The sequence below is a fragment of the Nycticebus coucang genome, chromosome 1 (genome assembly GCF_027406575.1).
Source record: "Nycticebus coucang isolate mNycCou1 chromosome 1, mNycCou1.pri, whole genome shotgun sequence".
Taxonomy (NCBI): domain Eukaryota; kingdom Metazoa; phylum Chordata; class Mammalia; order Primates; family Lorisidae; genus Nycticebus; species Nycticebus coucang.
In genome coordinates this window covers 134,382,528-134,454,616 of record NC_069780.1, presented here as the reverse complement: position 1 = coordinate 134,454,616, position 72,089 = coordinate 134,382,528, and the positions used below count along the sequence as shown (strand labels likewise).

The window sequence follows — 72,089 nt, the reverse complement described above, 5'->3', positions numbered from 1 at the left end:
TATAATTCCCCCAAACACCTCCAATTTAATTATTCTGGAGGAAAAAAAAAAAACAGATGTCTTTTCAGTTCTAAAATTAATGAAATTTCTTATTTGACACCAATTTAACAAGATGACCTATTGATTGACTAAATCTTTGACTTTTCAATTGAGCATTTTTGCCTTTGTGTCTGACAATAACATATGTCATTGTGCAAAATAGAAAGGCCGTCTGGCCAGAACCGCTCTGCCAGATAAGGAAGAATGCTGGTATTCTTACGGCGCTGATGCTCAATATTGAGCTATGTTGAATGCTATAAAAATGAAAGCTTCTCCAACAAAAAACGTCCTTCAGAGGCAAGCTTCGTATCTCCCTGTCACATCTGCACTTTCTCTGGGCAATGACGAGTGATTCTGACATAGCCTTCCACTGCCCTCCACGTCCCCTCAGAGCAATGTAAAGGACTTGGTAATACTCTTATGCAGAGGAAGCAATGTATAATTTCAGAAATGAATGGAAGTTCCTTTTTAAAAGGCAATGCAGTTGCCTATGAACTTTCTTTTATTATAAAATATCATCACATTATCCTGTGATTGCACATTCTCTGAGCCATCTGTTTGCCTGCTTCCCTGAGAGCCCCTCAAAGTCAGGGACTCTGTGGTCTCATCCTCACACCACCAACAGCCACCACAGAGTCAGGCACCCAGGGGCCGCTCCACAAATATGTGCCAAACTGGGGAATGAAAAATTGAATGAATGAATCTCTTCTGGACACAGTATCTTTTGGTCAAACTGGTTGTCATCAGCTATCTGCACAGCAGTGTGAGGGGCAAAAACCCACATTGCCCAATCTTAGAAATTTGCTCTGACCTGTATTCTCTGAATAGTTTGACTAAATTTATAGCCTGTTCAATATTGGAGTGATTCCAGGCTCAGTTTGTTTTTTTTTATATACTTTGATATTGAAGCTCCCTGTTTTTCAGATACTAAATATTTCTAATGAGGATGCCCATCCTTAAATTTACATTTCTCCCCTAGTTATCATCCCTGCCACTTTTCAAACACACTGATACCGCCTGTCTTTACCGTCTGATAATATTCTAACTAAATTTCTTCTTGGGGGGGGGGAGCCATCTTTTTCATTTCCTTTATTTCTTTTCTGTAATTTGCTCCCAAGGGCTCCAGTTTAAAAGCTATCCTTAACCTTTGAACTCACACCGAGTTCCCACAGCCAGTTCCTCAGCTGGCCTGCCTGGCACTATCTCTAAAACATTCCTAGAATTGCTTCATGCTGAGCCCGAAACCGGTGGGCGCACCTTAATCTCCACTTACCTTGACTTCCGGTTTCCCGTGTATGGTCCACATACCTCGCTATTGTCTGAAGGTTTACACAGGAAAGTCCTGGGTCTGTTTCACATCCAGGAGTACACACATACATCGTTTCTTTCGTTGTTCTCCTCTGGCATTTTAGGACTGCTCTGGGCCAGCTTCCCTCTTCCAATCTGATAACTGGTCTTCAAGTTATTTCATATGAGCCAGCAATCACATGTAGAAACTTGTGTTTCATTTTCTTTTGTGTTTCCGATGGCTCTGCTACCGACATGATAAAAAGCTGGAGACAAGATATTGAACTTGACTCAATAAATATAAAGCAGAGATTTAAAATACTTGGCATATGTCCCACTTTGGAGTGCAGCTGTAAGGCTGGGTCTACAAGCAAAGCAAAGAATTTATTATTGTGGCTGTCTATTAAAAGTGCTACAATTTTACTGATGATGGTAATGGAGCTCATAATAATATAAAGAAACACATTAGCAATTGTGGAAGCTAAAGAGGCTCTATTATCATGATCTTTACAAATAATCTGCCCACAGTCCTCCCTCCTTTTTCTAAACCAGACTGGATTTTTTGGCAAATATCAAACCACCCAGTGACTACCTGTTCTCTTACCATTTTTCCTGTGCATTAGGTTTGTCTCTGATGAGACCCAGGTATCCAAAAACATGTTTTATCCTGCTCCTGCGCCTCTGCAGTACCAGCTTGAGGACAGGTCACATTATAAGCTTGCAAGAACACTTTTTTTTTTTTTGAGACAGAGTCTCACTTTGTCGCTGTTAGTAGAGTGCCGTTGCATCACAGCTCACAGCAACCGCAAACTCTTGGGCATATGTAATCCTCTTGCCTCAGCCTGGGGGCAAGGCCCGAGTAGCAGGGACTACAGGTGCCTGCCACAACTCCCAGCTGTTTTTAGGGACGCGGTCTCACTGTGGCTCAGGCTAGTCTCCAACCTGTGAGCTCAGGCAATCCACCTGCCTCGGCCTCCCAGAGTGCTAAGATTACAGGCGTGAGCCGCCTTGCAAGAACACTTTTTGATTGGTGACATAATTTCATCCCAATGATTCTCTCTATCATAGGGAATGAAGACTAGTTGATGGTCTCTAATGAGATTGTAAAGTCAAAAAATCATTACGTTCAATTATGTCTCTGGGAAAGAAATTGCTCCAAGCCTTCCCAAAGCCCCAGACACAGTCCCCAGTGAGCCTGTGTACTTCCAGCACACTTCCAAGCTCGGGATCATCTCCTGCCATACAGCAGCTGGTGGTGAGCACCGTCACATCTCTTTTCTACTCATTCACCTGTCCTGGCCACATTCCAACCTCCTCACTTGTAGAGGTCAAACCCTGAAAATGCCACCTTTATCAGAGATAATCAGTTCAAGAGGCATCATAACCCCCACACCCACTCACTGCTCTACCAGCCTCCTGGGCCCAGCAACTCTCCTGTCTGCTGCCCAGAGAAAAGAAAAATTCACATTCACTGAGCAGCTGCTTCGAGCCAGGCACTTCTCTGCTGGGCTGCTTTACTGTGTGTGTGTGTGTTTCTTCGCAAATCTCTCTCTCCCTCGTTTTTTTTTTTTTTTTTCTTTACTCTTTTTATTACAGTAGAACCGCTATAAGTTTACCACCCAAGGGACTGTAACAAACTGGTCTACATACAGAAGTGATCACCATAAGGAGCTAGGCCTACTGTGCTGATATGTACATGTGGAGTGTGTCCAGTCTGAAAATCAGGTCAGCTTAAGGAAGTGGTCAATGTGGGGAGGCGGTCAACTATGAAGGTTCTACTCTATTGTTATTACTATTATGCTTTTAAAAAAATTTCAAGGATTTCAGGTATAAAAATGGAATTTCATTACATGCTTAGGTTTCATTCTGGTAAAGTCTGTGCTTTTAGTGTACCTATCACAGACTCTCTCTCCTTCTTGCCCTCTCTCCTCTTTCTCCTTCTCTCTACTAGAGGTTTGAAGCAGTGATGGGCTGGGAATGTGTAACAAGCCAGATTTGCATGATGTAATTAGTGCCACCGTGGCTGATTTCAAGTTAGAAACATGACACTACTGAATGTGGGGGTGAGTGCTCTGGTGAGCGGTGGAGAGCCTGCTCTGGGGTAGCTCTGCAACTCAAAACTCTCTCCCCCAAAGTTACTGTTAAGCCAGTTCATAAAGAGTAAGTACACGTCTGTCTTCTTTGTGGAGGAGGAACATCTTACTTTTAAATTTGACTTGGCTCCCTTATTATACATGGGGGATCAACTATTTACCTCCCACCCATCCCCACCTACTCAAGGTTCATTACAGCCCAAGGTTCATTACAGCCAATGAATAGCATTTCCTCCAGTTTCTACCACTCAAAGCATGCAGGATGGTTTTGATGAAAGGCACTGAATAAAAAATAAAGGGTATCTTAAGACCACTCATGCAGACACACAGTGACTGGAAGTGCCAACTAGCCATGAGCTAATTATCCTGTAAATTTCCTTCTCTTCCTCAGTGTGAAGGTGAGATCTAATTTGAAAGATTAAAATCTTTGCATAATTACAGTATATGGTAATTGTTAAGCTCTGTAGTTACATGCTCGATAGCTACTAAGTGCAAAGAATTAGAAGGTGATTTGTGCTTGCAGGATAAATTCCCAGAATTTTGCTTTTACAAAAGGCAAGGAAGTGGAGGTGACAGGATAACAGATGTGCTAAGTGGAGTAATTTACTGTGAACTTGAGAAAAGAGAGACTCAGGGGGTCTCAGGATTCACAGACAGGCCCAGTTATAGGATGCCTTCCTGAGCATTTTTTAGGTTGTGCTAAACTTTACTTACAAGAATGCAGCAACTAAATGGATAAAGTTATCTAAGGAGTATTTAGATTATACTTCGGGTGGAGTTCCAAATGTCTGCTATTCTCATAATAGAAGAACCCACTTAAGTATATTTCCAACAATCTCAAGCACAAAAAGCGAAGTCCAATCTTTAACTCAGTGCTAGAGAAATGATATGAGATCACAAACACACACCTGCATATATCAAGATAGACTCTCACACTATCCACAAGTTTGTACACAGAATAAAAATACCAAAAATGTTTAAAAAGAAAGAAAAATAAAGCTTTTAGTAGTTATATTTCCAAGTCCACCACTCCTTGGTTTTGTTTTTAGTAGTCCTTTATTAGCCTTAAGAGATCATACTAGAAAACTCTTGCATTGGACAAATATTTATTCAGCACCGAGTGCATACCAGGCTCCTGTTCTTGGTGCTGGAGACATGATGATAAATAAGATAGATAAGGTTTCTGCTTTCACTCTGGAGCTCAGAATCGAGCTGGAAAGAAAGGTTTAAAAATAAGTGCTATTGCCCCAGAAGTCTTCTTCATAAAATCTTTCCCCATGCTGATATCTTCAAGTGTTCATCCCAAACTTTCTTCAGGGATTTTTACTGTTTCATGCCTTAGATTTAAATCTTTTATCCATCTTGAATCAATTTTTGTAAAATTTTATGAAGACAACTTCCATGGCAATTACAATAGCAATAAAAATAAACAAATGGGACTTAATTAAATTGAAAAGCTTCTGTATAGGGGGTGGGGCCTTAGTGTGTGTCACATTTTATGGGGGCAAGACATGATTGCAAGAGGGACTTTATCTAACAATTGCAATCAGTGTAACCTGGCTTATTGTACCCTCAATGAATCCCCAACAATAAAAAAAAAAGAAAAGCTTCTGTATAGCTAAAGAGACAACAACCAAAGCAAATAGACAACCTTCGGAATGGGAAAAGATATTTACATATTATTAATCAGACAAAAGCTTGATAACTAGTATGTACAGATAACTCAAATTAATCAACAAAAAAAGACCCAACAATCCCATAAATCACTGGGTCAGAGACATGAATAGAACCTTCTCTAAAGAGGAATAGAAAGGCTAACAAACATAAGAAAAATTGCTCATCATCCCTGATCATCAGAGAAATGCAAATCAAAACCACCCTGAGACATCACCTAACCCCAGTGAGAATGGCCCACATCACAATGTCTGAAAGCTGCAGATGCTGGCATGGATGTGGAGAGAAGGGAACACTTTTACACTGCTGGTGAGACTGAAAACGAATACAACCTTTTTGAAGGAAGTATGGAGAATCCTCAAAGAACTCAAATTAGACCACCCATTTGATCCTGCAATCCCATTACTAGGCATCTACCAGAAGAAAAAAAAATCATTTTATCATAAGGACATTTGCACTAGACTGTTTATCACAACTCAATTTACAATCACCAAAATGTGGAAACGGCCTAAATGCCCACCCCAGGAATGGATTAATAAGCTGTGGTATATGTATACCATGGAATACTATTCAGCCATTAAAAAGATAGAGATTTTACATCTTTTGTATTAATGTGGATTGGGGTGGAACACATGCTGCTTAGTAAAGTATCATGAGATGGAGAAGCAAGAATCCAGTGTACTCAATTCTAATATGAAGCCAGTAGATTATCTAATGCAAGGTGGGGGGTAGGGGAATGCGGGAGAGGGAGAGTGGAGCAGGGATGAAGATGGAGGGCATGGTGTATGGCACTCCTCTTGGGAGTGGGACACAATTATAAGAGGGACTTTACCTACCAAATGCAATCAGTGTAACCTAATTCTTTGTACCCTCAATGAATCTCAAACAATAAAAATAAATTAAATAAATAAAAAGAGGTTCTGGAGCAAGATGGCAGCTGAGTAACAGCTTCTGGGCAACAGGGAGCAGTGAGATTGGGGAGAGAAGACTCCAGGCATCTCTAGCTGGTCGGATCTTCCCAGAAACTTCCCTTTGGTGACTCAAGGAGTCAGCGAGAGACTTCTGGACCCCACAAGGAGGACAAAAGCAGTGGAAAACTGGCAAATGGTATGTGCATTTGTTTGGTTGGAGGCTGCCTGCAGCTGTAACCATAGCAACAGCAAGACTGCAAGCAGGAAAAGCCTTACCTGTGGACTGCTTTTTTTTTGTTTTTTGGACTTGGGCACTCAATTGAACTGCCTTGGGAGATCTTAGGCAGCTGTGCGGCATTGTCTGGGGTCCCTGGACTGAGCTGCTGAGCCGGAAAGGAGCTAATATCATTCAGCTGTGGGCTGCCCCTGTGGGTCACAGCACAGGAATAAGCTGGGAGAACTTGGGCAAGTAATCTAGTGACTGAGCTGCCCAAAAGGCAGGAACTGGGATGCTGTGGAAGAGCGGAGATCTAAGTGTTTGGCAGATTACAGCCTTGGCCCTCAGGGGCATAGAGTGAGACTGGGTTTGGCCCTCTGGATAAGTGGGCAGCCATACCAGGAGAGATCCCAGCGATAAGTGCTTTCCTTGGAAAGCTTCTGCTTAGCCAAGGTTCATAGTTTGGAGTGTCTTTTAAGCAGGCTGAGGAGACATTTGGGCTCCCAAGCCTGCGGGTCTGAGAAATCAGCAGAGGCCCCCAGTCTCCATCTCATACAGCTGTGTCAACATCATGACTAACATCTCATACCTCAGAAGATCACCTGTTGCCCAGACAATATTCAGCAAAATATATACAGTGTTTTGGTTTTTTGGTTTTGGGGTTTTTTTCTTTCAATTTTTTTCTTAATTTCAATATTTTTCCTCTACATTTTTCTTTTTATCCTTTCTTTATTTTTTTCTCTATTTCTTCACTATTCTAGTTTAAATACAATCTTCCATTTTTGCCTTCTTTAACAATTAGAACTTCATTTTTGCTAGTGTTTCTGTCCCTAATATTTGCTTTTTTCCCCCAATTTTATCCTATAAGGGTTTTTGTTCCTTTGTTTTGCTTTGATTTATAGTATTTTTGTCTTTCCTTTCTACCTGATGGAGGTGGAATACCATGTCTGATCAGGCTGGCAAAGAGCTGCTGACCTCAAGAGAACCACCCAACCCAGCATCCCTACAGGTTGCGGGTTTTTAAGGTTGGGTCAAAGTACCCTACTATATACTAATATTACTCCTGTCTCCTTCTATCGGTGCCTCTCTTCTTTTTGTCAATATTTCCTTTTACTCACCCCCCCCTTCTTTCTCTTTTTTCTTTCTTTTTAAAATATTTTTTCCCTTCTTGTTCCTCAATATTCTCATCCTTCTGGTCCCATACCAAAAGGACTCATTACAACTTTAGGCCAGAAATTTGTTCCCAGGGCAGAGACAAGATGGCTGACTGAAGCCAGCTTTCCGCAGAGGCTCCCATCAAGAAGGAGAGTTAAAGGACAGAAATTTAGCAAGTAACCTGGTAGATTACAGCTGCACCAAGAGAGAAGTTTGAAGAACTCAACCCTGCTGAGGCGAGCTGTGACCCCAAGGATACAAACAAAGGTACAAAATCCATCATCAAGCGGATGGGAGTCCCCTCCCCCATGAGAACAGCTCAGAGTGCCCCACAAACAAATGAGCAGAGTTCAAAGGTCCTCCCACTACACTCCACGGGAGAGACCCTCTAAAAACTGGACCTACCTCCCCCACTAGGGTACAATGGCATTCTCCTGCCAGGCATAAAACTGTATAAAACTGTATATCTTCTTTACCTGCAACTCTGAGCTCCCAGCACTCCCCTCCACTCTCACTCTGAGGTCTGGAGGCCTGTCCCCCAGGAGTCCAGATTCTTGGGTGATTTCTCGAGGGTGTGGACAGGGCCTAAACTGAAGCTGGTCAGTGCTGACTCTGCACCACGGGAAGGACAAGAGGACAGTCAGCTGAGAGGGAACCACACCGGAGTGGCGGTGCCCCGAGATGCAGAGCAGCAGCCATCTTTTGGCAGCAATAGGGCTCACTCTCAGATATTCCGAAGCCACAACACCTGTCTCCCAGGGCAACCAGAGGAGGCCAGGCATCTACTCAGGTGGCAACCACCACGGAACAGATTTGGGAAGGAAACACAGGCTCCATGAGTAAGGGGTTTGCCTGAGGCAGTATGAGCCTGGTGGAGCGCGGGGACTAGAAACGCACGTGCAGAGCCGGGAAGTTCCCAGGGTGGGGCTGACCCAGAGGACCACTTTACTGAGCCTAAGACGCACCTGGCCCTCAGGGGATCATCAGCCTATAGACAAAGGAAGGCAGGAGGCTACAACTGACAGGTAACCGAATAAGAACCTGCAGGAACAAAGACAGAGCCTGAGGCTCAGGCTCTGGGAACTCAAAACGCTTCTCTTTGGCAGGGGAATTTAGCAGGGACAGAAACAAATTCCTGCAAAGTTGTTCTGTTCTGTTCTGTCAGTCAGTAACATCAATCAGGGGCAGGGCTGGAAACTGAGTGAACACCCCCCAGCGTCCATCAAGCGCCCAAGATTGTCAGGCCTCACCTCCCCCAACTAGATAGAGACAGAGCGCAGTGGCCTGGCTGAGCAAAAATAGATTTCCTTGTGATTCAGGCAGGTGCAAACCCCAGGAGTATCTGTTCACTACAAGCAACTGATAGCCCTGTGGAGCCATCAGTGACTTGGTGTGATAGAGATGCAAGGTGGGGAAGGAGGCATCAACCTTCCCAGACTGATCTATTTGCTGGGTGGGGTCCTTCTGATTCCATGGAGCACCGGAGCAAGCCATATCTGAGTAGTCACCAGACCCCTGCAATCCAGTTGCCAGAGAACTTTTAAATCTCCACCTGAGACAGGTGCTGAAGGAAGTTGCCAAATTTTTAAAACAAAACGACAATGAAGACACGAATTATCAGAACCTGTGGGATAAGGCAAAGGCTGTCCTACGAGGGAAATTTATAGCACTGCAAGCCTTCCTCAAGAGAACATAAAGAGAGGAAGTTAACAGCTTAACGGGACATCTCAAGCAACTGGAAAAGGAAGAACATTCCAACCCCCAAACCAGTAGAAAAGAAGAAATAACCAAAATTAGAGCAGAATTAAATGAGATTGAAAACAAAAGAATTACACAACAGATCAATAAATCAAAAAGTTTTTGAAAAGGTCAATAAAATAGATAAACCTTTGGCTAACCTAACCAGAAAAAAAGAGTAAAATCTGAAATCTCATCAATCAGAAACGACAAAGACAAAATAACAACAGACTTCTCAGAGATTAAAAAAAATCCTTAATGAATATTACAAGAAACTTTGTTCTCAGAAATATACAACTCTGAAGGAAGTTGACCAATACTTGGAAGCATGTCACCTTCCAAGACTTAGCCAGAATCAAGTGGAATTTTGAACAGGCCCATATCAAGTTCCAAAATAACATCAACCACACAAAATCTCCCTAAAAAGAAAAGTCCAAGACCAGATGGCTTCACGTCAGAATTCTACCAAACCTTTAAAGAGGAATTAGTACCTATATTACTCAACCTGTTCCAAAATGTAGAAAAAGAAGGAAGACTACCCAACACGTTCTATGAGTAAACATCACACTGATCCCAAAACCAGGTAAAGACCCAACAAGAAAAGAAAATTATAGATCAATATCACTAATGAATATAGATGCAAAAATATTCAACAAGAGCCTAACAAACAGAATCCAGCAACACATCAAACAAATTATACATCATGACCAAGTCGGTTTTATCCCAGGGTCTCAAGGCTGGTTCAATATATGTAAATCTATAAGTATAATTCAGCACATAAACAAATTAAAAAACAAAGACCATATGATTCTCTCAATTGATGCAGAAAAAGCTTTTGATAATATACAGCATTGCTTCATGATCAGAACACTTAAGAAAATTGGTATAGAAGGGACATTTCTTAAACTGATAGAGGCCATCTACAGCAAACCCATAACCAACATCGTATTGAATGGAGTTAAATTGAAATCATTCCCACTCAGATCAGGAACCAGACAAGGCTGCCCATTGTCTCCACTGCTCTTTAACATTGTAATGGAAGTTTTAGCCACCGCAATTAAGGAAGAAAAGGCAATCAAGAGTATCCATATAGGATCAGAAGTGATCAAACTTTCACTTTTCACTTAGAAGTGATCAAGAAATACAGCAGCGTCTCAGGTTATAAAATCAACATTCATAAATCGGTAGCCTTTATATATGCCAACAATAGTGAAGCTGAAAAAACAGTTAAGGACTCTATTGCATTCACAGTGGTGCCAAAGAAGATGAAATATTTGGGAGTTTATCTAACAAAGGACATGAAAGATCTCTATAAAGAGAACTATGAAACTCTAAGAAAAGAAATAGCTGAAAATGTTAACAAATGGAAAAACATACCATGCTCATACTACCCAAAGAAATATACAATTTTAATGCAATCCCTATTAAACCTCCACTGCCATACTTTACAGAAATCTTGAAAAATAATACTCGTTTTATATGGAATCAGAAAAAAACTCAAATAGCCAAGACATTACTCAGAAATAAAAACAAAGCAGGAGGAATCGCACTACTAGACCTCAGACTATACTATAAATTGATAGTGATCAAAACAGCATGGTACTGGCACAAAAACAGAAGTAGATGACTGGAACAAAATAGAGAACCAAGAGATGAATCCTTACCATTATCTTTGATGAGCCAATTAAAAACATTCAGTGCGGAAAAGATTCCCGATTTAACAAATGGTGCTGGGTAAACTGGCTGGAAACCTGTTGAAGACTGAACCTGGACCCACACCTTTCACCATTAACTAAGATAGACTCTCACTGGATTAAAGATTTAAACTTAAGACGTGAAACTATAAAAATACTAGAAGAGAATGCAGGGAAAACCCTTGAAGAAATCGGTCTGGGCAAGTATTTTATGAGGAGGATCCCCTGGGCAATTGAAGCAGCTTCAAAAATATACTACTGGGACCTGATCAAACTAAAAAGCTTCTGCACAGCCAAAAACACAGTAAGTAAAGCAAGCAGACAGCCCTCAGAATGGGAGAAGATATTTGCAGGTTATGTCTCCAACAAAGGTTTAATAACCAGAATCCACAGAGAACTCAAACGTATAAGCAAGAAAAGAATGAGTGATCCCATCGCAGGCTGGGCAAGGGACTTGAAGAGAAACTTCTCTGAAGAAACAGACGCACGGCCTACAGACAGATGAAAAAATGCTCATCATCTTTAATCATCAGAGAAATGCAAATCAAAACTACTTTGAGTAGGCTTTAATAACCAGAATCCACAGAGAACTCTAACATATAAGCAAGAAAAGAACACATGATACCTTCGCAGGCTGGGCAAGGGACTTGAAGAGAAGCTTCTCTGAAGAAGACAGGCGCACAGCCTACAGACATGAAAAAAATGCTATCATCTTTAATCATCAAAGAAATGCAAGTCAAAACTACTTTGAGATATCATCTAACCCAGTAAGATTAGCCCATATCACAAAATCCCAAGACCAGAGATGTTGGCATGGATGTGGAGAAAACGGAACACTTCTACACTGCTGGTGGGAATGAAAATTAGTACTTTCCTTTTGGAAAGATGTTTGGAGAACACTTAGAGATCTAAAAATAGATCTGCCATTCAATCCTATAATTCCTCTGTTAGGCATATACCCAGAAGACCAAAAATCACATCATAACAAAGATATTTGTACCAGAATGTTTATTGCAGCCCAATTCATAATTGCTAAGTCATGGCAAAAACCCAAGTGCCCATTGATCCACGAATGAATTAATAAATTGTGGTATATGTACATCATGGAATATTATGCAACCTTAAAGAAAATGGAGACTTTTGTCTCCTTCATGTTTACATGGATGGAGCTGGAACATATTCTTCTTAGTACAGTATCTCAAGAGTGGAAGAAAAAGTATCCAATGTACTCAGCCCTACTATGAAACTAATTTATGGCTTTCACTTGAAAGCTATAACCCAGTTATAACCTAAGAATAGGGGGAAGGGGAAAAGGGAGAGGAGAGAGGGGTGAGGTAGACAGAGGGAGGGTGATTGGTGGGATTACACCTGTGGTGCATCTTACAAGGGTATATTTGAAACTTAATAAATGTAGAATATAAATGTCTTAACACAATAACTAAGAAAATGCCAGAAAGGCTATGTTAACCAGTGTGATGAAAATGTGTCAAACAGTCTATAAAACCATTGTACGGTGCCCCATGATCACATTAATGTACACAGCTATGATTTAATAATAAAAATAAATAAATAAATAAATGAAACTTTAGGCCAGAGGCACAGAAATTAAAAGAGCAAGAGGAAGTGAAAGGAAAATTAGGGCAAGGAAACAGATACAAGAAAACACTCAGGAAGAAGAATCAGCAGAAAAATTCTGGTAACACGAAATACCAGTTCAGAGCAACCTCTTCAGGGGACCATGAGGTAGCTACCGCAGAGGATTTCACCTATAAAGAAATGTTAGAAACGACAGAAGGGGAATTTAAAATACAGATAATGATAACAATGAAGGAAATTGCCGAGAAATTGGAAAACAATCAAAAAATAATTAAGGAAATTGCTGAGAAAGTGGAAAATAACCAAAAAACAATGAAGGAAATTGCTGAGAAAATGGAAAATAACCAAAAGGAAATCCAAAAACAGAATTAAATAAGAGATGAATGATATGAAAAATATAGAAAGGCTATAGAAGAGTTGAAGGAACTGAAGCAGTCAATTAGGGAACTTAAAGATGCAATAGAAAATATCAACAACAGATTAGATCATGCAGAAGAAAGAATCTCAGAGGTAGAGGATAAAGCTCTTAAGATAACTTAGATAGTTAAAGAGGCAGAAAAGAAAAAAGAGAAAGCAGAACATTCACTGACAGAATTATGGGACTTTATGAACTGTTCAACCATATGAGTTATAGGTATCCCAGAAGGGGAAGAAGAATGCCCCAGAGGAATGGAAGCCACTCTAGAGAATATTATAAATGAAAATTTCCCAAATATCACCAAAGATTCTGACATATTCCTTTCAGATGGATATCAGTCCTGTGGTCACCTCAACTCAAATAGAGCTTCTCCAAGACACATTGTGATGAATCTATCTAAAGTCAAGACAAAAGAAAAGATTTTGCAAGCTGCCAGGAGTAAGTGACAACTGACCTACAGAGGCAAATCCATCAGGGTGACTGCAGACTTCTCTAATAAAACTTTCCAAGCAAGAAGAAAATGGTCATCTAACTTTAATCTACTTAAACAGAACAATTTCCAGCCCAGAATTCTGTACCCTGCTAAGCTAAGCTTCAAAATTGACGGAGAAATCAAATCATTTACGGATATACAAACATTGAGGAAATTCGCCACAACAAGACCAGCTCTACAGGAAATACTTCAACCTGTTCTGCACACTGACCACCACAACGGATCAGCAGCAAAGTAAGAACTCAGAAATTAAAGGACAGAACCTAACCTCCACACTGATGCAAAAGATAAAACTAAGCAATGGACTCTCACAAAATAAGACGAATAGAATACTACCACACTTATCAATTATCTCAATAAATGTTAATGGCTTGAATTCCCCACTGAAGAGACATAGATTGGCTGACTGGATTAAAAAACACATGCCATCCATTTGCTGTCTGCAAGAAACACACTTGGCTTCAAAAGACAAATTAAAGCTCCGAGTCAAGGGTTGGAAGACAATTTTTCAGGCAAATGGAATTCAGAAGAAAAGAGGAGCTGCAATCTTATTTTCAGATTCATGTGGATTTAAAGCAACTAAAGTCAAAAAAGACAAAGATGGTCGCTTTATATTGGTCAAGGGAAAAATACAACAAGAAGATGTTTCAATTCTAAATATTTATGCACCCAATTTCAATGCTCCCAGATTCTTGAAACAGACCTTACTCAGTCTGAGCAATATGATATCTGATAATACCATCATAACAGGGGACTTTAACACTCCTCTTACAGAGCTGGACAGATCCTCTAAACAGAAATTAAACAAAGATATAAGAGATTTAAATGAGACCCTAGAACAACTGTGCTTGATAGACGCATATAGAACACTCCATCTCAAAGATAAAGAATATACATTCTTCTCATCACACTATGGAACATTCTCCAAAATTCATCATATCCTGGGACACAAAACAAATATCAACAGAATCAAAAGAATTGAAATCTTACCTTGTATCTTCTCAGACCATAAGGCACTAAAGGTGGAACTCAACTCTAACAAAAACACTTGACCCCACACAAAGGTATGGAAATTAAACAATCTTCTGTTGAATAACAGATGGGTGCAGGAAGAAATAAAACAGGAAATCATTAACTTCCTTGAGTATAACAACAATGAAGACACAAGCTACCAGAACCTGTGGGATACTGCAAAAACAGTTTTGAGAGGAAAATTCATTGCTTTAGATGCCTACATTCTTAAAACAGAAAGAGAGCGCATCAACAATCTCACAAGCCATCTTCTGGAATTGGAAAAAGAAGAACAATCTAAGCCTAAACTCAGTAGAAGAAAAGAAATATCCAAAATCAAATCAGAGATCAATGAAATTGAAAACAAAAGAATCATTCAGAAAATTAATGAGTTGGTTTTTTGAAAAAATAAATAAAATAGATAAACCGTTGGCCAGACTAACGAGAAATAGAAAAGTAAAATCTCTAGTAACCTCAATCAGAAATGATAAAGGGGAAATAACAACTGATCCCACAGAGATACAAGAGATCATCTCTGAATACTACCAGAAACTCTATGCCCAGAAATTTGACAATGTGAAGGAAATGGATCAATATTTGGAATCACACCCTCTCCCTAGACTTACCCAGGAAGAAATAGAGCTCCTGAACAGACCAATTTCAAGCACTGAGATCAAAGAAACAATAAAAAAGCTTCCAACCAAAAAATGCCCTGGTCCAGATGGCTTCACTCCAGAATTCTATCAAAGTTTCAAGGAAGAGCTTATTCCTGTACTGCAGAAATTATTCCAAAAAATTAAGGAAGAAGGAATCCTCCCCAACACATTCTATGAAGCAAACATCACCCTGATACCAAAACCAGGAAAAGACCCAAACAAAAAGGAGAATTTCAGACCAATCTCACTCATGAATAAAGGTGGAAAAATTCTCAACAAAATCCTAGCCAATAGATTACAGCTTATCATCAAAAAAGTCATTCATCATGATCAAGTAGGCTTCATCCCAGGGATGCAAGGCTGGTTTAACATACGCAAGTCCATAAACGTTATCCACCATATTAACAGAGGCAAAAATAAAGATCACATGATCCTCTCAATAGATGCAGAAAAAGCATTTGATAAAATCCAGCATCCTTTTCTAATTAGAACACTGAAGAGTATAGGCATAGGTGGCACATTTCTAAAACTGATTGAAGCTATCTATGACAAACCCACAGTCAATATTTTATTGAATGGAGTAAAACTGAAAGCTTTTCCTCTTAGAACTGGAACCAGACAAGGTTGTCCTCTGTCACCTTTACTATTCAACGTAGTGCTGGAAGTTCTAGCCAATACAATTAGGCAAGACAAGGAAATAAAGGGAATCCAAATGGGAGCAGAGGAGGTCAAACTCTCCCTCTTTGCTGACGACATGATCTTATACTTAGAGAACCCCAAAGGCTCAACCACAAGACTCCTACAAGTCATCAAAAAATACAGTAATGTTTCAGGATATAAAATCAATGTCCACAAGTCAGTAGCCTTTGTGTACACCAATAACAGTCAAGATGAGAAGCTAATTAAAGACACAACTCCCTTCACCATAGTTTCCAAGAAAATGAAATACCTAGGAATATACCTAACGAAGGAAGTGAAGGACCTCTATAAAGAAAATTATGAAATCCTCAGAAAGGAAATAGCAGAGGATATTAGCAAATGGAAGAACATACCATGCTCATGGATGGGAAGAATCAACATTGTTAAAATGTCTATACTTCCCAAAGCAATCTACCTATTCAATGCCATTCCTATCAAAATACCAACACTGTACTTTCAAGATTTGGAGAAAATGATTCTGCGTTTTGTATGGAACCGGAAAAAACCCCGTATAGCTAAGGCAGTTCTTAGTAATAAAAATAAAGCTGGGGGCATCAGCATACCAGATTTTAGTCTGTACTACAAAGCCATAGTGCTCAAGACAGCATGGTACTGGCACAAAAACAGAGACATAGACACTTGGAATCGAATTGAAAACCAAGAAATGAAACCAACATCTTACAACCACCTAATCTTCGATAAACCAAACAAGAACATACCTTGGGCGAAAGACTCCCTATTCAATAAATGGTGTTGGGAGAACTGGATGTCTACATATAAAAGACTGAAACTGGACCCACACCTTTCCCCACTCACAAAAATTGATTCAAGATGGATAAAGGACTTAAATTTAAGGCATGAAACAATAAAAATCCTCCAAGAAAGCATAGGAAAAACACTGGAAGATATTGGCCTGGGGGAAGACTTCATGAAGAAGACTGCTATGGCAATTGCAACAACAACAAAAATAAACAAATGGGACTTCATTAAACTGAAAAGCTTCTGTACAGCTAAGGAGACAATAACCAAAGCAAAGAGACAACCTACACAATGGGAAAGGATATTTGCATATTTTCAATCAGACAAAAGCTTGATAACTAGGATCTATAGAGAACTCAAATTAATACACATGAAAAAAGCCAACAATTCCATATATCAATGGGCAAGAGATATGAACAGAACCTTCTGTAAAGATGCCATACAAATGGCTAACACACACATGAAAAAATGTTCATCATCTCTATATATTAGAGAAATGCAAATCAAAACAACCCTGAGATATCATCTAACCCCAGTGAGAATGGCCCACATCTCAAAATCTCAAAACTGCAGATGCTGGCGTGGATGTGGAGAGAAGGGAACACTTTTACACTGCTGGTGGGACTGCAAACTAGTACAACCTTTCTGGAAGGAAGTATGGAGAAACCTCAAAGCACTCAACCTAGACCTCCCATTTGATCCTGCAATCCCATTACTGGGCATCTACCCAGAAGGAAAGAAATCCTTTTATCATAAGGACACTTGTACTAGACTGTTTATTGCAGCTCAATTTACAATCGCCAAAATGTGGAAACAGCCTAAATGCCCACCAACCCAGGAATGGATTAACAAGCGGTGGTATATGTACACCATGGAATACTATTCAGCTATTAAAAAAAAATGGAGACTTCACATCCTTTGTATTAACCTGGATGGAAGTGGAAGACATTATTCTTAGTAAAGCATCACAAGAATGGAGAAGCATGAATCCTATGTACTCAATTTTGATATGAGGACAATTAAAGACAACGTTATGGGGGTGGGGAGGAAAAGCAGAAAGAGGGAAGGAGGGAGGGGGTGAGGCCTTGGTGTGTGTCACACTTTATGGGGGCAAGACATGATTGCAAGAGGGACTTTACCTAACAATCGTAATCAGTGTAACCTGGCTTATTGTACCCTCAATGAACCCCCAACAATAAAAAAAAGGCATCCAAATGGGAGCAGAGGAGGTCAAACTCTCCCTCTTTGCTGACAATATGATCTTATACTTATAGAACCCCAAAGACTCAACCACAAGACTCTTGGAAGTCATCAAAAAATACAGTAATGTGGTGGCGCCTGTGGCTCAAAGGAGTAGGGTGCTGGCCCCATATGCCTGAGGTGTCCGGTTCAAACCCAGCCCCAACCATAAACTGCAAAAAAAAAAAAAAAGAAGAAAAAATACAGTAATGTCTCAGGATATAAAATCAATGTCCACAAGTCAGTAGCCCTTATATAGACCAATAACAGCCAAGATGAGAGGCTAATTAAGGACACAACTGCCTTCACCATAGCCCCAAAGAAAATGAAATACTTAGGAATAAACCTAACAAAAGAGATGAAGGACCTCTATAAAGAAAATTATGAAACCCCAAGAAAGGAAATAGCAGAGGATGTTAACAAATGGAAGAACATACCATGCTCATGGCTGAGAAGAATCAACATTGTTAAAATGTCTATACTTTCCAGAGCAATCTACCGATTCAATGCCATCCCTATTAAAATACCAACATCCTATTTTCAAGATTAGGAAAAAATGATTCTGTGTTTTGTATGGAACCATTAAAAAACCCTGTGTAGCAAGGCAGTTCTTAGTAATAAAAATAAAGCCGGGGGCATCACCATACCAGATTTTAGGCTGTACTACAAGGCCATAGTGGTCAAGACAGCATGGTACTGGCACAAAATTAGAGACATAGACATTTGGAATCGAATAGAAAACCAGGAAATGAGTCCAACAACTTACAACCACCTAATCTTCAATAAATTAAACAAGAATGTACACTGGGGGAAAGACTCCCTATTCAATAAATGGTGCTGGGAGAACTGGATATCCACATATAAAAGACTGAAACTGGACCCACACCTTTCTCCACTCACAAAAACTGATTCAAGATGGAGAAAGGACTTAAATTTAAGGCATGAAATGATAAAAAAAATCCTCAAAGAAAGCATAGGAAAAACACTGGAAGATATTGGACTGGGGAAAGACTTTATGAAGAAGACTGCCATAGCAATTACAACAATAACAAAAAGAAACAAATGGGACTTAACTAAACTGAAAAGCTTATGTACAGCTAAGGAGACAACAACAAAAGCAAATAGACAACCTACCCAATGGGAAAGGATATTTGCATATTTTGAATCAGACAAAAGCTTAGTAACTAGGATCTATACAGAACTTCAATTAATCCACATGAAAAAAGCCAACAATCCCATACATCAATGGGGAAGAGAGATGAACAGAACCTTCGCTAAAGATGACAGACGAATGGCTAGCAAACATATGAAAAAATGCTCATCGTCCCTAATTATTAGAGAAATGCAAGTTAAAACCACCCTGAGATACCATCTAACCCCAGCGAGAATGGCACACATCATAAAAATCTCAAAACTGCAGATGCTGGCTTGGATGTGGATAGAAAGAAACTCTTTTACGCTGCTGGTGGGCCTGCAAACTAATACCACCTTTTTGAAAGGAAGTATGGAGAAACCTCAAATCACTCAACCTAGACCTCCCGTTTGATTCTGCAGTCCCATTACTGGGCATCTATCCAGAAGGAAAAAACGACTTTTATTATAAAGACACTTGTACTAGACTGTTTATCACAGCTCAATTTATAATCGCTAAAATGTGGAAACAGCCTAACTGCCCCTCAACTCAGGAATGGATTGGCAAGCTATGGTATATATATATATATATATATATATACCATAGCTTGCCAATGGTAAGCTATATATATCATGGAATACTATTCAGCCATTAAAAAGAATGGAGATTTTGCAGCATTTCTATTAACCTGGATGGAGGTGGAACACATTATTCTTAGTGAAGCATCATAGGAATGGAGAAGCATGAATCCTATGTATTCAACTTTGATATGAGGACAATTAATGACAATTAATGACACCATGGGGGAGGTGTCAGGGAAGGGAAGAGCAGAGAGAGAAGGAGGGAGGGGGTGAAGGAGAGGAAAAGAAAATAGTGACTAATTCTCACATAAATTGGATTTAAGTTTGACCAAAGTACATTATTTGAACAATAATTTTTAATTCAACTTGTTAATATGTTGTTTAGGATATTGTGTCTTCATTTATAAGTGAAATATGTTTTGTAATTTCCCTCTATAATAATATTTTTTTTTCCAATTTTAATATCAGGTATATCCAGATGAAGTAGAATGATTTTGAAGTATTTCTTCTTTTTCTATTGTCTATAAGATTTGGTATGATCTGTTGTTTGAAATTATCTTCTATTTTTATTTATAAATATTCATTGTTTATTTTTGAGACTTTGAAAAAGAAAGAAGTTAACTGATAACTCCATACTGAACTTCAGAGTCAAAGCATTCTGTGATAGACATACTTTTATCTGACAATGTGAATGTTACTTTTTTTGCATTATATTATTACCACTATTGCTCAATATTTTGTTGCAGCAATTGCCCGATTTATTTTCTGAATGTATTTATCTTCGTTCATTCTTTGTGAGGTTTTTGTTTCTAGTCCTCATCTTAAACATTGTTATTGTTATTGTTATTAAATTTTAAGCCTTTTTAATTTTGTGAAAAAGTGGAAACCAAATAAACACATGTATATGTATAGAGAAAATAAAAATAAGTGCTAATTATAAGTCCTGGGAAAGGGAAGGACAGAGTACCATGGCGAGAGTGAGCATCTATCTTACTTTGGGAGTCAGGGAAAGCATAGATGAGAAGTAATGTATAATTGTGGACCCTCACAGTGAGTAGTCACTAGCTAGGACAAGGCGGTGGGGAGAAACGGGGCAAAGCCAGGCTTTTCCCCAGTAAAACAATGTGAAAAGAATTTCCAAAACCACCATCTTTTAATGCCTTTCTCCCTCCAAACCTTGAAGATATTCAGACCAGTTGGCTAAGATTTTTCTATTTTTTCTAGCTGTCACTTCTGATGTTACTGATAGCTGTGAGCATAATTTTATAAGAACGGGAAATATCATAGTCAACAAAATTGGGTCTTTCTTGTAGGCAGGCAATAATAGGTCACTCGAAATTAATTCTCATTAATTAATTAATTAAGATCATTAATTAATGATCTTGGGTGGCTTGTACTAGAATCCAGTCTGTAGAAGTATCCAGAGTGTGGCTTCACTTACCACATGAGGTAAACTGTGGCTCACTGGTGTTCAGAAAACAGAACCATTTCAGGCAACCAGCAAGGTTATAAAAGGACACGCCTAACTAGATCATCGTCAATTTTACACCTCGTGTTTGTAGTGAGTCAGCTTAAACCATGTCAACATCTAGAATTTTTAGAAATTTCACCCATTTCTCTTAATGGTGGGATTTCTTAACTAACACCAGAATGGGAGCTACACCATTTGCTTCCCTCAACCTAAAATCATAGCAGGTTATTACAGGTGGTTTTTAAATTTATGATATTACAAGTAGGTTTTGTTTTTAAAAGAAGATTGTAAAAGTAGAAAAAAGGAAATAAACCATCATCCAAATAAAACTATAGTTTACAGCTGGGTATATTTCTCTTTTTTTCTTAAACCTCCTTTTTGGGGTTTGCTTTTTTTTTATCTTTTTAGTATAACTGAGCTGTACATACAAGTCTGAGTGTCTTTTATTTTTATTTACCATTCCATCATAAACCTTTTTCCCACATGACATAGCTTTGTAAATATTATGTTACGTGGTTGTAGTTATTTCATCAAGTGCTTATGCCTTATTTACTTTGTTAGCCTTCTTCAGTGGGACATGTAGGGCTCCTATTAGCATTCCTTTTAACTGGAAACATTTTCCATTACTGAGATTACTTTATACTCAGTACTCTCAGAAGTTGTGTAACTGAGTCAAGGGTATAAACCTTTCAAAGGTTCCTAAAACTTATAATCCAAATGTACTTTCAAATGTTGTATTGATTTATACTCTCACTGACAATGTAGGGAAGCACTAGCTCTTGTCAGCTTGGAAGCTTGCTCCTGCTCTCTCTCAATCTTTGTTAATTTCTTAGGCAAAAGAAGGAGGGAGGGGAATGTCATCTTGTCTTAATTTGCAACTTACAAGCCAACATTACCCTGACCAAAACCAAACAAGAAAACTATAGCCGATACCTTCTGATGGACAAAGATACAAAAACTCTCAACAAGTGCTAGCAAACCAATCCAACAGTACCCCTAACACATTTTCTTTTCTTTTCTTTTTTTTTTTCTGCAGTTTTGGCCGAGGCCAGGCTTGAATCTGCCACCCCCAGTATATGGGGCTGGCACCCTACTCCTTGAGCCACAGGCACTGCCCCCTAACAGATTTTCATCATGATCAAGTGGAATTCATCTCAGAGGTGCAAGGATGGTTCAACATATGCAAATTTACAAATGTTTTGGGGTTTCTTTAAGACAGCATCTCACTCTATCACATTGGGTAGAGTGCTATGGTGTCATAGCTCACAGCAACCTCAAACTCTTGGGCTCAAACCAGCCTCTTGCCTCAGCCTTTCGAGTAGCTGGGACTACAAGTGCCTGCCATGCCTGGCTATTTTTAGAAACGAGGTCTCACTCTGGCTCAGGCTGGTCTCAAACTCCTAAGCTCAGGCAATCCACCTGCCTCAGCCTCCCAGAGTGTTAGGATTATAGACACAAGCCACTTTGAAGCCTGGCTGAATAATGTGATACATTTCCCCAACAAAATGGAGGTCGAAAACCGTATGATCATCTCAATAGATACAGAAAAAGCATTCAATAAAATTCAACAACTCTTCATGATAAAAACCCTACACAGATATTTTCTACCTCAAAATAACAAAGACCAGGCTGGGAGCAATTGGCTCAGGCCTAGCACTCTGAGAAGTGGAGGCAAGAGGATCACTGGATCAGGAATTTGAGACTAGCCTGAGCAAGATCAAAACCTGTCTCCACTAAAAAGAAAAATTAGCCAGGTGTGGTGACTCCTGCCTGTAGTTCCAGCTACTTGGGAGGCTGAGACCAGAGGATTGCTTAAGCCCAGGAGTTTTGGGGGGTTTTTGTAGTTTTTGGCCAGGGCTGGATTTGAACCTGCCACCTCTGGTATATGGGCCCTGAGCCCTACTCCTTTGAGCCACAGGCGCCACCAGGAGTTTTGAGGCTGCTGTGAGCTAGGTTGAGATCGTGGCACTCTAGCTCAAGTGACAGAGCAAGACGCTGTCTCAAAAAAACCCACAAAGACCATATGTTATAAATCCACAGCTGATATTATGTTCAATAAGGAAAAGTTGAAAGCTTTTCCTTTAAGATTAAGAACAAGACAAGAATACCCACTTTCACTATTTCTTTTCAAAACAGTAATAAACATCCTAGCTGGAGCAGTTAGGCAAAGTCAACAATAAAAGGCATCCAATAAAGTATCTCAAGAACGGAAGAAAAAGTACTCAATGTACTCAGCCCTACTATGAAACTAATTTGGGGCTCTCACATTAAAGCTATAACCCAGTTACAACCTAACAATAGGGGGAAGTGGGAAAGGGAGGGGGGGGTGGTGGGTAGAGGGAGGGGGATCGGTGGGATCACACCTGTGGTGCATCTTACAGGGGTATTTGCGAAACTTGGTAAATGTAGAATGTAAATGTTTTGGCACAGTAACTGAGATAATGCCAGAAAGGCTATGTTAACCTTTTATTGTGATAAAAATGTGTCAAATGGTCTATGAAGTGAGTGTATGATGCCCATGATCATATCAATGTATACAGTTATGATTTAATAAAAAAAAAAAAAGGCATCCAAATTGCAAAAAAGGGAGCCAAATTGTCCCTGTTTGCAGGCAACATGACCTTTGATATGTAAAACCCTAAAAACTCCCTGGATTGAGGTGAAATATATTCTTCTTAGTAAAGTATGACAAGAATGGAAAAGCATACTTGCATAACATACATCCAATGTATTCAATACTACTATGAAGCCAGTTGGCCAACTAATATCAGCCCACACAAGAGAAAAACTCAATTCAATTCAAGTGGGGGAGGTAATAGGGGAGTGTAGGGTACAGGGGAGGACAGAGGAGTATTCAGTGTGCTCCTACCTAATGGGCACAATGTAAGGGTACATGGCACACCTCCTGGGTGTGGGACACAACCACAGCAGGGACTTTACCTAACAAATGCGAACATTGTAACCTAATGGTTTGTACCTTCATATTAATCTGAAATTAAAAAAAAGAAAAAGAAAACCGTAAAGGCTCCACCGAAAACTATTAGAACTAATAAAAGTTGTAGGGTAACATTCCATATACCACTTTGATGCTATTGTTTTTTATTTGACATCCCATCAACAACATTTTCCCTATTGTGACATAGATCTTACAAATGTTACATCTATGCTAAAAATCAATAGCATTTCTCCATGCCAACAGTGAACTATCTGTAAAATTAATCCAGATAGCAATCTCCTTTACAACAGTTATGATTCCTATAATACCTAGGAATAAATTTAACCAAGGAAATGAAAGATCTCTATAATGAAAACTATAAAATACTGATGAAAGAAATTAGACAACACGCGAATAAACAGGAAGATATCCTGTGTTCATGGATTGGAAGAATTAATATTATTGGGATGTCCAAACCATCCAAAGCAATCTACAGATTTAATGCAATCCCTGTCAATATATCAATGACATTTTTCACCAAAACAGAAAAAAAATCCTAAAATTCATACGGAACCACAAAACACCCCCAAATAGCAATCTCAAGCAATCTTGAGCAAAAAGAACAGAGCTGGAGGCATCACACTAACAGACTTTAACATACGCTACAAAGCAATAGTAATCAAAACAGCATGGTGCTGGCATACAACCAGACACATAGACCAATGTAACTGCATAGAAAATCTGGAAATAAATTATGTATTTTTGCAAAGACATCAAGAGCACACATTGGGGAAAGGACAGTCTGTTTGATAAATAGTGCTGGGAAAACTGGACAGTTGTGTGCAGAAGAATGAAACTAGACCCTAGTCACTTACTACTCACAAAAATCAACACAAAATGAATGAAAGACTTAAATGTACAACCCCAAATTATGGATCTTCTAGAAGAAGACAATGGGGAAATGCTTTGAGACATTGGTCTAGGCAAGAATTTTTTTTAATAAGACCTTAAAAGCACAGGCAACAGAAGCATAAATAGATACATGGAATTACATCAAACTAAAAGACCTTTGCACAGCAAAAGAATCAACAGAATAAAAACCCAACTTACAGAATGGGAGAATATATTCTCAAACTATGCATCTGACAAGGGGTTCATATCTAAAAGACATAAGGGAATCAAAACAACTCACTGGCAAAAATCACAAGTAATTTGGGGATAAAAGACATGACTACAAAAAAATGTTCAACATCACTAAGCCGGGAAATGCAGATCAAAAGCACAGTCAGATATCACCTCAGGCCAGTTAGAATGGCTATCACCAAAACCAAACAAAAAAACAACAAAAAAGGGGAGCTCGTGCACTATTGGTGGGAATGTAAATCAGTACAACTATATGGACAACAGGATAGAGTTTTCCTCAAAAAATTAAAAATAGAACTACCATATGATCCAACAATCCCACTTCTGGGTATATATCCAAACGAAAGGAAATCAGTATGTCCAGGAGGTATCTACACTCCCATGTTTATTGCAGCCCTATTCACAAAGCCAAGATGTGGAATCAACCTAAGTGTCCATTGATGGATAAATGGATTTTAAAAACCATTTTAAAAATTGGTATTGGAAGCCAAGTGTAGTGGCTCCCATCTGTAATCTGAGCACTCTGGGAAGCCAAGGCCAGTGCATCTCCTGAGCTCAGGAGTTTGAGCCTGAGCAAGAGCGAGCCCTCCTATCTACTAAAATAGAAAAACTAGCCCGGCATTGTAGTGTGCACCTATAGTTCCAGGAGGCTGAGGCAAAAGGATTGCTGGAGCCCAAGAGTTTGAGGTTGCTGTGAGCTTGGACCCACAGAGACTCTATCTAAAAAAAAAAGAAAAGAAAAAGAAAAAAAATGTGGTATACATACACTCTGGAATACTATTCAGCCACAAAAAAGAATGAAATCCTTTATTTGTGAAAATGCATGGGTACTCAGAGAACATTATCTTAAATGAAATAAGCCAGACACAGAAGGACAAATAGCACATGATTGTGGCCATATAATATAATAACAAAGTCAATCTCGTACAAGTAAGAGTAGAACAGTGGGTACCAGAGGCTGGGAAGAGTGGGGTGGGGAAGAGAGAGGGGTTGGTCAGTGAGTAAAAAACAACATTTTCCATGTTCAATTAGCCCTGTTTTATGGTTAGAAAGCTTTTTTCCCTCTTACTTTTTGCCTTAAACATTTTTAACGTACATAACTGTTTAATTTTATGTTAATTCTGACCTGTTGCCATAACATACATTAGTACAACTCTCATTTGAGATGCTATTAAACACAACTCATTTTTATTTCAAATTAACTCAAACACTCTAATACTAAATACAGTGTATCTTTTTACTAGATGTAGTAAAAAAATTTTTCTTGCTTAAGTTGTTATAGTTTTCCTCCTTACTTACATAAAAAATATATATTTTTATATACAATCATATGCCACATAATAACATTTCAGTTAACAATGGATCACATGTACAACAGTATTCCTATAAGCTTATAATACCATGTTTTTACTGTCCCTTTCCTAAGTTAGGATATGCAAATGTTTACTATTGTGTTACAATCGCCCATAGTATCAGTACAGTGACGTTCTGTATGGGTGTGTGGCCCAGGAGCCAGAGGCGTACCCTGTAGCCCAGGTATGCAGTAAGTTGTACTATCTAGATTTGTATAAGTAAGCCCTAGGATGTTTGCACAATGATGAAATCACCTAAAGATGTATTTCTGGGAATGCATCTCATTGTTAAGTGATGTGTGACTCTCTCTGTGGAAACAAGCTCTTTCTGTGCATACACACATATACAACGCGTACATCTGCACATACATGCAATTCAATGCACAGACGCGGGCAAAAAGAGAAGATAAAATTTAATGTCCTTCCTTTTGTTTTAGGCTCAATAAAGTACTTGGCTAAGTTATAGGTGTCAGCTGTACATGTAAGCGTCAAATAGTTTTGCCCATGGAAGCATAGAAAATTGAGAATTGACTGTAAAATACAAGTGTCAAGCAATGAGAACTTTTTATTTTAATTTTTGATAAAAGTAATCACGCTGTGCATTGATTCACTGAGAACATTTTATATAGACTCATCATTTGGAATTGCCTTCAGAATTAGTCTCTGAGTCGCCTTCATTTTTATCCCCAATTCTATTACTTGGGTTGATTGTGGTTTTTATTCATCTATTTTATCCAACCTGCTCCACAACGGTTCCAATGGTAGTTTCTCTCATTTCAAGGACTTGAGGATCATCACGATGTACCTGTCCATGTTAGTCCCAAGAATCTACGTGTGAACCCAAACACAGAAGTTAGGAGGACGTTTCGGAATAAGCATAAGGTGACTGAAATGATGACCTCAGAGGAGCCCAGGCTCATCTACACAGACTGGTTCTGGCCAGGCCTCCAGGAACAAGTGTACCACAAAATCTGATGGCCGGCTTCTCGAATGTGCACTGGAAAAATCCGTTTTCAGTCCTTACTCAGATTTGCTTTTATTATTCAAAAGCTGATAAAGTTGCCTAAAATCAAGATTAAACTGAAATTAGTGCAGGGAAGGGAAAGATCATCTCCACGCTCTAACTCCCTTCACCTCTAACCCCTGGTAGAGTGCCGTGGCGTCACGGCTCACAGCAACCTGGAACTCTTGGGCTCAAGGGATCCTCTTGCCTCAGTCTCCCAAGTAGCTGGGACTGCAGGTGCCCATCCCAATGGCCAGCTAGTTGTTCTATTTTTAGTAGCGACGGGGTTCTCCCTCGCTAGGATTACAGGTGCTTGCCACAACACCTGGCTATTTTTAGAGATGGAGTCTTAAACGCCTAAGCTCAAGCAATCCACCTGCCTGGGCCTCCCAGAGTGCTAGGATTGCAGGAGTGATGCCCGGCCACAGGATGCTTTTAAAAACAGCAAACAGCAATAAATTTGTGAAGAAATGACAGCACAAAGGGGAGCTAGCTAGGGATGGTAAATTCTAGGGAAGTCTAGTCTCCAGGAGATACACAGGGGAGTATAAAGCTAGTGGAAGATAAATGTTACTTTGAGACGTTTATTTATTCAGGTCCATCACAGCCCCAATTCCCAGTCTTCCAGTGAGAGGGCTATTTTTTTCACCCTGGTGCAGAGAAGGCACTCCTCCTGGAGTAATCTTTATGGCTTGCTGCAAGAAGGAAAAGACGGGTCAGATAAACCTTTCAGAAACTACAATTTCTGCAATGATTTCAGCTTGAAATAATATAACAATTCAGCATAGTTTTGAATGGCAAGTTTTTCACTCCTTCATTAGTAAAGCTGCACCATACCACATTTAACAAGGTTTTGTTCAATTGTCTGTGTGCACACAATTTTGAGCATCATTTTTTGTGATGAAATGTGGATCAGTAAAGTCTAAAAAAGTATAATGCCACCATTTAGAACAATCTCCTGCTGTGATCTTTTGAATACAAAATGGTGCTATGTCAATGTCCTTTATTTGAAAATTCCTAAGATGCTCATTTCTGAGGTGAAATCAGCAAGGTGATTGATTATTCGTTTAGAAAAGCACTCGGGCATCTCAGCAACAACAAACGAATGTCCTCAGCAGATCAATAAATTTTTACTCTAATTACAAGAAGAAACCCAGTGCATCGGAAAAGTCATGAGCAAAAACATGAAAAGATATGTGCCAGCTGTTTCTGCAGCCCTTGGAAGAGGGAACAGCACAAAATAATAAGAAATGTTTGCCACATGTTGGGAAATGAGTGGTAATGGAAAATATTCATAAGCAAAGGCTACCCCTTGTCTATATGTTATTCAGGGGCACAGACAATGCTCACCTCTCTCCTTAGCATTGACTCTTCTGAATACAAAGTACTCTGAGGTTCAGGCAGTCATTTCCAGAATCTCCTAATTCCTTACGCAGACTGAACCATCACTGGTGTCAGTCTGCCTGTAGAAGCACTTTAAAATTAAATCTCTGATTTAGCATAAGACATCGTATGTAAAATAATTCCCATTAGAGGCTTTGTCTGTCACATTGTCTTATATTTTAACTCAGTTTAGGAATCTTTCCCCTTCTTTGATTCCATTCCCCTGGTTCTCAGCCTGACCTGCTCATCATTTCTCTCAGGTGGGTTCCCTCCACCACATGTGCTGGAGCCCACAGTGTATTTGAGGTGGAGGAAAGGAATACATGGAATTTGCCCTCATTAATGAAGCTTAAATCAAGCTCATGAAAAACCAACCATTTCCCCTGCATGTATTTAAATAGATGTGATAGACATTCCTATAAAATCTGACCATGTGTGACACGCTTGTCGGTATGTTGTTCAGGTGTGCAGATAAAATACCTCCATCTCTGCTGAGCGAAAATTACTCGGCAAGAGTAAGCTGAGTAAGCTTTGCTCCAGCAAAAAGCAGATGAAAAAACTCCCTGCCCAGTACAGGCAGCTGGAGATGCACACAGCCCTCCTAGATGCTGGTATATGAGTGAGTCAGCGTCGATAAATCAGATGGTGGATTTGGTAACGTCATTGATTTGAAATACACTTGAGAGCTACATTATGCAAGGGCCACGAAGGCCACTGCTCAAGACCATGGGCTTCTAGTGTGACTTGGGTGCTGGCCATGTGGGCAGGGGGCCACACAGGCCCCTTGATTTGGGCTGCTTTACTGAAATAGGGACAGAATGAAGGTTACCACATCTCTTGTCTCAAAATATCTTGATGAAAATTCTGTTTAGAAGATGACTTAGGTTTAGAAGCAGAGGATTGACGAACTCAATTTTCAAAGGAAGGGGTATATCTCCAAGAGAAGGATGGGGGCGGCGCCTGTGGCTCAAGGAGTAGGGCGCCAGTCCCATATGCCGGAGGTGGTGGGTTCAAACCTAGCCCCGGCCAAAAACCACAAAAAAAAAAAAAAAAATAGAACTTGCCAAGAGAAGGATGGAAATCGGTGGGAATATTTCTGACTGTCACACTGAGGAGGAGGCACCACCAGCATTTAGTTGAGAGGTCAGAGACAACAGACACCCTGCGAAGTGTGGGATATGGTTCTCATGACAAATTTTCCCATATTTTGCCCCAATTTCAAATGTCTAGACAATCAGGTAAGTGAAAAGCCATGTGATGTAGTTATATGAGCCTAATACCTAACCCTAATTAACGTAAACATACAAGGTATTTTTTACATAGCTTTAATACACGTTGACTTTTTCAAGAATGCAACCTTGATGTGTACCCACTTTGGAATTTTAGCAGGAATTGACCTTCCTTTTGGGAAGTCTCCGTTGACAATGTGTGGGTCTTCAGATAACTGTCTCATTTATATACAGATACCAATACTTACTAAGCCCTTATTTCAAAATGTCAAATAAAAAGTGTTGACAATATTCAGTTGAGTGTTGACATACTTCTCTTAAGCCCAAACTCATTCATCATGGACTATTTCATAATATCTTTTAGTTTAGTCAAGCTAAAACACCCATTAATGTATTAGGAATTACTTTCCTTTTCTTGTTCCTTTCTATTAATTTGTGCTGGCCCCAGATCCCAGCTTCAGGATTTCCCCAGCGGCTCTGCTGGGAGCACTCACTGCAGCCTGCAGCTGCTGAGGGCTGGTACCCCCTCCCAAAGATTGCTCTTGTCTCAAGAGGGCTGCCTCTTCAGAGGTCCTGCCCTGTGATTTCTCTCTGGGAGCAGCCCTCCACTGACCAGTCACTAGAGGACCATGAGGCTCTAGTCAGGCACAATGCTACAAGATCACCCTTACCTGCTCCTGAGCTCCCCGTGGGACCTAGTGGATTGTGGGATTGCATGGCAGCGCTGCCCACCTCCACCCTCTGCCCAAGCCTGTGTCCTCAGCCAATCTGCAGGTACTGATCCTGAGAGCATGTCCCCTAATCCCATCTCAGGTTCTGTTTCCTGGGGAACCTGACCGGTGACACAGTTACAGCATGATAATAGTTGTTGAACATTGGGTATTATATTATCTAGCAATTTTAATGCAAAATAGCAAAGGGGGAAATTACAAAATATTTGTAATAAATGAGAGGCATCAGGTCTCGTGTGGTTGAGAACCACTGAGCTAGGTGAACTCTTTAGGGTCCCTCTGCCTTATGATCCTCTTGTTTAGAGTAGAAACACTGCTTCTGTTAGGTTCTGAAATTAACAAAGACTCGAAATAATGCCTTATGTAACTGTTTCACACCCACTTGAATAAGATAAGTGGTCCTGCACAGCGTTAGTGCACATCAGCACTTTTTTTCCAGATTATCCACCCACCACGCAACGCATCCCTGGGGAAATAATTGCTGTTTGTGATGCAGCCAGCAAAACCCAGCAGTGTGTGCTGGCAGAGCAGCGTGTCTCATGTGGCAACCACACTACTGAGGCCTCACAGTCAAAACGTCCACCTGTACCTTCAGCTCTGTTTGGGAGGTGCTGGGTGCCTAAGAAGATAATGAACTGGTTCAGTACTATCAGGCCTTATTTCACTCTTTGAAATGTTTTAGATGACAGTTTTAATTTTATTCTTAGTATCATTGTGTCATAGTTCGCCTTGATCTGTCATCTGAAAACAATTCACCAAGACGGAGCCAAGAAGTGTGTGTGCACGTGCGTGAGGGTATATGTGGGACACCTGTGCAGTCCGCTCTACACATCTGTGTGTCAGCAACTGCTTGCTAACCCGAGGGACGGAAGAGGGGGAGAATCCAAAATAAGACCTATGAATACGAAGTTCTTTCTTTTTTTTTCTAGACAGAGCCTCACTTTGTCGCCCTTGGTAGAGTGCTCTGGCACCTCAGCTCACAGCAGCCTCAAACTCTTGGGCTCAAGCGATTCTCTTGCCTCAGCCTCTGCAGTAGCTGGGACTGCAGGCTCCCGGAACAATGCCCAGCTATTTTTAGAGATGAGTCTCTCATTCTAGTTCAGGCTGGTCTTGAACTCCTGAATCAGGAATCCACCCTTGTCAGCCTTCCAGAGCATTAGGATTACAGGCGTGAGCCACGGCTCCCAGCTAATTTTTCTATTTTTAGTAGAGATGGGGTCTCACTCTTACCCATGCTGGTCCTGAACTCCTGAGCTCAAGCAATCCACCTGTCTTGGTTTCCCAGAGTGCTAGGATTGTAGGTGTGAGCCACTGAGCCTAGCCTAAGTTCTTACTTTCTAAATAGGCTGCCCCAAACCAATGGTTCAAAACTCTTTGAAGGTACTTAATTTCTCCTTATGCTGGAAAGATGTTGTTTTGTATGCAATAAAGCCAGAATGAGGACTATCTACCTGGTTCTATGACTCCATTCAAATCAATTCTTAATATAACACTTCAGTGAGCCACAAGCTCATCACCTATCTTGCTCGTTAAACATTCAACATGGACCAGTGTCTAAAAGTTCAAACCCAATTCCTCAGCACTGACATGCTGCCTCCGGGGTGTCTGGCTATTGCAGAGACTGTTTAGTCATTCAGTATCTCTTTCTTAACTCCTTCCCCTGTAATACTGGGATGATGGTCAGAGTTTCCATTTCTGATTCCTTGTAAGGGTGTGGTGTTGGCTAAAGCCATAGTTTTCAAGCACAGAGGTATTGCAGGTTAAAGATTCCACACCACTGAACCATTCTGCTTCTAGTGACACAGGTTTGTGTAATTGCAAGCTAGGAAAATAAGATTAAGCCTGGTGTCCCTACTACAGTAATGCCATTTGCCTTACTCTTCATGACTTGAGCCCTGCCTGGACAGAGGGAAAAAAGCCCTAGTCCCCAAGAAAGACAATAGGTTAAAAAAGAGGGCAGCACCTGTGGCTCAGCGGGCAGGGCGCTGGCCCCATATACCGAGGGTGGCAGATTCAAACCCAGCACCAGCCAAACTGCAACAAAAAAATAGCTGGGCGTTGTGGCGGGCGCCTGTAGTCCCAGCTTCTTGGGAGACTGAGGCAGGGGAATTGCCTAAGACCAGGAGTTGGAGGTTGCTGTGAGTAGTGTGATGCCACGGCACTCTACTGAGGGTGATAAAGTGAAACTCTGTCTCTACAAAAGAAAAAAAAAAAAGAAATGCCCTCATTTACCCAATTTTTATTTCATCAGTAAGCAAATGTTTACAATTCTGTTCCACATTCATTAGATGAAGGCTAAAAATAGAGTTAATAGTAAATGACACATTTACTCATTTGTCATGTCATTTATACTTCAGGGAGAGCTTTTGTAAAAATAGTAATGTTGCTTGTAAAGACAGGAGGCTAAGTAAGGTTTACCAGTCAATGTGAGTCATGCTTTGCGTGTTCATTTTCTCCCTGAAAATGAACAGGTCACCTGCTGTCCCATGCATAATAAGCATGCTTGCCTGTCACACACCTGCTCCACAGCTCAAGGCATCAGCTCTTACATCTCAAGACAGTGCTGATTTTCACAGATCCTGGCACATCACTGGGGAATTTCGGCAGTGCCTATAAGCAACAATGGTGGTATCAGATGAATTGCAGAGATATCAAGCTCTTTGCCAACCAACCCCACTTCTGTAAGATGTTTATGGGGGATTGTAAGAAGCTCGGTCCACAGCCAAGCCACTGAGAATGCCCTGCTGATTCCATCCACTTCAAATATGTGTGAAGTCCTGGTCCACGAAGGCAGTTAGAAGGGAAGTACAGGTGTTCATTGGGCACCCTGAATTGAGAAGGCCAACAGCCTGGGAAACAAGGAAGAGCAGAGACGGTTTCTCACTAGATATATTTGGTAATTGAGTGAAATACAGTTGTATAGGTTTGACCAGAGTGCCTGTACAAAAAGGAAAAAAAAAAACTTTACCGACTTACCAACTGAGCCACAGGTGCCGCCCTATGAACAAATTCCTATGCACACTGCACGTATCTTATTTTGAAGTAAAAAACAAAACGGGAACAAATACAATTCACACCAATTCATGCAGCCCACGGGCCGCAGTTTGAGGACCCCTGGTCTAGATTTCTAACTCCTTTGCAAGAGAAAAGAAAGTAGGATTAGAAAAACGTTCACATTGAAAGAACTGAATGATATGAGAAAAAGACAAGTTGCAGAGTAATTAGTCTGACTGATTCTCCCTGCCCCACCCATGACCAAATTCACCTGTTCTCAGAAACTAAGCAAACATGGTTTTATGGATCAGCTACAACTGGACCACAAAACTTTGAACTCCATCATAGAAACTTCATCCATCAAGGATGACATCTCTCTGGGGGAAAATGTGCCCCAGATTTCAAACAATTCGTTGTTTAAAAGCTTTTAAGCCATTTTTAAAGGCAGCACCAATTCTAATTGTAAAAATACATTCATAACTACAATGAGCTCACGCCTCAATTGTAGATCCTGCCCAGATGATGTATTCGTTAGAAATGAGGGATACATTTTCTTTCCCCAAAGTAGAACATAAGAAAGACTTTTTAAAAGTGTACTAGTTCTGTCTTGGCCCAAGATAGGGGAGAATGGAGGATAAAATATCATTTCTCAAACACCCTTCTAACAAAAATTGGGACTGCACAGCCTTTGAGCTATCGCTAGTCCAAAAAGCCAGTCCTGAGTGCTGTGGTATGGGCAGGAACAAAACAAGAGGGCTCTTCCCCAGCCCCAACTATCAAAAGAGAAGACTCTAAATTTTGAGTACCTGATGCACCTCCTCCCCAGCACACATACACTCATATACACACAAACTTGAACTTTCTACCCATAAACTCAGGTCACTGGCACTGTAATTGCCAATGGCAAGTTTGGGCCAGAGAAATTCACTCTCTTCACTCCTCTTTATGATCCCGGTTCCATGTGCTTTGTCAACTTGGGAGAAAAGCACTTAGATTCCCCTACGAACCTAGAAAAGCTTACAGAGGCATGCACCTGACCCCAGAGCAATGAAGTCAGAGCCTGGTGGGGCAGACCATGCTGGAGCTGAGCATCAAGTTTTTAAAGTTCTCTGGGTGATTCTAACAGACATTAGAAGACTGAGAACCTTCTGCTAGTAAGAATTACTGGTTGAACAGGTAGCTGATTTGGCCCAGGCCCATCGGCCCGTATTACTGATTGCTGATCCATGGCCTGCCTGGAGGTGAAACAGAACCAGTGAATTGATTAATCTTTTCAGTCAGCTAAAGGAGTTTAGTACTTCTCAGGAGCCTATAGGCTTTCAAAAATTTGTTACATATAAAGCCTTAGCCAAAGGCTTTTGATCTTATTTTTCAAAAGCTGGGTTGTGTAATTTTTTTTTCTTTTCTTTCCTTTTTTTTTTTTTAGAGACAGAGTCTCACTATGTTGCCCTCGATAGAGTGCTGTGGTGTCACAGCTCACAGCAACCTCAAACCCTTGGGCTTAAGTGATTCTCTTGCCTCAGCCTTCCAAGTAGCTGGGACTATAGGTGCCCTCCTCAACGCCCAGCTATTTTTTTGTTCCAGTTGTCATTGCTGTTTAGCTGGCCGGGCCGGGTTCAAACCCTCCAGCCTGGGTGTATGTGGCCGGCACCCTACCCACTGAGCTATGGGTTCTGCCCAGAAGCTGGGTTGTTTAAGAAATTACCTTCTAGGGCAGCGCCTGTGGCTCAATGGAGTAGGGCACTGGCCCCATATGCCAGAGGTGGTGAGTTCAAACCCAGCCCTGGCCAAAAAATTGCAAAAAAAAAAAAAAAATTACCTTCTACTAGCAAGCTAACATGTTCTCAGTATTTTTCACATAGGGTTTGGTGCATTTTGTGTACCCTTTCCAAATAGATGGCACAAATCTCACCTCCAAAAATATTTTTTCAAGTTCTCTGGAAAATTCCCATCCGGGACTACAACTATCAGGTTAAGTAGCAAACTGAGTTCTTGTTGTCATTCAATTAAGTCAATACAGAGTACGTAGTAGTTTTATGAGCCGCCCTATAAAAAGAACAGCCCGAGTCACTTAGATATTTTCATTCTGATAAAAAGATTAAAATTCTATTTATCAGGCTGAAACATGAAAACTATGTGGTCAACTTTTCCTGGATTGAAAAAACTTATTCTTCATCCACCGTTCTTCCTCCTTTCATTAAATTCTAAAGATGAATTTACAGGAAGCCACAAGGCTGTCTGTGGTGCTATTTTAGTTCAGCAGTATCTCATCTGGATGAAGGGCAATGGACTGATTAGGTTTAACTTCGTTTTCTTTTAACATTTCAACAGAAGGGGCTCTTAGTGGAAGTCATTTAGTAACTCTCGAATTACAAATAACTTCATGAGATAAAAACGGAGGCCCCCAACTTTTTTTTTCTTATGACTAATAGGGTTTCAGCTCCTCCTTCCTTAAGACTTTTAATTAAATCATAGAGACAAACTAAAGGCTGGAAACAATGTGTCAGCTTTTTAATGAGCTTTAATTGTCACCACAGAAAATTAAGCATAGGCTGAGAGTCAGGATTCCAGGTCAACTACACACCCCAGACAGGTAATCAGTTTTGATGCCATGATGTTGTGAGAGTTTTATCTGTGGGGTAAAGAGAGGGTTCAGAGAAAACCTGCTTGGGGCACCAAAAGCGACCTTTGCTAGAGACAGAACTATATATTTGCTAGTTTGGGTCCCATTCAGTCATTTCTTATCCTCTTCAAATTCGGCCAAGAGACCCACAGACAAGACAGGAACTGCAGTCTTCAGTACCCACCTGCCTCAAACGCTTCTCTCAGGTGTGGTAGACGCCATCATGATAGTGGTGTCAATTTGGGTCTTTTCCAAGGCATTGTCCTTTGGGTGTCTTCCAAAACTGCATACATACTACATATGTACATATGTGTACTATATACATAGAGTTAGAACCTCCGTGAGTTTGACCACTCAAGGGACTGTGACAAACTGGTCACCATAAGAAACTAGGCCAACTGTACTGAAACACACATGTACTTGACTTTCTTGTATCACTTTTATTAGAGACTATCACACAAAGTCATACACAATCAAAACACAGTAAAATTGTACCCATGGAATCATACAAAATTAATCCATTTACTGTTTTCTTATGTTTTAATCATTCTTGCTGAGAAAAGAGTCAATCTTAATCTGTTTCTTTTTTTTATTTCAAACAAGTGGAGAAACCACTCTCAACACTGGTTGTACTCCTCAGCATACCTGGGCACTTTTCTACAGCAAATGACTCCAACTGCATTATCAGATGCCTGAGATCCTCTTCTTTTGGAGTCTCTGCGATTTCTGTGTTATCCTCACTTGCTTCTTTCATCGGCTGCTTCATGCACGTTTATGCTGGTCTGTACTTCAGTCGATATCACTTGGAAAATTGCTTCTGGGTCAGGTTCATTATCGGTTGCCATCTCATCCTCCATTGCAACAAAACCTTCAAAATCTACTCCTTCGAATTTTGCCGCGGGAGACTGTCAGATGGGGCCAAAACATTGTGCTCTTGGGCTGTGACAAATCCAGCTTTCCTGTGACACTACTACTGTATTGCTTCTGGCTAAACTTTATTCCAAGCAGAACTGACCCAGAGAACAGCATCCGGAGTGTTCACTGAGGTAGCAGATGAACTTGCTTCCACAGGTGGCCACAGGTTTGTGTTTCAGTGATAACCCACTGCAGGAGCTGGGGTTGTGCATTTTGATGATGTCTTGGTCAAGAGGTTGGTTTTTGAGTTGTGTTTGGAGGAAGAAATTTCAGTGTCACGTTTGTGAGATGATTCGCTTGTGGGTGGCCAGGACAGTTGTCTACTGTCAATAGACAATTTCTGAGTCGATACCCTTTCTCCACTCCTCAAATAGGGCCCCAGTCATCCATGCGTATTTGTTCCATCTCCAAGTGACAGGGAGGTCTTCGGCTTCAGGTTCTTGAATGCATGTGGCTTTGGCTATTTATCAATCACCACGAGCTTTAGTTTCTCTCCAGTTGCGCTAGCACAAAGCAGAACTGCGAAATGTTCTTTGGAAAGTTTTCTGATCTTACATTTGTCAGCCTTCACAGGGAGGCTCCTGTCAGGCATCACCTTGAAAAAAGTCTGCATGTGTCCACATTAAAGCTGTCATCATCTTTAAAGCCTCTGACGAAGTCCATTTTGGTGAACTCCTCCACAACGTCTACGGGGACTGCATTGGATTCACCACACAAGATTTTCTGGGAAAGTTCATGTCACAGTATACATATCTCTAGCCAATTGCTGGATGCTTGGAAATCTGGCACCCTGAATTCCTGTGTGAATTTCTTAGCACCTTCTTGGATGATCAACCCAGAGATTTGGGTGTTAACTGCCCTTATTTGTTTTTTTTTTTTTGTAGAGACAGAGTCTCACTTTATGGCCCTCGGTAGAGTGCCGTGGCCTCACACAGCTCACAGCAACCTCCAACTCCTGGGCTTAAGCGATTCTCTTGCCTCAGCCTCCCAAGTAGCTGGGACTACAGGCGCCCGCCACAACGCCCGGCTATTTTTTGGTTGCAGTTTGGCCGGGGCTGGGTTTGAACCCGCCACCCTCGGTATATGGGGCCGGCGCCTTACTGACTGAGCCACAGGCGCCGCCCGCCCTTATTTGTTTAAACCAGCTTAATGTAGCTTCACTGAGGTAAGTTCACCAAGTTCCTCCTTTTCTGCTGTAGATCTCTGCTTTCCCTATCATATCTCTCTAAGGCAGTGGTTCTCAACCTTCTTAAGGCCGCCACCCTTTAATACAGTCCCTCATGTTGTGGTGACCCCAACCATAAAATTATTTTCCTTACTATTTTGTAACTATAATTTTGCTACTGTTATGAATCATAATGTAAATATCTGATATACAGGACGTATTTAGGCGACCCCTGTGAGAGGGTCGTTCGACCCCCCCAAAGGGGTCGCGACCCACAGGTTAAGAACTGCTGCTCTAAGTGCTGATGTCTTTATGTTTTTGGATGTTGCCAATTATGGTCTTGCTAACACCAAAATGTTCCACCATCTTTCTTTGGCAGCTGCTTTTCATAAAATGTAGAACAATTTTTTCCTTCACAGTCAGCTGTTGGGGCTCTTTCCTTTGGCCATTATGTCTCAATTATCTGCCAAGTTTTTCAGTAATTAGGCCAGGCACAGTGGCTCTCACCTGTAATCCTAGCACTCTGGGAGGCTGAAGCAAGTGGATTACTTGAAGACCAGCTGGAGCAAGAGTGAGTGAGACCCCATCTCTACTAAAAATAGAAAAATTAGCTGGGTGTTGTGGTGGGCACCTATAGTCCCAGCTATTTGGGAAGCTGAGGCAGGAGGATCACTTGAGCCCAAGAGTTTGAGGTTGCTCTGAGCATGATGACGCCTGGCTTTCTACCTAGGGAGATAGAGTGAGACTCTGTCTCCGAAAAAATAAATAAATAATAATAATAAAATAATTTTTTTCTCTAATTATAGGATATACCTACAATTTAGACCAGTCCTTCATGTTGAAAAAAATCATCAGCAACACGTGATAACAGAACATTAGGCCTAATCTAACACATGGTAATAATAAAACATGAAAAAAGAACTTCTAATAAAGGAAAAATAATACAACTAAGAGGCAAAGCCCACCAACTGGTGTAAAGTGGACTCAACCAATTAAGTTGTAGAAGGTAAATTAATACTGTGTCACAGTCCATATGGTCAAGATACAACTTACAGAGGTGGTCAACATATAGAAGTCAGTCTTCCATGGAATACATTGGTGCATGTCCGGTCTATGAAAATTTGGTCAGCTTAAGGAGGTGGTCAATGCAGGGAGATGGTCAACTACAGGTTCTATTGTACAAGAAACAGAAAGCTGACCTTGAAGAAAGACACTTGTTAGCAGGTCAGGTTATATAATGAACTGAAAGTACCCAGCATGAGCTTCTGCTACTTCCAAAGCCAGAAGGTCCTTGCAAATGCATTTAGTCGACACATTTTTCCCTGAATAACATTATAGCAGTTGAAAAAAATAATGGGAAGAGAAAATACTGTGGAACTCAGTATGCTTGGTATCTATTTCATAACGATGCTCCAGGGTCCCCATTGGAAAATCTTGACTAGATGTAGCAGTCACGCTTTTACAATGATCAGAAAGTGTGGGGCCAGGATGTTATTACAGAACCACGTTATTTTAAAATGCACAATAAATGGCTCCCCAGTCCTTTTATAAAACCCCTAGGTAAAAGGAGTAGTTTCTTCTCAAAGAGACCAAGACTATTTTCTCCTCGGAGAACAAGCTGTTATAGCTGGTAAGACATTAGCAAATAGCCCATCTGAGCTACAAAGAAAAATAAGGGTTTCATTTTACGAATACAGAGAAGTGCCATGCCTTCAAGGTTTTGTTACAGATTGCCACAGGATGATTGCTGCCTCTGTTAACCAGAGTGTTCTAATTGGACATTAGCTTATTTATGGGACGGAGTTAGGAAGGTTTTGCCCAGGTGACTTGTAACAAGATGAAAGAAGCAGATGTTACGTATCCCCAAATTCCTGCCAAGTTTTTATGCCTTGCTACATGCCGAGATGCTCTGAAAGTTCTATCTAAAATTGCAGCTTAGTCGCAAGCAGAGCAATCGTATCACTATGCTCTGACAGATTGTTCCAAATGTCAAGTTTTCAAAAACATTTAGTCATCTCTGCAAATATAAAGAAGAAAGGGAAGAAGCAATCCCTCTGGGAGTGAGATGTGCCAAGGTGGGTCCCTGGGTGATCTCATCCCCTCCCACCACTTTCCCTCACCTGCCATGCACAAGAATCACGAGGCCATGAGGCCGTGAGGCTGGGGTGATAAGCAGTGGGTATTTAAGTCTCTGCAGTTGTAGTCCTCCTGTGTTAGTTTGGGTCCTCCAAGAAGCAGTCACTAAGGTGGGATTCAAAGAGCAAGAGATTTACAGGGAGAAACACCCGTGAAGGTCGTAGAGCCAGAGAAGGTAGGAAGCGCTTCCATACCACGGTGCAGTCAGCCCTCTGGGAAGGAGGGTAAAGGGTGGAAAAACACTTTTTTTGTTTTTGCAGTTTTTGGCTGGGGTCAGGTTTGAACCAACCACCTCTGGTATATGGGGCCGGCACCTTACTCCTTTGAGCCACAGGTGCCGCCCAATGGAAAAACACTTTTCTAAACAGGTGCTTCCCATCCAGTAGCCGGACTCCACTGTCAGGCAGGAGCTGCTCCATGTACTCCACCTCTCTCACCTTACTATTCTTGTAGCCTCTACCTAGTGCTATGGTTTACAAAGCCCAGTGCCATGGCAATCAGAGACCCTCCGATTCCTTTCCAGGCCCGACTGGGAACAAGAGTAGAAGGTGTAAACAGCAGCGCCCAGAGTCGAGACTGGAGCGAAGATGTTCAGGCCGGGTTTATTGAAAGGAGAGGGTGACCCACCTGGGCAGTGCAAAGGTGGTATCTGAGTCTGAGGTCAGTTAAAGACCCTTTTTATATGGCGCCCTAGGGAGTGGGCAAATTTCACAGCTTGCCTGGTAGGCTCCGGCGAGTTAGGGTCCTTTGGTGCACACTTCAGGGGTGAGGCTAAGTAGGTCCCTGTGTCTATGTCTCGGGGAAGGAGGAGGGAGAGGAAGGGTTCATGTGTGGCTGCATTAGGCCCCACAACATTGTGCATTTACAGGCCAAGTCCAGAGAGAGGAAAGATGGTCCGATCAGCTCCTGTTTCTACCTCCTCCTTTTTCTGCTCCCTGTTGAGGACTAGCCTGTTACCTGGTCTCAGCTGCAATCAGCAACCCCTTCCAAGGAGCCTCCTTTCCCCTTTGGTTCTGACATAGAACCCTCAAGAATTTTCAGAGATGCAAATATAGGAGTCATACCCCATCCCTTGTTCGCAGAGGTAGAAAGGTCCACTAATGACAGCTCACCACCTGACCTTGGGTAACTCACCTAAAGTTGAATGGCCAAGCACAAGCAGTGCCTACCCAGAGAGCTTGTTGTCAAACTCCCAAATTTAGCCTCATGTCCCCAATGCAAAGCCAAACAGAGTGATACAGGTGCTTGGACATACAGAAAGGTTTATTCGATTTGGTTAAAGCAAGAAGATGGGAGAGCAAGATCTCTCAGATTTGTCTTCCCAAAGAGATGAAGCAGGGAGGTTTTATTCGGCTAGCAGGTGAGGGAGAGGGTCTCAGGGAACTGAGAGTGAAGTCTGTGTTTCTTCAGTCTCAGAGAACATCTTGAGTGACCAGACTTCTGAGCATCAGCAGCTAACTTCCTCAAATGCAGGCATTCCTTTTGTAAAGCAAACACACACGTTTTTCTCATGCCCCTGGAGTTGTCTCTTCCTGCTGGACTGAGAGCACACCAGCTGTTAATGCTCACTCTGAGAACAAGCAATGTGGGCAGGAAGCCAGTGGTTATCAGGGACAGGCAAACAAGGGCCCGGTCAGAATTTACATGGTGCCCCTCACTAAAAATGCTGGCGTTCTACAGTCTCAGGGGGCCTGGCCACCACCTCCGGGCTCCAGGGTTCTCTGCTTTTGGTTCTGGTTCTTGGAGGGCAGGGTGAGTTGTGAGTGCCGTTCCAGAGGCTGTTCTCGCAGTCAGTGCCCTAGACCCAGCCTGCTCAGCTATACCCCTAGACCCAGCAGCAGCTATACCCCTTCACTGTGCCTCTATGCCCACCCCAGCCCTCTAGCCCCAGAAATCTCCAGGCTGCCTCCTCAGGGGAAGGTGGACAAGCCCTGCCCCCCAACCCCCACAGCCCAGCCCGGCCCACGTGAGAGGAACACTCTGCTTCCCTCCAGCTATCTCTAATCAGTCTAGCAGAATGCATTGAAAGAGCCATTGTTCTTCCCAAATGGTTAAGTTTATCTCTTTGAACATTTCCACATTTCTGCCTGTGATTATTATTCCTTCCCTGATTGGTCCTTCCCCCCCCCCAAAATAAATGAAGATATGAATTTCGAGTCACAGAGGAACATTTCTACACTCACACCACCATTTATGAAGTTACCTTGCTTCTGCAAGGAAACACCTGAAAAGAAAATACATTGCAGTAACTAAATTTTGACTAAGTGTTGAAGAAGGAAAAAATTACAAAGATAATAATTTCTGGTTAGCATTTACACTGTGAGCGCAGGCGTTCGTGTAGAAGGATTTGCCAAACTACAGACGGGCGTTAACTCGTGTGTTCTGACAGTGTAGCTTCTAAGTTGGTGGCTGACCATGTGGGACTCAGGTACTCCTAGTAGTGATGTTGTATCTGTTTTAATGGGTGGTTGTGTTCCCCATTAGCCTCCATGACTCCATTTCCCGAGCCTTACCTGGTACTGCCTGATTCTGGGTCCTGGGACAAGGAATGGGAATGTTAGAGACTGGAGAAAATTAACGCTGCTTTTTCCCACTCCCACGCAGTCACTCAACACTCCTGACGCCAGATGTGTGTGGCGGGTGGTGTTCATGCCCAGCAACCAAGCAATTCTGCAGATTTCCAGCGGATCCCTGCGAGGGGTCTACTAACTCAGTTCAGTTCTGACACTGTCTAAGTGGAGATAGTGTCACATCACAGGATTTGGGCTCAGTCCGACAAGACTGCCCCCCGCTTCAGATGCCAACTGCAAACCCAAGTAGTGGCCTGTGGGTCTGTCCAACTGGCTGTACTCAGGGGTTCCCACTACCCCTGCGAACTACTGTAATTTGCCACAGTAGTTCACAGAACTCGGGGAAATACTTTACTTACGTTTATTAGTTTATATAAAGGAAATTACAAAGACGCGGATGAACAGAGAGACGGGGAGATGAACAGGGTGAGGTCTGTGGGATGGGGCGCAGGGCTTCCATACCCTTTCTTACCTTTTTACTTTCTTTTTTAAGACAGAGTCTCACTATGTCACCCTCGGAGAGTGCCATGGCGTCACAGCTCACAGCAACCTCACATGCTTGGGCTTAAGCAATTCTCTTGCCTCAGCCTCCGAAATAGCTGGAACTACAGGCACCCAGCACAATGCCCAGCTGTTTTATTGTTGTAGTTCTCATTGTTGTTTAGCAGGCCAGGGCCGGGATCAAACTCGCCAGCCCCAGTGTATGCAGCCGGTGCACTAACTACTGAGTGACGGGTGCCGAGCCTCCATGCCCTTTCTAGGGCATCACCCTCCAGGAACCTATGTATGTTCAGCTATCCAGAATCCCCACCCTCACCCGGGCCCTTGGGTTTTTATGGAGGTTTCATTGCATAGGCACGAATGATTACATCACCAGCCACTGGTGATCAGCATAACCATCCATCCCTCTCTTCTCTCTAGAATTTGCACGGTGGAGCTGAAAGTTGCAACCTCTAATCCTGCCTTGATCTTTCCTGTGACCAGCCCCATCCTGGAGCTACCTAGGGGACTCCCAAACACCAGTCACTTAATTAACACACACAAGACAGTCATCACTCCAGAGATTTTAAGGATCTTAAGAGCCCTATGGTAGGAAAAGAGGACAAAATATATATCTTACAATATCACAGGAAGGAAGAGTTTTCTCTCTCTCCAGTATATGGAGTTCACTTAAGGTAACATGTAAAATATATGTATATATCTTATTAGATTAAACTATTTACCTGACAACCCTAAAAGACATTCAGTGTGGGGTGTTTTGTGGGAGAAAGGGCATCACAGACATATTTTTTTAGAGCAGTTTTACCTTCATGGCAAAACTGAGTGAAAGGTACAGAGATTTCCCATATATACCCTACCCCCACACAGAACACCTGCTCCTTCCATCAACGTCCCCCTGCCCCCACCAGTGGTGTATGTATTACAATCTCCATTTGTTAGGAACCTACTGAGGTCTCATCATCACCCAAAGTTCATGGCTACATCAGGTTCACTCTGGTGTTGTGCATCCTGTGGGTGTTGACAAACGTACTATGATATGCACCCACCATGACAGTGCCACACAGAACCCTGTCACCGGCCTAGAACACTGGGGTGCCCAGCCTGTTCCTCCCTCCCTCCCCTCCAGCCTGAACGCTGAAGTAAAATGTTGCCTTTGCATTCTTCTGCCGTGCCCACAATTCCTCGTATTCCCCTAGGTCTGCCTTAGCCTCTGAGCTACCCTCCTTACCCCGACCCCCCCCCCCAGCAGGTGGGCCTGGGTTCTGAGAAGCTGGGAATGACTAACAGCCTTCAAAGTGTCCTTTGGACACTCTAATTTCAAAAGAGGGGGCTGGTTGATCCCCCTCCGTCTCTTGAATAGGTCGACTCTCAGACAGTCCAAGAAGGTTGGGACACATCTCCCCAAGGCTGTCTTATTTTTCCTTTCTCCCTTCCTTTGCTTCAGTGTATATAAATTATTTCAAAATTACAAAATTTGTTCTCTCAAAATGGTTCTCCTGGCAGCAATGCCTTGGCCAGAATGTATGTGGGTGGTAGTGGGGCAGGGGTATTTGTAATTTAGAGCTTGCATATGTATTAGTTAAAACCAACATATTAGTTCTCACTTTGCAGGTGCCAACCATGAGGCTGATTTTCTTGTAGTCCTAGTAGTAGCATTATCTAATGGGAAAAACAAAATCCTCTCAGCCTTTCTAGGACATCCAGTGAACACTCCCATCTAAAAAGTGGGTGTAAAATAACTTTTCGTAACAAAACAAATCATCTGATAATACAAGTAAAAGATTAGCAAGAGACTTCGCTGAAATTCCAACTGCCTGCCCTCTCTGCAGCCGCATCTTTGCAGAGATAAAGATTACGGTTGCCAAGGAAACAGGACCAGAGAAAGAAAGACAGAAACTTTGGCTCATTTGGTTTCCCCAGGACTCACAAAGCAGGCTGGGCTGTAAGCAGAGCTGGACGAGATTATGGTAGATTTATAATTGACTTAGTCAAATTTCTTTTAATTCATAGTCATGCCTCAATGTACATTATTTTCCTCTGAAAGTTAGGTCTTGCACCTAGTTGTCCGATGTCTGACGAATAACAGAGCTTTAAAATTCATTGTCGATGATTAAATTCAAATGCAGGACAGATGGCTGAGTCTGAGTATGTGTCAGACAGGCAAAGCACTTAAGATTTGTGACAGGCAAGACCAGGAATTAACTGCTAAGTTTTTGCATTTATTCATACATTCAAGTGCGCGATGAATATAGCTATAAAACTTATTTAAGTGTTCTCACTTTATTCAAAATATTCCCAAACAAACCAACTGTTCTCCTTTTGGCAAACCAGATGCCCTAATCTCAACCCCATTAACTCAAAATCCATTTTTCTCATGCTGTACGTATGACGTACATTTCATTTACTCAGGCCTTCAGGATGATGACTACCACCTTTTGAAAACCCAGATTGCCCAGAATCCACAGTGTTGGTCCCCACTTCATTTTTGTGAACCTTCTTATTGAAGGTTTTATTGAAAAACATTTGTCTGTGGGAATAAACAATGACCAACCAAACAAGAACAAGCAAAGGCTATTCACTCAGTGCTTGCTATAGCAAGGGAGTCAGCCCCTGCCTTGTATTTTAGCAGAGACTCAACAGTGAAGAGAAAGCTTTATTGTGGGGGAAAAAAGGAAGGCTTCAGGTCTGACAGGAGGCTCTGGGCACAGGGAAGCCGCAGGAGGACCAACCGGAGGCAGGGCATCCTGCGGTGATCAGCTAGGGGTACAATCCTGCCCCTAATAGGTCTGAAGTTAGAAACAAGGACAAATTTAGGGAAGCAGTTAATCAAGCTATTATTAATCAAGTTCTGACATTTGGGGGCTAATTGTTATAGGGGTTGTTATTTGTCTTTCTGGACCAGTTCCTAGAGAGAGTGGCCTGATTCCCTCCAAGTCTGACTTAACAACAGCAGGCTGGCTTCTGATGTGTTGGTTTCCAGGGCTGGTTGCTGCAAATTATGGGTCAGTGTTGTATTTTTAATATACATAAACCTCCATAGTCGGCACCTTCCTACACGGACCACCTCCTTAAGTTGACCTAATGTTCAGACTTGACATGTACCACATGTACCTATCCGTGCAGTAGGCATAGTTCCTTATTTACGTTGACCAGTTTATTACAGTCCCTTGGGTGGTCGATCCACAGAGCTTACACTGTATGTTCTGGCCATGATCCACTTGTATATTCAATCACTCAATCAACATTTTACAGAGAAGTACAAAAAGCATCAGTGTATAGCTCAGTGAATTTTGGGGGGTTTTTTTGAGACAGAGTCTCACTGTGTCGCCCTAGCTAGAGTGCCGTCACAGCTTGCAGCAGTCTCAAACTCTTGGGCTTAAGGGATTCTCTTGCCTCAGCCTCCCAAGTAGCTGGGACTACAGGCGCCCACCACAATGCCGGGCTATTTTTTTGTTCCGGTTGTCATTGTTGATTTTAGCTGTCCCAGGCTGGGTTCAAAACCACCAGCCTTGTTGTATATGGCTGGCGCCCTACCCACTTAACTACAGGCACCACCCCATAGCTCAATGAATTTAAGGGTAACAACCACCCGTCTATTTTAAAATTCTCTACAATCTTATCTTCAGAAACAAGTTGTCAAGGGACATTTTGAGTCTCAACGTAGATTCCTTCCACTGGCTGCTTCTGTGCTCCTGTCCGGGGCAGGCCTTGTGGCTACAGGCCTTCTCAGACCACGGTAGCCCTGGGTTTCCCACATTTGGGCTCACCCCTGTGAATCACCTCCCTCCACATTCCTGGACCTGAAGAAGCAGTTCAGAGTGTGTGCCTTGAATTCCAGATTCACCACTCCCTTGGGCAAGTTATATAATCTCTCAAAACCTGTTCCTTCGTCTACAAAATGGGAATAAGAATAATGCCTGCTCTCAGAGGGTTGCAGCAAGAACGAGCAAGGGGAGAAACATGCCAACTCCGCCACAGAAGAAGCACTCGGATTTACATTCAGTTGTGTATTTCGCCTAATGGTGTTTTATTTTTTTTATTTATTAATCTACTTACATCTACTTATAATCTATTTATTTATAATCTACTATGTCACCCCTGGTAGAGTGCCATTGCATCACAGGTCACAGCAACTTCAAACTCTTGGGCTCAAGTGATCCTCTTGCCTCAGCCACCTGAGTAGCTAGGACTATAGGCACCGGCCACAATACCCAGCTATTTTTTTCGAGACAGGATCTCACTCTTGCTCAGGTTGGTCTTGAACTCCTGAGCTCAGGCAAGCCACCGGCCTTGGCCTCCCAGAGTGCTGGGATCACAGGCATGAGCCACTGCACCAGCCGTTGAGCCTGGGTGAACTATCGCTATTCCAAGCAAAAGGGAGAGTGCCCTCTGACAGGCACCCTTTCCCTTGTCTGTCTCCAGCTTTGCCATCTAGAAAGCAGATGGGATGCCATCCTACAGCTGCCACCCTGCAAGCACAAGGACCAAGGCTCAAGACCAGGATGACAAAGCAGGAGCAGAACAGCTCCAGACCTCTAAGGGCCTTATTGAGGAGCTGTCCCAGCCCTGGACTGCTGACCTCCTAACAGTGTCTCTGCAGTGGCCACACTTTCATCATATGCAGTCACAGATTAATCCAAACTACACAGCAGCTATTTGCGGTGATCTGAATATCTGAATGAAATGAAATTTCCAAATGAATAAAAACAATTTGAAGTATCCTCTAAATCTGCCTACATGTTCAAACTGAAATGATCAAACAACTGCAGAGAATGAAAGGTCTGTTCACAACCATTTCTACAGGAAACATTCTCAGTCCTTTTCTGAGGGTCCAAATCCCAGCCAAGGACTCCTCACTGCCAACCTCCCTTTCTTTCATCGTTTGGTGTCAAAAATACATACGTACAACACACATCCAACATCCAGCAGTTTCCATGGGTCCTCAGCACCACGCGCTTGGAATCCTGAGGACTCAGACACTTGTTCCCAAAGGCTTGGCTCTAGACCAACCTCACACAGCACGTAAGCAAATGATCCTTCTGTCAAACCCAAGGCATCTGCTCTGGCATCTTGGTCAAAGTCCAAAGGCTGTAATTGCATTATGCCTACTTGTGAACTCTCCTAGAGCCCCAACTGGGTAGTATATTTTCCATCCAGAAAAGATTATGCCGAGCATTGCTCTGCACACTACGATAAGGGATCCAACCCTTATCATGAGGGAGCATCTCAGTGTGACGTGAAGCCATCTTGAGGTGGGGGCAAGAGGCTTCATTCGGCCTCACGCAGAGCCAGTGAGGACAGTTCTCAGCTTGGAAGAAGCCAAGTGCACCTGAGGGGTTAAACTTGGATGTGCTGACAGAGAAATAATATGCATATATTTCCACTTACTTTAAATGATTTCTAAAGCAGATGTTAGCAGATGAAAAGAGGATTGAACTCTATCTAGCCCCTTTTCTAACTGCTTTTTATCAAAATATAACCCACATAAGGATTTCAAAAACTAAATTCATTCTAATATAAAGTATGCTGTCTTAATAGCACATGGTATGTAACTTTTTATATCCCAAGCTCTGAACATGAGGTATTTTGCTTTGCTTAGAGATGGTCCCAAGGTTTAAAGTTTTTTAATTTAATTGGTAAAATTACTTTAATAAATGTGTGGGACTAAGTGGTGAAATAAAGCTCATTCAGAAAATATTAGAAATGACCCTCCTTTGACTGAACTTTCGAGAAAAGGCACAAGTTCACGATGCCTAAAATTACGTTGTATGCAAATGAAGACAAGACCCTCACACACAGTGAAGAGAAAATCTCTAATAATTTATTGACCTTCGGTTTCACATTGTGAAAAAAAAAAAAGTTTTACAAAACCTCAAAAATGTAGTAGTAGCAAACAAGTACATATGAACATGAACATTTTATTTCAACTTACACAGTTTTGTACGTGAACCACCTATTCAATAGCCAAGAGAGGGTATTATGCAGCTCTAATCACTCTTATTCAGACAGGTGTCAAGCCCGGAGAAAAGGGGCTACACAATTATACCAGAAGTGGAAGGCTGCCCTTTGTTATCTGTTTCTACAGCAACCAGGCCACAAAATAAGAAGAACCTTCTCTGTCTTATGCCAAGGTTTTTGTGTGTACTGTGCTGTGAATTGTACTTGCTTCAAAGTGTGGGACGTTTCACAGGGTGAGAATGGTCAAGTAGTGAGACCAAATGCCTGCATCAATTCAAAGAGCAGGAGTCCAGAAAGTTCCCTGCAGGCTGGGGGCCCACCCTCCCCGAGGCTCCCTCTGGCTCATACAAAGTAATTAATAGAGGATTCAAGGACAGACCACAACTTTGAAACAGCTGCAGAAAATTCATCCTGCTTTCAGGAGCCACACAGTGACACATCCATCTCTTGGCCAATTTGCATCATAAACTACAGATCTGTGACTGCTACAATATAACCACACTGACTACGCCAACAGGGTACAATTGGACATTTGCATTGCTCAGAACACATCTAGGAACCAGGGACTGACTGCTGTAGAGTATTGTGAGTCTTTTCTTCCAACAGCTCATTTATTTTGGTCCAACTGTAGCCCACTTATTCACGGCACGGACGGACAAGCACAATTAGTCTAAAGTACTAAGGTGGAGAGAAATGTTAAGGATTTATCTGTCATTAGACAATGCAAACAGACTCGTGATGTAAAAGGTTATCAGTCTTAACCCCTATTTTCTAAAATACAGCAAAGCGAGAAACATCGACAAAAGCAGTTCCAGTTGCAAACCCTGGTCTTCCCCCGCACCTGGGAAGAAGGGACACTAGCACTAACAGCTACACGGCACATGCTTAGTAAACAAGCGCTCCAATGAGCAAAGAATGTATTCACAACTGATTCCCAACTGCTCCAGAAAACCTCCCGACAGGGGCCACTGCCTACAATTCTTTGGTGTTTTGTGGCCAAATGTGTCACTTGTGCACCAAAGAGTTTTGTTTTTTGTTTTTTTAAGAGATCTACCAAAGGGTGCAAACTGAAGTATGTGTGGTACCAATGGGAATACTGTCTTGGAGAACTTCTGGCACTGGCTAAATCGTTTAGCAAGATCAGAGAACAACTGAGTCCAGGTCAAGCAAATCTCATCAGTGAGTTAACTGACTTCTGTGATATTTCAGTTCTTCCCATTAGCTGTAGTTATGGCAAATCATTCTCATAGGATAATAAATAGATAAATAAATAAACTTGAGACAAGGCTTTTTACCTGCACTCTATATACAGAACTATCCCATAGAATTCTCCAGGATTTTGGGATATTACACAAAGGCAAAAAAACCAAAAACCTGTAAAGCAATTTGGTCCTTTCCAAATTTCAGCAGCTGAGACTGAATTAAGTGAATCAGATGGGAGGCGGGAGAAGTACAAAAAGAAGCCTCCCCTGGCCCCATCGGCGTGACCTTACCCCATGAAACCCCATTAAAAGTTGGTGAGTCTAAGAAATGCCATCGCCATGATTTCTCTATCTCTAGGATGCAATTTAAATTTCTGTCTAGTAACCCTTCCCTGTCTTGACATTTAAAAAGTCTGCCCCGCCCCACCCCACCCTCCAGTTATAGTCCAAATTGTAGCTCAAAAGTTTTCATTTTTGTGCAGCCAAGCACATCTCAACAGCCACAAAATGTGCAAAACATACAACCAACCATTCACGCACGTCCACACACGTGAAGACAACCGTAAGCATTGTTTCAGCATGCAGGCGTCAAACAATAAATAGCTAAATCTGTAACAAATTTCTTAACAGCCAAGGGAAAGTTTAAAGTCACTTATAAATAGAAAAGAACATCTACCAAAGGGCTACCAACAATGTCCCCATTGTTCAGAAATCTTCCCGGGGAGCACACCCCTTAGAGATTAACAGAGAGTCCAGGGGTCCTCATTCCTCAGCCAGCCTGGCCAGCTCCCCTCCTGGACCCACAGTGGGGCTTTGAATCTCCACAGCAGCTGGCTGGAGGCTTCAAGCTTGCTCCTCAGAGGGGTGACAACCATTTCAAATTTTACACATAAATGGTGGAGCCCATGGAAATCAAATGCTGAATATGGTACAGCAAGGGAAAAGGTCCAGCTTTTCTCTCCCTTTGAGGGGTTGATTAACGCTGACATTAATCCACAATTACAAGACAAGGACTAAATCACAGGTTCACTCATTCATATTTAAACCATGTGCTACTTGCACTGAAAGTCCCGCCCCACCCCCACCCCTTTCCTTCATGTCCAGTTAGAGAATTTACAAGGTGCAGTGGATTTTAATCGAGTTTCGCAGCAACTTTCTCTTTTCCTTTTTTCTTTGTCTTCATTAAACTTGGCCTTTCCAAGGTAGAAATCTCATATTGTCTCACCGAGTGATGGAGTGATCTAAAACAGACGGAAAAGAAGAAGACAAAACAAGCATGAAGGATCTGTGTGACGGCACAGTTTTAAGTTTTTGGTTAAATAGCCACAACATTTAAAAAAAAAAATTAAACTTGGGACAGAGCTGAGCAATACTGTTCTGAAAGAAGGGTCTTAATGGCGTGGTCAGTCGGAACTGTGCATGCAAAGATATTTAAAGTACTTGCCTGACATGCACTCGCATGTGCAAAAAACTGCTGCTACCCAAAGAAGGACCTTCACTTCTTTCCTAAACCTGTATGTTCAGATTCAAACCTATACCTCTAAGTGCTTCTAACATTCATAAAATTCCTTTCTGTGCAAACCCTCCTTGGCCCAGGTACCATAGAAGATTCCAAACTAAATCTATTCACCATATAGAAGGCAGACATAGTAATCCTTTTATTTAAATGCATCTCTGCTATTCATTATGGCAGAAATCAGTTTCGCTCCTCCAACAGCAGCCCAAGGCTGGAGTTCATTCTCAAAGTTCATTAGTCTACACTTAGAAGACACCTATGGCGTGCCCGTGCTACTATCTGTAGAATCCGCCGACATGAGTATGAATATAAATTCCGAGTACTCTATCCTCAAAACCTGCACATTTCACAGGGGCTGGTGTTTTCTTGCACTACTCACGCCTTTCCCATTTATTTACTTCTGATTTCACAGGGGAAGGCTGTGCAGAGGGCTTCTGGGCCTCTATTACATTAACTGTAGGTATGGCCAAAGGGAATTCTGCAGGGGCCACTCATTACTTCTGTCACATTCTTCTCCCTTTTGCTTTTGTGTGTTCAGATGGCTGATTCATTTCATTAGTTGTCTCTTTTGGCAGTTTCACCACAGTGATTCAAGCTTTCAAGGCATTCCTTAGCCAAGGGTGTCATCCCCCACCACCGCCTCCTTATAACCTGTGCATCAACATTGGGCCAAAAGCATGCATCTTCTCAGAATATAAAATTTCAAGACACTACATACTCAAAGGCACACCAAAGGAAAAAAAAATCAGAGGAAACAAAGGAAATAAAAATCCAAGTGAGGTCAGGTTAGGGCCACACAGCTCCATGAAAATGGGGGATAATCAAAGCAATTTCCTTCTTGTGCCTCCCACCCACTGACAGAGCAGCGGGAGACAGTTAAAAACCCCTTAGCGGATGAGCTTTCAGATCTAGGGAAACTTTTTCCTAACACTGCATTCATTCAGTTTGCACCTACATTGGAGCACGGAGGATGGAGGCCTGACCCCGCACCTCTTTAAGGTGCCCAATCCAGCTCACATGTTTTAGCACTATCTTGTGTGCAGTAAAACTTTAGAAGTTTAAACCAATGTTCTCCCTGTCAGAAATTCCGAGTGGCTTTGATCAGGCACTTATGGTGCCCTTTAAAAGCAGCCAACCTGGCCTTGTCAAATCTAGTTTTTATGTGCTTGACTCTGGCTGGAAGCACAAAGGGTGTCGAGGATGTTGTTTCACATATAAACTGACACTTTACTTGCTCTGTTTCCCAGGAACCAGAAGAATGTGATTTGGTTCAAAAATCCAGGTTAGGGTGAACTCAAGGGCTTACCAACATACTCACTCTGGGCTGAAAAAAGGAGGAATCAAAAATACCATATAAAGACGGCATATTAATCAAAGAAACTTCATTTTTCACCACACACAAAACTGATGCCACTGCTGTATCTCAGAACAAGTTAGGATCTAAACTGAAGGGAGAAAAGAAAACTAAAGCGTATTGAACACTTAATATAGGCCAAGAACGAGACTAGTTATTTTCACCTCTTTTTTCCTCGCCTCATTTATCAATTTACCCTAGCATGAACCATGACAGATCTTAGGAGATTTATAGCTCAATTCAGCATTTGGCAGAGAAGCGATCTAAAGTCCAGAAAGGCCTAGAACTTAAACCTACGACCAGAACACACAAGTTGTCTCTCCTTTTTGTCTCAATTTCCTTACCTTGCTTCCCAGAGGCCAGCCAAGTCTACTCATTACCGTTTTTTTTGAATGTACCACCACAGTGGCAATTTTTATGGCTCGTCTGTGCAAATATAGTCAATTCTGGAGTAACACCCAACTAAGTGTGCTGCTAATTGATGCTTTTGCCTAGGAGGTTTTTAAAACCTGCTTTGGAGTTGAGTCATGCATTCACATTGTAAATGAAATAACCACTTTCAGAACATTTGTTTACTCAGGATTATGGAGATGGCAACAAGGGCTGCAAAAACCAGTTTGGTGTGGGATGCTGTTCCCCCCAGTTGCTTCCCAGAGGAGGTGTCTGAATGTTCCTGCTCCTTTGAAGATGTTTCATTCCAAGGAAGCATGACATTACTAACAGCTCTGCTAACCATAACAGGCTGGAGGAGATAACTGAAGAAGCAAAAAAAAAAAAAGGATGAAATGTGAAAAGTGAGGCCAATTTTAATGATGCTCTTAAATGAGCTGTTAAGAGGTAGAGAAAGAAAAGACCAATGAGATGAAACCCCCTCTTGGCTTAACTTGCAGCTATCCCTAGATTTCCTTTTCTCCCTTTGAAATGCCCTTTTAAAGGCATGAAACATACAAAGGAAAACAGCCACAAGTTTCTAAGTAATTTAGGTTTCATTGCAATTCCTCCAAAGTGATTATTTTTTTCTCTTATTATTACTAATTAGCCCATGAATCATGAAACAAATGAACACATGTGTGCTCTGGGCTATACTCACACACGCTTAAGCCATTCCTCTGGCCAATCCTAAGAATGCTTTACAGCAGCAAAGTGGCCATGAACACTGCGAACTCTGAACTGTGTAGACCTATTAATTATTTGAGCCAGGAGTATTATATACTCTTAAATACACAGACAACCATTATGTGCTCAGATGTATGACATAGAAACACAACTTTTGTTAGCCCTGACAATAGGGTCAGCTTGACTGATTAACTCTGAAAGGCAGCAGTGAGGGCGGTTTAGGTGACTTGATGTATCTGTGTATCAAATTGACACTATGTAGGTGCCGTTTACAAGGACAGACCTAAATCCCCCTTGTAAGTTAATAAATGCTCCATAGGGGATTGGTTTTGGGGGAAAAACATTTTAAACAAGCTAATAAATAATTTTGGAGAGGATAAACTAAGAATGAATTTGACCAATGAATTTTTCAAACTCTATTCAGTCCAGAAAAGGTTTAATGAGGTGAAATGGAATATCAACAAAGTATCATCTGAGATAATGCCGATTATGAAGCTTAATTTTATCAAGTGGTAATTTAGGGTCATGTTCAGGTGCCCACGCTCTGGAGCCACATTGCCTGGGTTCACTTCTTCAGCAAATCTACCATGTACTAAGTTCTACAAACTTGGGCAACTTACCCAGACTCTATATGTATCATGTGTTTTTGACAACTTTTTTTTTAAGAGACAAGGTATCACTCTGTTGCCGAGGCTAGAGTGCAGTGGCATCATAGCTCACTGTGACCTTGAATGAACTCCTGGTTTCAAGTGATCCTCCTGTTTCAGCCTCCTGAGTAGCTAGGGCTACAAGTGTACACCACTGCACCAGCCTAATTTTTTAAATTTTTTTTGTAGAGATGGGGTCTCCCCATGTTGCCCAGGCTGGTTTCAAACTCTTAACCTCAAGCAATCCTCCCCTCTTGGTTGGCCTCTCAAAGTGCTGGGATTTCAGGCATGAGCCACTGTGCCCAGCCATGTTTTTTCATCTATAAAATGAAGCTAGTATCCCACAGGGCCGCTGTGAGGATCAAATGAGATGACCCATGTGAAACCCACAATGCCGCTCCAGGTACACAGTTAAGGGCTTAATAAACATTAGCTGGCATTATTCGCAGAGATCAGGGGGTCTCAGCCTGGAATCCCTGGAAAACTTTCTAAAAATACTGATGCTTGGGCCCGGACCAAATGCAACAAAGCCTCTAGGATGGGCAGCTTTTGAAAATCTCTTCGGAAGATTCTGAGGCTCTCTTCTGGGATTCTGAAAAAATAAAAGCTGAGAACCATTGGCTTATGTTGGCGGTGGGGAGGGCTACAGTTGTGGCCAACACATGCATTTAGGTCCTGGAGATGGCAAGTCTCTTAGGTTTATTGTTTTGGTGTGACATCTGGTACAGGCTCTATGGACCGTGTCTCTCTTCACATACTGAACTTCTGTAACCCACCTAATTATACGCATACTTACATCTACAGCTGGCTTCTTACCTCGTGCTCCCTTTCTTTAGGACCTACTACATTTAAGAAGGCAGATGTTTCCAGGTGCTGACGAATGCAGTAGGAATCAGTGAGTACGGGACTGTGGTTATGCTGTTCCATACGTCTAATGTCGGATCGTAGCAGTCCAGAGTCTTGCACCGCTGAATGCCAAAGTATCCTCCAACCACGTAGAGTTTGTTTCCGGAGGCCACAGCGTGACAGCTCATGCGCTTTGCTGTCACGTCTCCCACTTTGGTCCACTGGTAAGTTTCACTGTTGAATTTATAAGCAGAGCAAGCAGAGAACTCTGTGTCTCCCCCCATAATAAAAATCTGGTTCCCCAGCACAGCTGCTGCTGTGTAACGCCAGGGTTGGGGACAGGTGGCCGGTACCGTCCACCTGTTTTCACACTGATCATAACACTGAACCTTGGGGAGCTTGTCATGACTGACGCTGGTACCTCCGAAAGCAAACAACTTGAGTTTGGCACTCACTACCGCGGCATTGCTAACGCCTTCTCGGAGTGGGGCCACCATGGTCCATTTGTTGGTTGTGGGGTCGTAATGTTCAACTTGCTTTAGAGAGACTGAGGGGGAGGCTGGGAGGCAGCCAGTTGCCGCTGTGTGCCCCCCAACCACGTAGAGGCAGTGCTTCAGTTCAGCAGAGCCGTGGCCAAACCTGGCCACCAGCATGGGGGCGGCTTTGGACCACTCCTCATGCAGGGTATCATAAACCCAGACATCTTTTGAGACCCCATTTTCGGACCCTCGCCCCCCCGTAATGTACACTTTGCAGCCAATCGCACATGCACTGAACTCTTTTCTTGGACTGGGAATGTCGGCCTTGGGAATGATTTCTTTGGCCTTCTGGTCGACCAGATACAGCTTGTCACACATGAAAGTCTGTCCACCCAGGAGGAAGAGCGCATGGCCGGTTTTCCGGGGCCGAGCACAGAGGCTGGTCACCACACCGTCGTTCTGCAGGATTTTTAGTTTGCACCTGATGGCTTCCTCTACAATTTCCTTGCTCTTTCTCTGCTTGGTGATGAGTTCCTCCATGGCCACATTCTCCATGAGATAGATGGCTGGCAGGAGCGCCAGCCTCACCGTCTGCAACAGTTCTGGGAGGTAGCAATAGCGCTTCTTCAGGTCGTAGCTGATCCAGTTAATTGCAGACTCGTACACGAGCCTTTCATCTTCTGTCTCCAGCTCTTCGCTGGACAAGAGCTGCACCACCATGTCCTGGGGCAGCTGGAGGAAATCTTCGTTCTTCCTGATGGTCTGGAAGTTGCTGAGACACATCCTCCAGGACAGCTCGTAGAGCTTGGTGCACTGGTGCGCGTCGGACAGCAGCAGCATGCCCAGGCAGTTGGTGGGGTGCAGGTTCTTTTCCAGGAACTCTGCACATGCGTCCCGGATATCCTGAAACTCCAGCATGTCACCAGCTTCCAGGAGTGACTCTGCATTTTCCTCATTGATGATGACCCGGGAGGAGTAGGCATAGTCAAGAAGCAGCTCTAAGACTTCGGGGTGGATGGAATTGTCGAAGTTGACTTCGCTGTCCTGGCTCTCTTTCAGCCCGCCACTGAACATGGCCTCAAAGTAGCGGCTGCAGGCAGCCAGCACTGCCCGGTGGCAAGGGAAGGTCCTATTTCCGGCATGGAGAAGGACGTCAGTGAAGAGACGCTGCTGGCGTAAAAGGTTCAGGTGAGTGAGGACGCTGTCGGCGTAGGAGGACTTGTGAAACAGGTAGATGTTAATGGAGCCACTGCTGGCCCTGGATTTGCGGTTCTCGTGCACACTGACTGACATTTTGTTTCCACTCCTAAAAGCAAAACAAAATAACAAAACTGTTGAAAGTGATGCTCCTGATGTTTGGGAGCAAAACAAAAACAAGAGCTTTGGACAAGGAAAACAGATCACTTTGTTACTGGCCCTGCTGCCTACCTAGTGTTCTGAACAGTGTGTGGCCATCCTAGTTCAAGGTCAGAGACAAGACAACTACCAAAGCCAGGGACAACTACCTGGAAGGAAAGAATTTATCGTAATACTGTTGAGCTATCTAAACTATATATACTGGTAAAAAAAAAAAAAAAAGAAAAGAAAAGAAAAGAAAGAAAGGAAAGGAAAGGAAAGGAAAGGAAAGGAAAAGAAAGGGGATGGGGAAGGGGGAAAGAAAGAAAGAAAGAAAGAGAAAGAAATAGAATCACTGCTTACAAGCAGGTTCGCCTTGGAGAACCTGATTGCCAACTTTCAGGACACTGAAGTCCTTGAGAATGTCAGTCAGCAAAAGCAAGGTCTCATTCTCACAGCCTCCTGTGCTCTCGTCCAGCTGATTCATACAGGCCACTTAGAATGCCAAGCCTCCTGCTCTCGTAATGCCAGGATGGGCACCTGCTTTCCTGCCCTATGCAACATAAAGCCATGTGTAAAATGCACACCTACTAATTAATTCCATTAAGAATTCCTTTGGTAAGATCCAGTCTCCTGGCACATTCAGTAAGGGGGAAATGTAAGGCCAACTTTTGCAATGATCAGACCTTTATTTAAATGTTACAGATCATTTTTAACCAGTCAGCTCTACCACGAAAGAGTTCTAAAAGCATCCCAACATAAACATTACCATATATTGATCAGCAAGCTTTAGACAAAGCACAGAATGCATTCTGGCCACAATCACCAACCATCTTTCTTGTTCTGGACAGCTTCCAAAGTGAGGATTTGGCACATAGAAGGAAGAATATTTTGAGAGGCATAGTCATGACTGCTGTTTTTCTGTTCTTCCTGCTTTATACCAATTTTTAGAAAACCAGTTGCAAGAACAAAGGATTCATCCACCCCTCTCTCTTAATAAAAAAGCACATCACCAGGACCCTTCCTATGTACCTGCACATGCTGGCACCTGCATGTATGGAGTTCAAACTGTAAACATTGCTTCATTTAAATAAAAAAATACACATGCATGTGTGTCTATCTTGTCAGCCACTGTTAACTTGGGGCCACCCTAGAATTTATTGGCTGACTGAAGCAATTTCCTTGATACCTAAAGTGAAATTTTAACAAACTCTAATGCTATCTTTTGACTTTCTTCAGTAAGAAACCCGTAGGGTAACGATATAGGAAATGCCTGTCATCTATCTTCAAAAATTGAATCACATGCCAATTGATTCAAAGGCGTAGAGCTCTGGAGAACCTGCCTGTCTAAGGGCTCCTGAGGAAGCTGTTTATCCCGCTGTTCCTCCCCAGAGGGTAAACTATGTCCTTGGTTACAGTATCTTTTCCAAACACAGCACAGCCAGTCCTTATAGCACAGCTGAAAGTTGTATGTTTCCTTCAACCATTCAGATATTTATTTTTAAATTTATATTCCAGGAATTATCAATACATGCAAATGAATGATTTATTACAGATTCATGGGCAAAAATACTAAACTGCTCCTCCCGAGCCACTGTGAGACCCAGTGTGAGACGTGGCACAGGAGACAACAAAGGCAGAGGCCTGGCATGCCTATATACCCGCCTCATCCCAGTAGGTGATGCAACTTGTTTTCCTTTATTTTTGGAATGTAACTTTTCATTATGAGTAAACAAGGCTTAGTGCAAGAAAGAAAGTAACAAGGTCCTAGACTTTACAAAGCTGCCAGAACGCTCCACAGTGACCTTATCCCCACCTCAATCTAAGCCTCTGCCATCTAGTCCCCTCTATCTCATGTCCAATGCTCCAGAGAATCACTGATAGGAACCTATGCCATCACTCCAGGTTTCCAAAGTATTAAAACATTTATTAGCATCCTTGATGCTCCACCACTGTAGTTATCATTTCAATGAGTACATGCAATCGTAAGTATTTGGAGGAATATGTTAAGCCTACATTTCAAAAGATTGTCCACATACTCCTGATGAAGCTGCTCCCCTAGGGGACACTGCCCTGACTGAAAAAAAGAGGCTCCCTACACCTGGGTGCACAAGCACCAGAGCCCTTGCACGTAGAGCTGGAATCATGCTGGATGCAAACATCAGAGAACATTTCCCTGAACATCAGATTCTGCCTGGTGTAAAATGACACTCACAACCAGATGCACACTTAAGTCGACGATTTGTTAGAACACCTTAGGATACAGGCTGTGCATCTCTCCGCATCCAGAGTTTATGCACCTGGATTTTCCAGGATGGCCCATGAAGCCAGAAGGAAGAGCCTACCCTGTCATCTTGGATACCATCCAGGTGGAAAAGCATGCCACAGTCAGAATCTAACATTCTTGCAGCAGTGTTTGATGAAAATGAAAAGTAAACTTGAAGACCCAAGGGAAATGACTCGCTTTCTGGTTTTAAATTATGCAAACATCAAAATACCAGCAGAAACCATTTATACAGTCGCTTAAACACACCTTCAATATAAAATGAATCATCCTTCCCGCATTTTTTTAAGCCCCCAGAGAAATAATATTTGCATACCAAGTTAGTGGCCAAGAAAATGCACGCATATACTTAATCCGTGTCTACAAAGACAGAGAAAGGGGCTGCTATTACTGTGAACATCAAAGGGGCTTCTAGTTACAGCAACTTCAGCTCATTTAATGCTCCTTACAAGTCTACAGGCTTTCTGCCCCCCAGCGTTTAGCGCACCACCAAGTCTCTCCAGGTTTTGAATATGATCTCAAACCAACCAAATGAAATACTAGGCAGACTTTCTTGGGCATTTACGTTACTGCTAACAATTGAACATTACAAAGATCTTGTTGACAAAAACAGCATTTTGTCATAGCTTTATAATAGTTTCAATGCTATTTAACGTTCTGGCCATGCCTGTGAAGCTGACACCAAATTGAACATGGAACAAGTTCAAGGATTTATCTCCACCCCACTCAGCAATTCCCATCCATTGAAACTGATGATGTTACTCTGCAGGCAGAATACTACAAGAAACTAGTTTTTCAGAAACCAGGTTTCATTCATTCCGCCGCAGTGAATGTGCCCGCACGCGGGGTGTCCGTCCATAGCCCCAACTCTCCTCCCGCTGGATAGGGTACAACGCGGGTCACCGATTCCGCACACTTAGCCCCGCAGGCTGCAGGGAGCGAAGCAACCTGACATTCACTCCCAGGAAAGCGCTGCTTTCCGTGGAGGAGGGAGGCTGGTTGTGAGCCTAGCTCGCCCGCTAGCTCTCTTCGCTGCCCTCCCCGGCGGTAGCGCCGCGGAGGGGAAGCCGGCCGGCGCCTCCGGCGATGCCCGACTCCTGCGCGCTGCGGCAGGACAGCGGCGGCCCCGAAAGAACAGCTCCCCCTGGCCTAAGTAGGAGCTCCCGGCTCCCCGAACTGGCTCACCCGTAGCGAACACACCCCCGCAGCCAAAGTAGCCCCTGAAACCCGCAGCGCCCGCAACAGGTCCAGGGCAGCGGAAAAAACTTACAGCGGTGGCGACTGGCCTCAGCGCACCACCGGCTGGGTTCTCGCCTGGGTCACGGGCAGGGAGGCGACGCAGCAGGCGTCTCAGCCCGGGTGAGCGGCGGCGAGCGGCCGGCGGAGAGGAGCACCCAAGGGGCGCTTGCCGGGGAAAGGACCGCGCCCGGGGCGCTGGCGGTTCGCCTCGGCCTCTCGGTCCCCACGCCGCGGACCCTGTGCCGGGGCCAGCGGAGCGACTCCCGGAGCAAGTCTCGAGAGCAGAGAGGAGCCCGCGAGGGCAGGCGCCGCGAAGGAGGCGGGCTGTGCGCTCGGGGGAGGGAGCTGGGAAGCGCCGTGCGCGCCCGCGGCCGCTGGGCGTCTGGACCCGGTCTCCGCAGCGCCGCCGCCGCACCGCCTCCTCTCCGGCTGCCGGGGCAGTCTGCGCCCTGCCGCCGCGCGCCTGGCTATAAGCGGCGCGGCCGGGAGGGGAGGGGGCGCGTATGCAAAGAGATGACACCAGGGGAGGGAGGAAGCGCAGTAGCGCGGCCCGCTGTGTAGGAGGAGGAAGGGGAGGCGGAGTGCGTGGAGGAGAGGATCTGGGGAAGAGCGTGCCGGGGGGAGTTAATCGGGAGAGGAAGCGGGGAAGGGGGGCTGTGGGGTGTGCAGAGAGACAAAGCGGGCGCTCTCTCTTGCCACTAGCAGCTGCAGCCTCGCGCACTGCGACTAAAGCAAGTTTTCCTGGTTCCGAGTGTCTGCGCCTCTCTGGGAAGCCTGGTTAATAGATAGCCCTGGAACTGAGGAACCCAGCGCAGGGGAGCGCAGCCCGGGGCTGCGTGCTCCGCGAGGCCAGAGCCCGCGAGACGCTGGGCACAGGGTGGCGAGGAAATAGCTGGGAGTCGGCAGCAGGCACCCAGAGTAGAACAGAGGCCAGGGAAGAGGCGCGAGCCTGGACGCTCGGGAACACTCAGGCTGAGCGAGGCAGGGCGTACAAGTAGGGGAGCTTTCTTGCTGGCAGGGAGCCAGGCAGACTCGGGCCGCAGGCATTTCCCCTGTGTCCTCCACCCCACCCCCGCGGGTGCGGCACTCGCGGCAGGACTCTGCCCCGAGCCAGGGGACAGCAGCCCCGGCGCGGCCCGGCGGTTCGCGCACCACGTGCTTCTCAGCCAATCGCCGCGGCCGCTTGATTCAAAGAAGCGGCCAAGCTGCCTCCTCTCTGAGCTATAAAGCCCCTGTCGCCCTCTCCGACTCGTCCCTCTTCCTGGTTTTTATCCTCGATAGTGTTACTTTGCAGTTCACTAAAGCACTGCCCGGCACACGCACGTTTAAAGCCACGCGGGCCAGGAGAAAAGGCGATTCGAGAAACCATCTCGTGTGGCCATCACTATTCACGAATCCCACTTTTGATCTTTGCACTAAAGGGTTGTTTTTCCTCTGGGAGCTAAAACGCCTGATTTGTATTCGGTGTTTGGAATGTCTATGAATGGACTGGATAGATTGCCGGTCGCCCCCTTGTCTTACAGGTGAGGAACTGAGGCCCAGGGAGATGTGCACTGCCCCTGCTCCGCAGCTCCAGAGTGCAGACTCCGTGAGTTTGCTGCGCCCCAGGCATCCACCCCCCACCCCAGCTTTCTTTACAACGCTAGGCTCAGATAAGTTGCAATGGAGGCTTCACCTGACGCTTCCAGAGTCTTCTGAAGAACTGTTCATAGTTCTTCATTCGAATTCCACTTTTCCTTTACCCACGTTCCCTCCTGGTGTTCGCGCTGAGAAATTTCACTCCTTGCAAAGAAAGAAAGACAGTGCCCTCTGAAGTCCTTTGTTAGCATTAACTCTGCAGCTTTACCACAAAAAATGTGTTTCATATTTTAATTTTTTATGCAGAGTCTCCACAAGACCGCTTCCCAAAGACGGGAGAGGCTGATTAATTCACAGTAGGAACCCCAGAACCCAGGGCGGTCAGATTAGGGGAGGGCAAGCAGAGCCCAAACTCTGAAGAAGGGGATAAAACCATGAAGACCAAAGGCATGGGAACGTTTGGATCAAAAGCAAGCATGCTTATTTTGAAGACCAACAGGAGGAGGGTTCTGTTTAAGAGACTGACACTTCTCCTCATTGACAAGTACTTCCTTCTTCCTTCAATCACTTACCAATTTACCTGGAACTGTACCTAAATCACCCTCCCTAAGAACGGAATTTGTATATAGCTCGGTTGGTTTGTTGGGGATTTGCCACAGGAGGCCACCCAGCTAGGGACAGGTAAGATGTTTCTGTTGCATCTTTATCACCTGGAAACTGCAGTGTCCTTAACTAAGCAAAGATCCCTTTGCCAAGAGCTTTGCTAAGCGGGCAGGGCCTGAAAGAATGAAATCCTCTGGCCATTGTGTCCTCTCCACTGAAGCCATTTTCTGGTATCTTTTCTAATGTTGACACTTTATATGCCTCAAGAAAGGAAAGAAAAAGTTGTGAACTGGAAGATCTTGATATATATATTCAACACCCACATACCTTTCCTTCATCTCCCTCCGGGAAATGAGCAACCCCAGGTAAAAGAAATGAGTTTACGTGGGTTACACGAAGTGGAAAACATTTTCCTGCTGAAAAGTGCAGGAAGTAAACTTGCATTCTGGGAAAAGGTGTGTGCTACTGATAATCTCCAATGAACAGGACACTGGTTTGTTTGAACCAATGTGTGAAAGTGTGGGGGCTGTTGGGCAGTTTCTAATGTTTATCAATGGACAATGATTTGCAAATTAGCATATTTATGATCATAGCAACATGTCTCAGCCGATCCTAAAGGTAATTCTTTCTTTTCTTTTCTTTTTTGAGACAGAGCCTCAAGCTGTTACCCTGGGTACAGTGCTGTGGCATCACAGCTCACAGCAACCTCAAACTCCTAGGCTCAAGCAATTCTCCTGCCTCTGCCTCCCAAGTAACTGGGACTACAGGTGCCCACCCCAATGCCTGTCTTTTTAGTTGTTGTTGTTTTTGCAGCCGTCATTGTTGTTAGCGGCCCAGGACTAGATTCAAACCCTCCAGCTCAGGTGTATGTGGCTGGCACCTTAGCCGCTTGAGCCACAGGCACCGAGCCCCTAAAGGTAATTCTTACCACCCCACTCACTCTAAGAAAAGGTGAGCAAGTCTTGTATCTGTATAAGAAGAAACCTCTGAACCGGGCTGTCACCATACTGGATACAGCAGACAACAGTAGGTCCATGAGTCACAACCAACTTGGGAAATTCTACCCACACTGTAGCATCACACAAAAGCCAACACCTAATATAAGATACTAGGCCAGTCCAGCAGGCTCCTGGGAGCTGGTCTTTGCCTCTGCCTTGTGACATCAAACCAAGGTCTCATTTTTTAATGCTATTAAGAAGCTGTGCCCAAGGCTTTGGGCTTGTTATCTCCCTTAACAATGTTATTTTGTTAGGCTGCAAAATAAGCAGCATGGGGTTAAATGTATTAGCTGCCTTCAAACCTAATTTATCTTCATTCTTTCCTAATTTACACTTGAGCTGAATTAATGAGAATGATTTAATTAACACAGTGCGATCATGGTACCAGGGACAGGACAGCTCAGGGGATTAGACAAAACAGTGGGCTAAGCAGCTGCCATCCCGCCTCCTGTGGTGTCCCTAACCCCACCCAAATTCAGACATGTTCCCTGCTGGTATTCCAAAAGTGCCCTCTTTGTTCTTCTGTCCACTTTCTGAAACTGTATGAGAAAGATGGCACAGCTTTCCTTCTTTATGTTATTCACTAACTGGGGTTCAAGGCCATGGAGAGTCAGTGCAGCAGACGGGCCAGCTGCCCACCAAAGATTTATGCTTTTTCTTCCATGGTGTTAAGTTTGTGTTGTGAAATGGGCACCCAGCCAGGGACCACAGCTCCTAGCCCCACATAAATTGGGATCAACAACTATAGAAGGGAAGGGAGGGAAGCAGGGTAACCAGAGGGAGAACCTGAGCTGGGATGCTGTTTCAGCCAAGCCTCAGAGGATCCCTTGGGGACCTCTGGAGCTGAAATGGCCTTGCAGAGTTGTCCCCAGTTGAGGGGAGAAAGCCAAACATTTATACAGCTATATGAACCAGTTGCTGACACAGGGAAGGGACAAAAATGGCTTTGGGCAAGGTGGCCCTTTTTTATAGCAGCAGCTCTGATGAGGTCTGACAGCACCCCTAGCGGCCACAGGAAAAAGTGCTTCATTCCCAAAGGAGGATCTGAGGGGCTCAGCCCAGCGCCCACTTCCACCTTTACACAGGGGTACAGATCCAGGGAGAAGGAGCTCAGCTTCTCTCAGTAAGCCTCTTCGTTTAAAAAGAGGGAGGAAAAAAATATGGGTGTTTATTAAGGAGACAAAGACAAGGGAAAAACGGGTAATCAATGTAAGAAATTATCAGCACTTTGTAAGCTAGTTCTCATTTTTCTTTCTGGGTAAGCAAAGGATCCAAATTTAGTTAGCCATATTCTGCAATTATGCTTTTCAAAAAATTGTTGTATTTGTGATAAGTGTCTGTTGTGATTAACCCTTACAATTATTCTTAAGATTGCATCCACATTGATTTTACTCATATTTTAAAAATTCATTTGCTTTCTACAACCATTCTACAGGGTATCCATAAAGTTCACATGCAAACTATTTTAAATTGCACATAAACTTTATGGACACCCTGTATGTGCCACTTCGTGTGTTATTTAGGGAATTAAATTCTATTATAGCATTTTTTTTTTATTAGATGGGATCTCACTATGTTGTCCAGGCTGAAGGGCAGTGGCTTTTCACAGGTGCAGTCTTAGGCACACTACAGCCTCAAACTCCTGGGCTTGATCAGTCCTTCCACCTCTCCCTCCAGAGTAGCTGGGACTACAGGCTCCATCTAATATGACTTTTAATTTCAAATTCCAATTGTTTGTTACTACTATGTATGAATATAATTGACTTTTTATTATGATTTTTAATGGAATATTTTATGTGAAAGTCTATCTCTGTCCTTCAAGTACTAAGCTCTACTGTTCATGTTGAGTTCCTCTGTTAGGGGTTGTTATAGCTGTGAAATTCATTTTTCCTTGGAGCCCCAAGGGACATTTCAAGGGGTAGGTAGTTTATTGGCTGCTTACAGGACCACAGAGGAACATGTTTGAGTCACTTTTCCTTGGTGTTGCTCTATAAAATTTTGTCATTAGTAAATCAAGTGGTCTAGGCTGCTTATGTTATTTCTACCCCAGGACCCATCAAGACAATGATCTTCACAGCCTGTTTTAGAATCAGTATTTCAAAGCAGCATTTATTATTTTCTAAAAGCAATGCCTCGTAGAAATTTAGAAATTGCAGAAAAACTGTAAACCTATCACTTGGACATAATGATACTAAACATATAAGTTCTAGTCTTTCTATGTTCATATAGTATTTTATTTTTTAGCAGTTCAATGGTTAAGAGCAGGGAGTCTGGAACCAAGCTTGAAATCCTGCTTCCGCATGTACTATCTGGGTGTTTCAGGCAAGTATTGTAATATTTTGTTGCCTTAGTTTCTGGTTTTTGTTTTTTTTTTTAGAGACAGAGTCTCACTGTACCATCCTCGGGTAGAGTGACATGATGTCACACAGCTCAGAGCAACCTCTAACTCTTGGGCTTACGCGATTCTCCTGCCTCAGCCTCCGGAGCAGCTGGGACTACAGGCGCCCACCACAACGCCCGGCTGTTTTTGGGTTGCAGTTTGGCCAGGGCTGGGTTTGAACCCGCCACCCTCGGCATATGGGGCCGGCGCCCTACTCACTGAGCCACAGGCGCCGCCCTAGTTTCTGTTTTTTAATGTGGGGATACAAACAACCAGGTTGCAATATTCGCATTTGTTAGGTAGACTCCCTCTTGTCGTGTCCAGTAACCCCTACATTGTGCCCATTAAGTGTAACTTAGTTTCTTTATCTGCACTATGGGATAATAGCAGTACCTGGCTAGAGGATTGTTTGGTGGACTGAATAAACTGGCAAATGCAAAGTACATAGAATAGCGCTTGGCTTACAGGAAGTGCTATATAGTGCTTGCTTTTATAATGATTCCTTAGTAAACGGTTTAAAGAGGATGACAGTTCTGCAACCCATAGATATTCCTGGGTAACTCTCCTAAATAAAGTGACTTAAATCCCTATCGAATTCCTATTTCCACATGTGCTCAGTAGCACTGGGTTAAGGGACACTTCAATGTCTTGAAGGAGTTTTTACACATCTCTTAGAGTGTTTATTTGAACCTGTGGTCTTGCACACTCAGGAAGATGACAGTTTGTGCAGTAAAAGCTCAATTCATGAGGTCCACCTTTGCCTCCTTCCCTCTCTCACGGATACTGTCCTCTTGTTTTGTACCAGGACCATTGGTCTTATGCTAATGATAGAGAAACAGTTCTTCCTTCTTCATTACTTTAAAAAACTAAGCTGCAGCTCGGCGCCTGTAGCACCGTGGTTACAGCGCCAGCCACTTGCACGGAGGCTGGCGGGTTCCAACCTGCCTCGGCCTGCTAAGACAACGACTACTGCAACAAAAATATAGCCAGGTGTTGTGGCGGGCTCCTGTAGTCCCAACTACTTGGCAGGCTGAGGCAAGAGAATCACTTAAGCTCAGGAGTTTGAGGTCGCTGTGAGCTGTGACATCAGAGCACCCTATCGAGGGCGACATAGTGAGACTGTCTTAAAAATAAATTAATTCATTCATTAAATAAAATAAAAAACTAAGCTGATACCAAGGGAAAAGTATTTAATAAATCACACATTTTTAAAAGAAATAGCTATCTATCTTTAGAAGGAGTCAGCCCTGCCAAAACACAGCAGCGTACGTGGCATATGGGCACCTACTTTCTCCTGCTCTGAAGAACTTGTACTGTGTGCTCGGTAAACACTCACTCACCTCTATCAGGATCACACCAGGCCTCTGCAGGGTGTGGCTTTGCTCCATTTCCCCCCTGTTTTCCATAATCTTATGTGTGCCCCAAGGCTCCTAGATCTGAACTCTTAATTTGTTCTAAGTAATTACGTTCAACAATTGACCGTTGTTGGAAGCAGTGAAAATGAAGGTTTTGTTTGGCCTAGATGCTTTTCTTCCAGGGCAAGATGCCAAGTCTCTGAGCATGTCTGGGCATGAAGAATGGACCAAAATAAGGGACCTTTGTGGTCCAAGAGCTTGCACCTTTGAATGAATATTAAAAGGATTTTATGGTACTCTGCAAGCATAGCCTTTACTCTCTGTATACAGCTCAGCTCAAACTAGAGTCTGGAATCAGGAAGCTGCACTTTACCAGGATGCAGAAAGGATGAGAAAAAGAGACAGACACACTGAGGTCTGAAAGAAATTTCCCACTGGGGAAACAAAAAAAGTTTCCACTGGGTTTCTGCTCCTGATTTTGAAAGTACTTGCACAAGGATGTAAACTCACATGCACAAATATTCATGAATTTCCTTTAGCCTCATGAGTAATTTTATTGTTTATTTATTTATTTATTTTGAGACAGAGTCTCACTATGTCACCCTAGCTAGAATGCTGTGGCATCACAGCTCACAGCAACCTCAAATTCTTGGGCTTAAACGATTCTCTTGCCTCAGCCTCCCAAGTAGCTGGGACTACAGATGCCTTGCTATTTTTTTTTTGTTGTTGTTGCAGTTGTTTAGTTGGCTCGGGCTGGGTTTGAACCCGCCACCGTTGGTGTATGTGGCTGGCACTGTAACTGCTGTGCTACGGGTACCCAGCCCTCATGAATAATTTTAGAAAACATTCACTGGAAAACCCCAAATAAAGTTTGAAAGACTTGAAATTTCTTTATCTGAGGAATTTAGAAATATTGGAATAGAAATATTGGAATATCAAAAGGAAAAGGTAACATTGTTAAAAATGATGTATTTTCAAATCGTTACGTCAGTTTCCAGCCCCACCATTATCTGAGGAGTTGTAGCTTCATTCATTCATTTAATCAATTGTTCCTTCATCCAACAGGTATTTATTTACAGGCATCCTTTACTGTACTTGCATAAGGAATATGCCCAATTTCACCAGGTTTTTTCCCAGCTTTCCGCTGTGATTTTATAGTGTCAAGGCTCTGCTTGTCATCAGGGTACCTGCATTTTGAATGTGTCTCTTCCCATCTCTGAAACCATAGGAAGAAGTCTGTATATAGGGAACCTTGAGAGAAATGAAGGGGAAAAAGAGCATGAACAGAGGCAGAGAAGGCAGCTGGTCATGTCGCCCGTGTGAGACTGTTAGTGGAGAAGAAAACCCTGAGCCACAGACCGCCGGGGCGGGAAGCAGTCTTCTTCAATTGCCATGTTTCATCCAAGGATTATAAATACAACTATTATTGCCTCATTAAAAACTGGCCTGTTAAAAATAGTAAAGTGGTTCATCATAGCATTGGCCAAGAAAGGAAAAGACAAACCTCATAGGGGCTGAGAGTCAACATTGCATCTCCTTGTTTTTTGTTTTTTTTTTTTGAGACAGTCTCACTTTATTGCCCTCAGTAAAGTGCAGTGCCATCACAGCTCACAGCAACCTCCAGCTCCTGGGCTTAGGCAATTCTCTTGCCTCAGCCTCCCGAGTAGCTGGGAGGACAGGTGCCCGCCACAATGCCTGGCTATTTTTTGTTGCAGTTTGGCTGGGGCTGGGTTCGAACCCGCCACTCTCAGGATATGGAAACTGCGCCCTACCCACTGAGCCACAGGCGCCGCCCACACACACACACACACCCGTTCTTAATAAAGACTCCTGTTTTCAAGAGGTTCTGAGTTTTGCCTCTTTCCACCCTTTTTCTGAGACACTTGCGATGCCAAAAGTGAGCAAGCGCTCCTAGATACATTCTCATTTGGGGGCCTGGTTTTCCAGGCAGAATCTTGATTGATTTCATCAGCGTGCATTTTCTTTTTCGTGCTTTTCTGTTTAAAAAATTCCATACATAACTTTCCGTGACTTAATAAAATAGAACAATTCTTGAAGTCCCAGGTTTTGGTTTTGGTTTTTGTATATGTCTTCTTACAAAGTTTTTTTGTTTTGTTTTTTGGCTACTTACCTAAGAAATGAAAGGGCCACCCCCAACAAGACCAGGAATGGGACAATTGCAAACCAGGACACAGATGCCTGGCTCCCTAGACCATGGCACGGGATTTTGGTAAAGCAACAGTGCCCTCTTCTGGCTATAATGAAGAACCAGTTACACAAGGGTCTGACAACATTCAAAACTAACCTACTGAAAAAGAAAAAGGTGGACGCAGTGTGTAAACCATTGTGGAGTCTTTTGAGCAGCCACACTTGCCTTCATTGTCCTAAAGGTTCTTTATTAAAATGAGCAATGCCAAATGTAATCTGGAGTCCAGCCCACCTGCCAATATGACATATACGTCTGTGTTCCACAGACTGGCAGGCAGAGGGCACAGCTGGGTCATGCATCTTAGCACAGATTGAGCAATTGCCACAGCTAATCCAGCGCCACTAACTTTCTGTGTACAATGCTAATTAATATACACTGTTCAGAGGATTGTTGACAGACCAGTTTGCCTGTTAGAGTGGTCTTAGAGCTAATAATGACTAGAATCCTCAACATCATACGGTCTTATCGTGTGCTAGGCACACTACGTACCCATCTCACTTAATCCCCACAGCAAGTCTCAGTTGGGTGAAGCCAGAACCCAAAGTGGGTTTTCTTTCACCAGAACTGAGTTCTTAACCACTTAACAACACTGCCTCTTCTATTTTTCTAATTACCTAAGACTCTTTTTTTTTTTTCCTTGTCCTCTGGAATGCCAGCTTTGAGCACTTGGCACATACCCCATGGATTTACAAGAGGAGGAGAACAAAATGAATTGCTTAGTTTACTTTGCTTCATGTTGACAGGTCTGATAAAGGTGTGACAAATGAGAAGCTGGAATCAATTGACTAAAATGATGTGTTTTTTTAATCCACTTTTAGTCTTTCACTATAGTTGATTAAATGCCCTACCAGATTATTCTTTCATTCTGGCACTCCATACCCACCAGAGATTGGTACATCAATTCACAAGCAAAGAATATCCTAATCAGACTTCTGTTTTAAATTTAGTTCAGACATACTTTCTTAACTGCGGAATGAAGCACTATTTGCCCAGCTATGATCAAACCCCAAGTATTGGGAGAAATATCTCCTTCTTCCTCTGATGTCTGCAATCCAAATGTCTGGGGGAGCTCTGTGTGTCCCCCTGGAATGACCTGGAGAGAAAATGCAATGGAAAATAAAGGAAGCATTTAACTTCTTGGCTGTATCCAGCAACTGGGACATTATGTTAAAAACAAAACAAAACAAGATACACAGATGATGCTAAAGTTTGAAATCTTTATATTGGACAATGGTTTACAGATGGGAAAGATGTTGTCAGTGAGTAGGCACGGAGCCTCCTTGAGTGCGTTGTGGTGCTTTTCACATCACGAAGAAGCCAAACTCAGCAGAACTTCAATTGTCTAGAAGCCAAACTCACTAGAAGGATTAACAAAACATTTTTCCTATACTGCACTTTTGGAGGACAGATGCTAAACACAAGAAAATATATCCTTGTTGGAGCTTTCT

General features: G+C 42.8%; 1 protein-coding gene across 1 annotated transcript; it reads right to left on the bottom strand.

The window, feature by feature from the left end:
* Positions 1–49,341: 49,341 nt before the first annotated feature.
* Positions 49,342–62,428, bottom strand: ENC1 (ectodermal-neural cortex 1). The gene is made up of 3 exons (XM_053588736.1): positions 61,550–62,428; positions 56,152–57,966; positions 49,342–51,943 (listed from the first exon to the last, which is right to left on the bottom strand). Exon 2 carries the CDS (start codon positions 57,951–57,953, stop codon positions 56,184–56,186), a length of 1,770 nt encoding a protein of 589 aa, XP_053444711.1. The 5' UTR covers positions 57,954–57,966; positions 61,550–62,428; the 3' UTR covers positions 49,342–51,943; positions 56,152–56,183.
* Between the last annotated feature and the right edge of the window lie 9,661 nt (positions 62,429–72,089).

Excerpts from the sequence above, each read along its gene's own strand:
- ENC1 (XM_053588736.1), bottom strand. The coding sequence starts at position 57,953 with ATGTCAGTCAGTGTGCACGAGAACCGCAAATCCAGGGCCAGCAGTGGC.